The 72,089-nt window shown below is 48.8% G+C and overlaps 4 long non-coding RNA genes across 6 annotated transcripts; 2 read left to right on the plus strand and 2 right to left on the minus strand.

Annotated features, from left to right (window-relative positions):
- Positions 1-40,135: 40,135 nt before the first annotated feature.
- LOC143769254 (uncharacterized) lies at positions 40,136-41,572 on the minus strand. 2 transcript variants are annotated; one of them, XR_013214305.1, is made up of 3 exons: positions 41,409-41,572; positions 40,571-40,632; positions 40,136-40,376 (listed from the first exon to the last, which is right to left on the minus strand). It is a non-coding gene; the product is annotated as an uncharacterized LOC143769254 (long non-coding RNA). The 2 variants fall into 2 exon arrangements; XR_013214304.1 differs by lacking the exon at positions 41,409-41,572 and adding an exon at positions 40,853-41,282 and having other exon boundaries at positions 40,571-40,765.
- A 3,137-nt stretch (positions 41,573-44,709) lies between these two features.
- Positions 44,710-45,879, minus strand: LOC143769255 (uncharacterized). The gene is made up of 3 exons (XR_013214306.1): positions 45,455-45,879; positions 45,173-45,367; positions 44,710-44,978 (listed from the first exon to the last, which is right to left on the minus strand). It is a non-coding gene; the product is annotated as an uncharacterized LOC143769255 (long non-coding RNA).
- Positions 45,880-46,490: 611 nt separating this feature from the next.
- Positions 46,491-47,665, plus strand: LOC143769256 (uncharacterized). Its single transcript, XR_013214307.1, has 3 exons — positions 46,491-46,920; positions 47,008-47,202; positions 47,397-47,665. It is a non-coding gene; the product is annotated as an uncharacterized LOC143769256 (long non-coding RNA).
- Positions 47,666-50,802: 3,137 nt separating this feature from the next.
- Positions 50,803-52,239, plus strand: LOC143769257 (uncharacterized). Of its 2 annotated transcripts, none has more exons than XR_013214309.1 (3): positions 50,803-50,966; positions 51,743-51,804; positions 51,999-52,239. It is a non-coding gene; the product is annotated as an uncharacterized LOC143769257 (long non-coding RNA). The 2 variants fall into 2 exon arrangements; XR_013214308.1 differs by lacking the exon at positions 50,803-50,966 and adding an exon at positions 51,093-51,522 and having other exon boundaries at positions 51,610-51,804.
- Positions 52,240-72,089: the final 19,850 nt, after the last annotated feature.

Below are 72,089 nucleotides of genomic sequence, written 5' to 3' on the forward strand. Positions count from 1 at the left end.
GACAAATCAATGCCCATCTTAGCACAAAAAGATCGCCAGAATCTGGACACAAACTGGGATCCTCTGTCAGACACGATATTCTCAGGAATGCCATGCAAGCGAACCACATTCTGAAAGAACAAAGGAACCAGATCAGAAGAGGAAGGCAACTTAGGCAAGGGCACCAAATGGACCATCTTGGAAAAGCGATCACACACCACCCAGATGACAGACATACCTTGAGACACCGGAAGATCTGAAATGAAATCCATGGAAATGTGTGTCCAGGGCCTCTTCGGGACGGGCAAGGGCAAAAGCAACCCGCTGGCACGAGAACAGCAAGGCTTAGCCCGAGCACAAATCCCACAGGACTGCACAAAAGAACGCACATCCCGCGACAAGGAAGGCCACCAAAAGGACCTAGCCACCAAATCTCTGGTACCAAAAATCCTGAAGAATGAACCTCGGAGATAACTCTGCTGGTCCATTTATCAGGAACAAACAGTCTATCAGGTGGGCAAGGGTCAGGTCTACCAGCCTGAAATCTCTGCAACACATGACGCAAATCAGGAGAAATGGCCGACAAGATTACTCCCTCTTTAAGAATACCAGCTGGCTCTGAGACTTCCGGAGAGTCAGGCACAAAACTCCTAGAAAGAGCATCGGCCTTCACATTCTTCGAACCAGACAGGTACGAGACCACAAAGTCAAAACGGGAGAAAAACAACGACCAACGAGCCTGTCTAGGATTCAGGCGCTTAGCAGACTCGAGATAAATCAAATTTTTGTGATCCGTCAAGACCACCACACGATGCTTAGCTCCCTCGAGCCAATGACGCCACTCCTCAAATGCCCACTTCATGGCCAACAACTCCCGATTACCAACATCATAGTTCCGCTCCGCAGGCGAAAATTTCCTAGAAAAAAAAGCACAAGGTCTCATCACAGAGCAACCAGAGCCTTTCTGCGACAAAACAGCCCCTGCACCGATCTCAGAAGCGTCCACTTCAACCTGAAAGGGAAGTGAGACATCAGGCTGGCACAAAACAGGCGCCGAAGTAAACCGGCGCTTCAGCTCCCGGAAAGCCTCCACGGCTGCAGGAGCCCAATTAGCCACATCAGAACCTTTCTTGGTCATATCCGTCAAAGGTTTAACAACGCTAGAGAAATTAGCAAAACCCAAGAACTTCTGAAGACTCTTAACAGACGTGGGTTGAGTCCAATCATGAATAGCTCGGACCTTGACTGGGTCCATCTCTACTGTAGAAGGGGAGAAAATGAAACCCAGAAAGGAAACCTTCTGCACTCCAAAGAGACACTTTGAGCCCTTCACAAACAAAGCATTATCACGCAAAACCTGAAACACCATCCTGACCTGCTTTACATGAGAATCCCAATCATCAGAAAAAAACAGAATATCATCCAGATAAACAATCATAAATTTATCTAGATACTTCCGGAAGATGTCATGCATAAAAGACTGAAACACTGAAGGAGCATTAGAAAGCCCAAAAGGCATCACCAAGTACTCAAAATGACCTTCGGGCGTATTAAACGCAGTTTTCCATTCATCTCCCTGCTTAATGCGCACAAGGTTGTACGCACCACGAAGATCTATCTTGGTGAACCACTTGGCACCCTTAATCCGAGCAAACAAGTCCGACAATAGTGGCAAAGGATACTGAAATTTGACCGTGATTTTATTCAGAAGCCGATAGTCTATACAAGGTCTCAAAGACCCGTCCTTCTTGGCTACAAAAAAGAATCCCGCACCAAGAGGGGAAGAGGATGGACGAATATGTCCCTTCTCCAAAGACTCCTTTATATAAGAACGCATTGCGGCATGCTCAGGTACAGATAAATTAAATAATCGTCCCTTAGGAAATTTACTACCAGGAATCAAATCTATAGCGCAGTCACAGTCCCTATGAGGAGGAAGGGCACTGGACCTGGACTCACTGAATACATCCTGATAGTCCAACAAATACTCCGGAACTTCAGAAGGAGTAGAAGAAGCAATAAACACCGACGGGGAATCGCAATGAATTCCCTGACAACCCCAACTTGACACAGACATTGCCTTCCAATCCAAAACTGGATTATGGGTCTGTAACCATGGCAGACCTAAAACGACTAAATCATGCATTTTATGCAGAACAAGAAAACGAATCACCTCCCGATGTTCAGGAGTCATACACATGGTCACTTGTGTCCAATACTGCGGTTTATTCTCCGCCAATGGCGTAACATCAATTCCTCTAAGAGGAATAGGATTTTTCAAAGGCTCCAGGACAAAACCACAGCGCTTGGCGAACGACAAGTCCATAAGACTCAAGGCAGCACCTGAATCCACAAATGCCATTACAGGGTAGGAAGACAATGAGCAAATTAGAGTTACAGACAAAATAAACTTAGGATGCAAATTACCAATGGCGACAGGACTAACCATCTTTGTTAGGCGTTTAGAGCATGCTGAGATAACATGTGTAGAATCACCACAGTAAAAACACAACCCATTCTGACGTCTATGATTTTGTCGTTCAGTTCTAGTCTGAATTCTATCACATAGCATTGAGTCAGGTGTCCGTTCAGACAACACTGCCAGAGGATTAGCAGATTTACGCTCCCGCAAACGCCGATCTATCTGAATGGCCAGAGCCATAGAATCACTCAGATTTGTAGGAATGGGAAAACCCACCATCACATTCTTAATGGCTTCAGAAAGGCCATTTCTGAAATTTGCGGCCAGAGCACACTCATTCCATTGAGTAAGCACGGACCATTTCCGAAATTTTTGGCAATACACTTCAGCCTCATCTTGGCCCTGAGAGATAGCCAGCAACGCTTTTTCTGCCTGAATTTCAAGATTGGGCTCCTCATAAAGCAATCCGAGCGCCAGAAAAAACGCATCAATATTTGCCAATGCCGGATCTCCTGGCGCCAATGAAAAGGCCCAATCCTGAGGGTCGCCACGCAAGAAAGAGATAACAATTTTAACTTGCTGAGCTGAATCTCCAGACGAACGCGGTCTCAAAGATAGAAACAATTTACAATTATTCCTAAAATTCCCAAATTTAAATCGATCACCAGAGAAAAGCTCAGGAATAGGTATCTTAGGCTCTGACATTGGACTACTAATAACAAAATCCTGAATGCCCTGCACTCGTGCAGCAAGCTGATCCACACTAGTAATCAGAGTCTGAACATTCATGTCTGCAGCAGAGCTTCAAGCCACTCAGAGGAAAAAGGGGAAGAAGAAAAAAAAATCAAAACAAAAACTCAGAACTTCTTTTCTTTTAATCCCGCTTCTGCAATGCAATAAATATTCACTTTCGGCCTGGAATACTGTTATGATCCTAGTGGTAGAGGATCTCAGAAGTTCCAGCTAAGTCCGCAAACACAAAAACCAGCTCATAGGGAGGTGGTAACTTGGCTGACCGTATATCTAATCCTAGCACAACAACTAGAAGTAGCCGGGGAACGTACCTACGTTGATTCTAGACGTCTCGCACCAGCCGGAGAACTAACTAACCCTTTCAGAGAAAATAAGACCTCACTTGCCTCAAGAGAAAGGACCCCAAAGTTATAATACAAGCCCCCAACAAATAATAACAGTGAGGTAAGAAGAAAAGACAAACGTAAGAATGAACTAGATTTAGCAAAGAGGGAGCCAAGAAATATAGTTCACAACACATCCCACGGCTACTTCTAGTGTTGTGATAAGCTCAGGAACTGCAGTCAGTACAGGTACCACCTCCTCCAGAGCTCATCCCATGTTGCTCCTAAACCACCAGTTCATAACAGTACAACTGGCCAGAAATGAATTAAATGCTTCTCAAAAGAAGGAAAAAAAAGTTCTGAGCCATTTTTTTTTCTGCAGTCTGTTTTGTCTTTTTTTCCTCTTAATCTCTGGGTGGTTCAGGATTTTGGCGCTGGCATGGATGTTCAGGGTTTGTTTTCTCGTGTGGATCAACTTGCTGTAAGAGTACAGAGTATCTAAGATTATGTTGTTCAGACTCCGGCTTTAGAGCCTAGAATTCCTACTCCTGATTTGTTTTTTGGGGACAGATCTAAGTTTTTGAACTTTAAAAATAACTGCAAATTGTTTTTTGCTTTGAAACCCCGTTCCTCTGGTGATCCCTTTCAGCAGGTTAAAATTGTCATCTCGCTGCTGCGTGGTGACCCTCAGGACTGGGCATTCTCCCTTGAATCAGGGGATCCGGCATTGCTTAATGTAGACGCATTTTTTCAAGCGCTCGGATTATTGTATGACGAACCTAATTCTGTGGATCATGCAGAAAAAACTTTGTTGGCCCTGTGTCAGGGTCAGGAAGCGGCAGAATTATACTGCCAGAAATTTAGAAAATGGTCTGTGCTCACTAAATGGAACGAGGATGCCTTGGCTGCAATTTTTAGAAAGGGTCTTTCTGAAGCTCTTAAAGATGTTATGGTGGGGTTCCCCACGCCTGCTGGTTTGAGCGAATCTATGTCTCTAGCCATTCAGATTGATCGGCGCCTGCGTGAGCACAAAGTTGTGCACCATATGGCGGTATCCTCTGAGCAGAGTCCTGAGCCTATGCAATGTGACAGGATTCTGACTAGAGCAGAACGGCAGGGATTCAGATGTCAGAATAGGCTGTGTTTTTACTATGGTGATTCTGCTCATGTTATTACTGTTTGCCCTAAGCGTACTAAGAGGGTCGCTAGGTCTGTTACCATCAGTACTGTACAGCCTAAATTTCTCTTATCTGTGACCCTGATTTGCTCATTATCGTCCTTTTCTGTCATGGCATTTGTGGATTCAGGCGCTGCCCTGAACTTAATGGACTTGGAATTCGCCAGGCGCTGTGGTTTTTCCTTGCAGCCTTTGTAGAGCCCTATTTCTTTAAGGGGCATTGATGCTACACCGTTGGCCAAGGATAAACCTCAGTATTGGACTCAGCTGACCATGTGCATGGCTCCAGCACATCAGGAAGATTGCCGTTTTCTGGTGTTGCATAATTTGCATGATGTTGTTGTACTGGGTTTTCCATGGTTACAGGTACATAATCCGGTGCTGGATTGGAAATCTATGTATGTGACTAGTTGGGGTTGTCAAGGGGTTCATAGTGACGTTCCTTTGATGTCAATTTCCTCTTCCCCCTCTTCTGAAGTCCCTGAGTTTTTGTCGGATTTCCAGGATGTATTTGATGAGCCCAAGTCCAGTTCCCTTCCTCCACATAGGGACTGTGATTGTGCTATTAACTTGATTCCTGGCTGTAAGTTCCCTAAGGGCCGACTTTTCAATCTGTCTGTGCCAGAGCATGCCGCCATGCGGAGTTATGTTAAGGAGTCTTTGGAGAAGGGGCATATTCGGCCGTCTTGTCACCATTGGGAGCGGGATTCTTTTTTGTTGCCAAGAAGGATGGCTCCTTGAGACCCTGTATTGATTATCGCCTTCTTAATAAGATCACGGTCAAATTCCAATACCCTTTGCCTTTGCTTTCTGATTTGTTTGCTCGGATTAAGGGGGCTAGTTGGTTTACTAAGATTGACCTTCGAGGGGCGTATAATCTTGTTCGTATTAAACAGGGTGACGAATGGAAAACTGCATTTAATACGCCCGAAGGCCATTTTGAATACCTTGTGATGCCTTTCGGGCTTTCTAATGCTCCTTCTGTATTTCAGTCCTTCATGCATGATATTTTCCGCAATTACCTTGATAAATTCATGATTGTGTATTTGGATGATATTTTGATTTTTTACGATGATTGGGAGTCTCATGTGAAGCAGGTCAGGATGGTATTCCAGATCCTTCGTGATAATGCTTTATTTGTGAAGGGGTCTAAGTGCCTATTTGGAGTTCAGAAGGTCTCTTTTTTGGGTTTTATTTTTTCTCCCTCGTCTATAGAAATGGATCCTGTTAAGGTCCAAGCCATTCATGACTGGATTCAACCCACATCTGTGAAGAGCCTTCAGAAATTTTTGGGCTTTGCTAATTTTTATCGCCGTTTCATTGCCAACTTTTCCAGTGTGGTTAAGCCCCTGACCGATTTGACGAAGAAAGGCGCTGATGTGACGAATTGGTCCTCTGCGGCTGTTGAGGCCTTTCAGGAGCTTAAACGCCGATTCACTTCTGCCCCTGTGTTGCGTCAGCCGGATGTTTCTCTTCCTTTTCAGGTTGAGGTTGACGCTTCTGAGATTGGGGCAGGGGCCGTTTTGTCTCAGAGGAATTCTGATGGTTCTTTGATGAAACCGTGTGCCTTTTTTTCCAGAAAGTTTTCACCTGCGGAGCGCAATTATGACGTCGGCAATCGGGAGTTGTTGGCTATGAAGTGGGCATTTGAGGAGTGGCGACATTGGCTTGAGGGAGCCAAGCACCGCGTTGTGGTCTTCTTGACCGATCATAAGAATCTGATTTACCTCGAGTCGGCCAAGCGGCTGAACCCTAGACAGGCTCGATGGTCCCTGTTTTTCTCCCGTTTTGATTTTGTGGTCTCGTATCTTCCGGGATCTAAGAATGTTAAGGCTGATGCCCTCTCTAGGAGTTTTTTGCCTGATTCTCCTGGAGTCCTTTTTCCGGTTGGCATTCTTAAGGAAGAGGTGATTCTTTCTGCCATCTCCCCTGATTTACGGCGGGTGCTTCAGGAATTTCAGGCTGATAAACCTGACCGCTGTCCAGTGGGGAAGCTGTTTGTTCCTGATAGATGGACAAGTAAGGTAATTTCTGAGGTTCATTGTTCGGTGTTGGCTGGTCATCCTGGAATTTTTGGTACCAGAGATTTGGTTGCCAGGTCCTTTTGGTGGCCTTCCTTGTCACGGGATGTGCGTTCCTTTGTGCAGTCCTGTGGGACTTGTGCCCGGGCCAAGCCTTGCTGTTCCCGCGCTAGTGGGTTGCTTTTGCCTTTGCCGGTCCCTGAGAGGCCCTGTACGCATATTTCCATGGATTTTATTTTGGATCTTCCTGTTTCCCAGAAGATGTCTGTTATCTGGGTGGTTTGTGACCGGTTCTCTAAAATGGTCCATTTGGTACCTTTGCCTAAATTGCCTTCCTCCTCTGATTTGGTTCCATTGTTTTTTCAGCATGTGGTTCGTTTGCATGGCATTCCGGAGAATATTGTGTCTGACAGAGGTTCCCAGTTTGTTTCTAGGTTTTGGCGGGCCTTTTGTGCTAGGATGGGCATTGATTTGTCTTTTTCTTCGGCGTTTCATCCTCAGACAAATGGCCAAACTGAGCAAACTAATCAGACCTTGGAAACCTATTTGAGATGCTTTGTGTCTGCTGATCAGGATGATTGGGTGGCTTTCTTGCCGTTGGCCGAGTTTGCCCTTAATAATCGGGCTAGTTCGGCTACGTTGGTTTCGCCTTTCTTTTGTAATTTTGGTTTTCATCCTCGTTTTTCTTCGGGGCAGGTTGAGCCTTCTGATTGTCCTGGTGTGGATTCTGTGAAGGACAGGTTGCAGCAGATTTGGACTCATGTGGTAGACAATTTGACGTTGTCTCAGGAAAAGGCTCAACGTTTTGCTAACCGCCGTCGGTGTGTTGGTCCCCGGCTTCGGGTGGGGGATTTAGTCTGGTTATCTTCTCGTCATGTTCCTATGAAGGTTTCTTCCCCTAAGTTCAAGCCTCGGTTTATTGGTCCTTATAAGATTTCTGAGATTATCAATCCGGTATCTTTTCGTTTGGCCCTTCCAGCCTCTTTTGCCATCCATAATGTTTTCCATAGATCTTTGTTGCGGAGATATGTGGTGCCCGTTGTTCCTTCTATTGATCCTCCTGCCCCGGTGTTGGTTGAGGGGGAGTTGGAATATGAGGTTGAGAAAATTTTGGATTCTCGTTTTACGAGGCGGAGGCTTCAGTATCTTGTCAAGTGGAAGGGTTATGGCCAGGAGGATAATTCTTGGGTTGTTGCCTCCGATGTTCATGCCGACGATTTGGTTCGTGCTTTTCACTTGGCTCGTCCTGATCGGCCTGGGGGCTCTGGTGAGGGTTCGGTGACCCCTCCTCAAGGGGGGGTACTGTTGTGAATTCCGCTCTTGGGCTCCCTCCAGTGGTTGTAAGTGGCACTTTTGTGAGTTCTGCTCTTGGGCTCCCTCCGGTGGTTTTAAGTGGAACGGCTGCTCCTTGGATTTAGCAGTCAGCAGCTGCTTCCACTGATCGTCTATTCTGGCTCGGCTATTTAAGCCTGGCTCTATCTTCAGCCAGTGTCAGTTGTCAATGGTTCCTGGTTGGATTCACATCTCTGCTTGGATTTCCCTGATGTTCTGACCAGTTCAGCAAAGATAAGTCCTTGCTTGGTTCTTTTGCTGTCCACATTTTGTGGACTTTATCATTTTGCACTTTCTATGTTTTTCTAGTCCAGCTTGTCAGTATGGATTTATTCAGTTAAGCTGGAAGCTCTGGGAAGCAGATTTACCCTCCACACCTTTAGTCAGGTGTGGAGATTTTTGTAAACTCTGTGGTGGATTTTTCTAGTTTTTTAATACTGACTGCACAGTATTCTGTCCTATTCTATCTATGTAGCTAAAGTGGCCTCCTTTGCTTCATCCTGGTTTCATTCTGCGTATGTCATTTCCCTCTCCACTCACAGTCAATATTTGTGGGGGGCTGTCTATCCTTTGGGGATTTTCTCTGAGGCAAGATAGCTTTCCTGTTTCTATCTTTAGGGGTAGTTAGTCCTCCGGCTGTGACGAGGTGTCTAGGGAGTGACAGGAACATCCCACGGCTACTTCTAGTGTTGTGATAAGCTCAGGAACTGTGGTCAGTACAGGTACCACCTCCTCCAGAGCTCATCCCATGTTGCTCCTAAACCACCAGTTCATAACACTGTATACTATGAGGCTGTGTGCTGTATACTATGAGGCTGTGAGCTGCATATCATGAGGCAGTGCTGTATACTATGAGGCTGTGTGCTGTATACTATGAGGCTGTGTGCTGTATACTATGAAGCTGCGTTGTATACTATGAGGCTGTGTTCTGTATGCCATGAGGCTGCGCTGTATACTATGAGGCAGTGCTGTATACTATGAGGCTGTGTGCTGTATACCATGAGGCTGCACTGTATACCATGAGGCAGTGCTGTATACTATGAGGCTGTGCGCTGTATACCATGAGGCTGTGTGCTGTATACCATGAGGCTGCGCTGTATACTATGAGGCTGTGCGCTGTATACCATGAGGCTGCGCTGTATACCATGAGGCTGTGTGCTGTATACCATGAGGCTGTGTGCTGTATACTATGAGGCTGGGTACATTATACGTTATATTCTATGGGGGAAGCTGTGTTATATACTATGGGGGGGTGCATTATATTTTAAGGGGAAGGCTGTGTTATATACTATGGGGGCTGCATTATATTCTATGGGGGCTACATTATATACTATGGGGAGGTGGGCTGTATTATATTCTATGGGGGGGCTGTATTAGATTTCATGAGGGAGGGTTGCATCATACTCTTTGATGGGGCTACATTATATTCTATGGGGAGGTGGGCTGTATTATATTCTATGGGGGCTGTATTATATTTATATTCTATGAGGGGTGATTGCATCATACTCTATGAGGGGGCTGCATTATGCTCTATGGGGTGGCTGCATTATACTATATGTGGGCTGCATTTTACTATATCGAGGACTATGGGGAATGCATTATATTATATGAAGAACTATGGGGTGCATTATACTATGGGAAGTGAATTGTACTACATGGATGACTATGGCGGTGCATTATACTATATGGAGCACTATGAGTGTATTATATTATGTGGAGGACTGAGCAGTGTATTTTAATATATAGAGGACTATGAGGAGTGTATTATACTATATGGAGGACTATGGGGAGTGTATTATACTATATGGAGGGCTATAGGGCACATTATATTATATGGAGGACTATGCGGTGTGCATTTTACAATATGGAGGACTGTGGTGCACATTGTAATATATTGAGGACTATGAGGTGTATTATACTAAACAAGCAAAATGCTGCCTATTCATAGAATGATTGGATTGGTTATGCCGGAACAGAAATCATTGTTCTCAGCAGCACATCGCCGGTGTAAACTGTAGATGTGCTGCTGGTAACATGATACTGTATGGTCATGTGTTAGTGATCTATTAGTGATCATTCTTTTCCCATCATTCTTTCTCAGATGGTGGAAAGAGGCCAGGAAACAAGCGAACGATTTCAATATTGTCATTCACACTCCTTTAGTGGCCTGAACTCGGGGAATGTAAATACAACCGAAATGCTTCTGTGTGATGTGAAATATGTTAGCATTTGAGGCCTCATTTTGAACTTTGCCTAGGGCCCCACTTTGCCTAAAATCGGCCCTGCCTGCAGGGTGGCTAATAATGAGAGCAAACTGGCCAGTTTATCTGGCTCCGGGGGGCCCCTGGCCAGATTGTCATTATGGGATTGCAGCTCCGCTGCCTGCAAGAGAAAAAGGCAGCGGAGCGGAGCTGCAGGGAATGGATGCTTCCTGCCCGCGCTTCCTGTCACACAGCAGCAGCTGAATGCCATCATTATTCAACACCACGGCTGAGCGAGACAGGAAGCAGCCGGCAATGGTGCGGCTTCAGGATACCATGCGAGCAGAGGTGAGGTGTATGTGCAGAGAGGTGAATGGTGCTGTGTGTGTGCAGAGAGGTGAATGGTGCTGTGTGTGTGCAGAGAGGTGAATGGTGCTGTGTGTGTGTGTGTGTGTGTGTAGGTGGAGGAGAGGGCAATGATGGGGGTGATGGGGCCGAAGGCAATGATTGGGTTGATGGAGAGGGCAATGATAGGGGTGGTGGGGCAGGAGGAAATGATGGTGGCAGTGGAAAGGACAATGATGGGGGTGGTGGGGAGGAGGCAATGATGGAGGTGGTGGAATGGGCAATGATATGGGGTGGTGGGGGAGAAAGCAATAATGGAGGTGGTGAAGAGGGCAATCATGAGGGTGGGGGAGAGGGCAATAATGCACAAATGGTGAACACAGTGATCGCAGTCAGCCTGCACAAACGGTGAACACAGTGATCGCAGTCAGCCTGCACAAATGGTGAACACAGTGATAGCAGTCAGCCTGCACAAATGGTGAACGTAGTGATAGCAGTCAGCCTGCACAAATGGTGAATGTTGTGATCGCAGTCAGCCTGCACAAATGGTGAACACAGTGATAGCAGTCAGCCTGCACAAATGGTGAACACAGTGATAGCAGTCAGCCTGCAGAAATGGTGAACACAGTGATCACAGTCAGCCTGCACAAAGAGTGAACGTAGGGATAGCAGTCAGCCTGCACAAATGGTGAACGTATTGATCGCAGTCAGCCTGTACAAATGGTGAACACAGTGATAGCAGTCAGCCTGTACAAATGGTGAACACAGTGATCACAGTCAGCCTGCACAAAGAGTGAACGCAGTGATAGCAGTCAGCCTGCACAAATGGTGAATGTAGTGATCGCAGTCAGCCTGCACAAATGGTGAACACAGTGATCGCAGTCAGCCTGCACAAATGGTGAACACAGTGATAGCAGTCAGCCTGCACAAATGGTGAACACAGTGATTGCAGTCAGCCTGCACAAAGAGTGAACATAGTGATAGCAGTCAGCCTGCACAAATGGTGAACGTAGTGATCGCAGTCAGTCTTTACAAATGGTCAACACAGTGATCGCAGTCAGCCTGCACAAATGGTGAACACAGTGATAGCAGTCAGCCTGCACAAAGAGTGAACATAGGGATAGCAGTCAGCCTGCACAAATGGTGAACGCAGTGATCGCAGTCAGCCTGCACAAAGAGTGAACGTAGTGATCGCAGTCAGCCTGCACAAAGAGTGAACGTAGTGATAGCAGTCAGCCTGCAGAAAGAGTGAACGTAGTGATAGCAGTCAGCCTGCAGAAAGAGTGAACGTAGTGATCGCAGTCAGCCTGCACAGAGTGAACGTAGTGATCGCAGTCAGCCTGCACAAATGGTGAACACAGTGATCGCAGTCAGACTGCACAGAGTGAACGTAGTGATAGCAGTCAGCCTGCAAAAATCGTGAACACAGTGATCGCAGTCAGCCTGCACAAATGGTGAACACAGTGATTGCAGCCAGACTGCACAAAGAGTGAACGCAGTGATTGCAGTGAGCCTGCACAGAGTGAACGTAGTGATCGCAGTCAGCCTGCACAAAGATTGAACACAGTGACAGCAGTCTGCCTGCACAAACAGCAAAGCAGTGATAGCAGTCAGCCGGCACAAATGGTGAAAGTAGTGAACGCAGCAAGAATTTTTTTGTGCTTCCATCTTTGAGCAGACGCAGCCAGTACATAGCACAGGGAGCAGTCTATCTTGTACTCTAAAGTCTGAGAGCACAGCTCTCTTAGCCCTATTACCCAGGGACAGATCTCTTAGACCTACTATCTAGGGACAGATCTCTTATAGCCCTACTACCCAGGGAAAGCTGTCTTATAGCCCTACTACCCAGGACAGCTCTTTTAAAGCTCTACTACCCACTGACAGCTCTTAGCCTTATTAACCAGAAACAGCGCTCTTAGCTGTACTATCCAAGGACTGCTCTCTTAGCCCTAATACTCAGGGACGGGTTTCATAGCCCTATGACCCAGGAACAGCGCTCTTAGCCCTACTACCAGGGACAGCTCTTTTAGCTTTATTACCCAGGGACAGCTCTCGTATAGCCCTAATACCCAGGGGCAGCTCTCTTATAGCCCTACTACCCAGGGGCAGCTCTCTTAGCTCTTCTACCCAGGCACAGCTCTCTTACAGCCCTACTACCCAGAGACAGCTCTCTTATAGCCCTACTACCCAGGGACAGCTCTCTTATAGCCATACTACCCAGGGACAGCTCTCTTATAGCCCTACTACCCAGGGACAGCTCTCTTATAGCCCTACTACCCAGGGACAGCTCTTATAGCCCTACTACCCAGGCACAGCTCTCTTATAGCCATACTACCCAGGGACAGCTCTCTTATAGCCCTACTACCCAGGAACAGCTCTTATAGCCCTACTACCCAGGCACAGCTCTCTTATAGCCCTACTACCCAGGGGCAGCTCTCTTAGCTCTTCTACCCAGGCACAGCTCTCTTATAGCCCTACTACCCAGAGACAGCTCTCTTATAGCCCTACTACCCAGGGACAGCTCTCTTATAGCCCTACTACCCAGGCACAGCTCTCTTATAGCCCTACTGCCCAGGGGCAGCTCTCTTAGCTCTTCTACCCAGGCACAGCTCTCTTATAGCCCTACTACCCAGAGACAGCTCTCTTATAGCCCTACTACCCAGGGACAGCTCTCTTATAGCCCTACTACCCAGGGACAGCTCTCTTATAGCCCTACTACCCAGAGACAGCTCTCTTATAGCCCTACTACCCAGGGACAGCTCTCTTATAGCCCTACTACCCAGGGACAGCTCTCTTATAGCCCTACTACCCAGGGACAGCTCTTATAGCCCTACTACCCAGGGACAGCTCTCTTATAGCCATACTACCCAGGGACAGCTCTCTTATAGCCCTACTACCCAGGGACAGCTCTCTTATAGCCCTACTACCCAGGAACAGCTCTTATAGCCCTACTACCCAGGCACAGCTCTCTTATAGCCCTACTACCCAGGGGCAGCTCTCTTAGCTCTTCTACCCAGGCACAGCTCTCTTATAGCCCTACTACCCAGAGACAGCTCTCTTATAGCCCTACTACCCAGGGACAGCTCTCTTATAGCCCTACTACCCAGGGACAGCTCTCTTATAGCCCTACTACCCAGAGACAGCTCTCTTATAGCCCTACTACCCAGGGACAGCTCTCTTATAGCCCTACTACCCAGGGACAGCTCTCTTATAGCCCTATTACCCAGGGACAGCTCTTATAGCCCTACTACCCAGGGACAGCTCTCTTATAGCCATACTACCCAGGGACAGCTCTCTTATAGCCCTACTACCCAGGGACAGCTCTCTTATAGCCCTACTACCAAGGGACAGCTCTCTTATAGCCCTACTACCAAGGGACAGCTCTTATAGCCCTACTACCCAGGCACAGCTCTCTTATAGCCATACTACCCAGGGACAGCTTTCTTATAGCCCTACTACCCAGGAACAGCTCTTATAGCCCTACTACCCAGGCACAGCTCTCTTATAGCCCTACTACCCAGGGGCAGCTCTCTTAGCTCTTCTACCCAGGCACAGCTCTCTTATAGCCCTACTACCCATAGACAGCTCTCTTATAGCCCTACTACCCAGGGACAGCTCTCTTATAGCCCTACTACCCAGGGACAGCTCTCTTATAGCCCTACTACCCAGGGACAGCTCTTATAGCCCTACTACCCAGGCACAGCTCTCTTATAGCCATACTACCCAGGGACAGCTCTCTTATAGCCATACTACCCAGAGACAGCTCTCTTATAGCCCTACTACCCAGGGGCAGCTCTCTTAGCTCTACTACCCAGGGGCAGCTCTCTTATAGCCCTACTACCCAGGGGCAGCTCACTTAGCTCTTCTACCCAGGCACAGCTCTCTTATAGCCCTACTACCCAGAGACAGCTCTCTTATAGCCCTACTACCCAGGGACAGCTTTCTTATAGCCATACTACCCAGGGACAGCTCTCTCATAGCCCTACTACCCAGGGACAGCTCTCTTATAGCCATACTACCCAGGGACAGCTCTCTTATAGCCATATTACCCAGAGACAGCTCTCTTATAGCCCTACTACCCAGAGACAGCTCTCTTATAGCCATACTACCCAGGGACAGCTCTCTTATAGCCCTACTACCCAGGAACAGCTCTCTTATAGCCCTACTACCCAGGGACAGCTCTCTTATAGCCCTACTACCCAGGAACAGCTCTCTTATAGCCCTACTACCCAGGGACAGCTCTCTTATAGCCCTACTACCCAGGCACAGCTCTCTTATAGCCATACTACCCAGGGACAGCTCTCTTATAGCCCTACTACCCTGGGACAGCTATTTTATAGTCCCCGGCTAGTCCTTGCATTGCAATCCATCCTCATACCATGTTGCACAGACATCTGCATGAGCCCATGCAATTGCATGCAGCCCTTTGAAGGCAACATAACGTGGATGCGGCTCTCATTGAAAATGATTTCAACTCCCTTGCACTATTGCATTGTGCTATGTGACTGCACCTGATGTGTTGGTGTGATAAGCAATGTCACTTTTTCCCACTGTGTGCACCTGTCCCTGTTCCTTTCTACCTTGGATGTTGGAGTCATTAAAGCTGACTAATAGTCAAACATGACAAAACAGAATTATTTTCTATAGTAACGGGATGCTTCAACCTCATTGGCCACACACATAGGAACAAGGTTCCAAGAAAGATCTAAATGTACACGACCAAAGTACAAGTTTAACCTAGGTCACCACGTCTGCTTGGAAGACACAGATGGCAAAATAGGGAAAACATTGAATCTGTGTTTTTATAGTCAATTGCTTTGAAGGGATATTAGTAATTAGTGTGTTTTTGTGAATTTTTAGCTATTATCTCAAATGACGTAAGAAGCAAGACAAGTAAGGCATAAAGCTAGAGGGAACTTGATATTCCCCCAAGTGAATATGTAGCGCCCCCACTGCCGCAGGGCCGAGGGGTACCCGGTACCGGGCCTCTAAGTCTCTGCTCTGGGGTTACCACGGTGGCTAGACCCGGTCCGTGACCCTGCTGAGGGGCGTACAGTAATAGATGTGGATGGGGTGATGTTGCGGTGCAGTGTGGGTCGTAGTAAATAACGAGGACACCAGGTTGCAGTCTCTTTACCTCTTTACTGAAGGTTTTAGAGTCCTCAGTCAGAGCGCTGTCAACAGGGCTGTCAAAGACCGGCCGGTCCAAAGGCACATCAGGAGTTCCCTTTACAGGTGGGAATCAGTGTCTACCTTCTAGCGCTGGGTGTTGTAGTTCTTCCCTGCTGAGCTCCCGGGATAGTCCTCACAACTGTTGTGTCTGTTTCTCGTGTTCATTCTCTCCGTCCCCCAGGTGATATGGTAGGATGCACCCGTATGACGGGGTAGGCCTGGAGTTCTTCCGGGACCCTAGAGTCGCCCCTCTCCCACAGCTGCCTCCGTTGTCTGCTTAGGTGATTTGTGTGAGACAGCCAACCTATAATTGGCTGTCCGGCCGTGGTTTGCAGTAGTACTTAAAGTCTCTTACTTGCTCGGCGTTCCGGCCACCGACTGTTTGCGCCTCAGAAGGATGTTGCCTCGGTCTAACAGCACGACTCCTTCTGGTCCTAATTCCTCTTTACTGTATTCCCGTTGTTCACTGGTTAGTTCTGCTCTTAGGAGTCTGCCAGGATCCCATCCCTGACAAGTCCTCTCACTAGCTCTTCCCAGTTACTTCTCTCTCCTCTTCCTGTCCAACCCCCAGTTTTACCAGAGTGTGAGGAGTGGCCTACTAGATAGAACCACCCCCCCTGGTGGCCGGAGTGTGAAGTGTAGTGTGAGTGTTACCTGGTCAGAGAAGTTCCTTTAGTGCAATCAGACGTAACATCACTCCCCTTAGTGGCAGAGCGACATTACTGCAACGACCAGGACTCTGGGGCGCTGCACTCCCCCCCGGTTAAATCCAGTACTCCCGGACTGGGAAAACAAGAACAACATTACATGTTAACAGAAAACACACAAAATTTTGAAATATCATAAACAATTAAACATAGCAGTGCTTCCCTTTATAGGAGGTGAGAACTCTTGAACGTTGCGAAAGTTAGGTCATGCAGAGTTTATGACTCTCAGTTCAGTGGTTGAAACAGCGGGGACCCCGGGTAAACAAAGGGGTCCCCTTTTAGAAGTTTTTGGAGCAATTCACCGTCCATTACTCTATTGTCCATTTTAAAACCTGTAACAAAAGATATATACACAAACATTTTCAACTAAATAACAGCCCTTATTAGTATCTCTAAGTTTTGTAGCGGAGGGGAATTTGATTCTGAGTGCTGCGTGTGGACCTTCGCAGCACAGGGGTTGCTACTGGCCTAACAGGGCCCACTATACTTGCTACCCCTGGTGTAGTGTACTGCCTTCTAGCTACACTTTCAGTGAGTCTGGGTAGCACTGGCAGGCTGAAGCTCTCAGGGCTGCTGCTGCTGGCAACAGTAGGTACGGCAGGCTCACCGATAGCAGAGGGAGGATTTACCGGTTCAACGGTTGGCATAGCATCTTCAGGTAGGGCTTGTTGAGGTTGCGGGGCCGGATGATCTGGTACCACCATTGTTTCTGGTGGGTCCGGCTGTTGAAACGTTAGAACAGGTACCACGATGGCCTGATTTATCTGAGTCCAGGACTGGGGAAAGTCACCAAGGACGGTATGGATCATCTTCTCCTTTTCCACCGGCGGGGAGATTCCTGGGGCTGTGTCCCTCTCTCTCAACTTATCGGGGCAGACTTTAAGGTGATCCCTGGATACCACTGTCGAGGTCTCCCCTCTGTCCTTACTGATGAGACAGACCTTCGTGTTGTCGAAATCGGATGGCAGGATGGTATACGGTTCTGCTTCCCATTGGTCATCGAGCTTGTGTAGTCTCCTCTTTCGTTTAAGTACTTGCTCACCAGGTGACAGGGGAATCGCAGGAGCGTGCTGGTTGTAGTCCCTTTCCTGTTTCTGCCTAGCCTGGGCGAGACTTCTTTCCACGCACTCCTGTACTTTGCGGTACCTTCGCTGCCTTTCTGCATCCCAATCCGCATCCGGCGAGGTATCTTCGGGGACTAGGACCCCCATGTCCAGATCAACGGGTAACTGGCTAGGCCTTCCCCTCATTAGGTACGCTGGAGTACAGTTGGTGGAATTTACTGGGATGTGATTGTAGATATCCACCAAGTCAGGCAACTTTGTCGGCCACAGGTTCCGTTCCTCTACGGGCAAGGTCTTCAATAAGTCGATCACCACCTGGTTCATCTTTTCGCACATCCCATTGGTTTGAGGATGGTACGGCGTGGTTCGGATCTTCTTACACCCGTACAGTTGGCAGAACTCTTGGAACACTTCTGCTTCGAATGCTGGTCCCTGATCAGTCAGTACCTTCTCCGGGTAGCCATGGGGCCTACAAAAGTACTGCTGGAAGGCCTTGGCGGCAGTCCTGGCCGTTAGATCCTTGACAGGTACAACCACCAGAAATCTGGAGTAGTGATCTACGATGGTAAGAGCGTAGATATAGCCGGACCGGCTAGGTGTCAACTTCACATGATCCAGCGTGACCAGTTCGAGCGGCCGTTTGGTGATGATAGGCTGCAGGGGAGCCCGTTGGCTGCCACGGTCCTTCCTGCGCAGGCTACATGGACCGCACTCCCGACACCACTTCTCAATGGCTCTCTTCATGCCAATCCAATAGAACCTCCCTCGGAGTAGCCTCTCTAGCTTCCTCCATCCGAAGTGTCCGGCTCCATCGTGGTAGGCTCCCAGAACCATGGGCGCATCTCGCCTTGGCACCACTATCTGCCACACCAATTCATGAGTACGTGGGTCGATGCTCCTCCGGCACAGCTTGCCATCATGGATAAACAGTTTGCTTCTCCCCTTCCACAGCTGTTGGGTTTCCTGTGGATCATCTGGGCCGGGATGCAACCCTGCCTGCGTCAAGAGCTCTTTCACCCGACGGACCGCGGGGTCACCATCCTGAGTTTCCGCCCATCCGTGATGGGGCAGGGGATTCAGCGTGGCATCCGGTTGGTTTCTGTGCCTGTTCTTCACATGATGAGAGTTCTGAGTGGCTTTGGGGCAATGGAATGCAGGCAGCTCCACCTCTTCAAGTGCCTCCGGGTCTTCTCCCGTTTCTGGCAAGTTGGGCATTCGGGACAAGGCATCGGCATTGGCATTCTTGTGTCCTGCCCGGTACTTGATGGTGAAATCATAGTTGGACAGCCGGGCCATCCACCGCTGTTCCAAGGCCCCGAGTTTGGCAGTATCCAGATGCGTTAGCGGATTGTTATCCGTGAAGACGGTGAATTTCGCGGAGGCCAGGTAGTGTTTGAACCTCTCTGTCACTGCCCAGACGATGGCAAGGAATTCCAGCTTAAAGGAACTGTAGTTATCAGGGTTTCTTTCCGTGGGACGGAGTTTCCTGCTGGCGTAAGCAATCACCCTTTCTTTGCCTTTCTGGACCTGGGACAGCACGGCTCCTAATCCCACATTGCTGGCATCTGTGTACAGCACAAACGGTTGGTCGTATTCGGGGTAAGCCAGTACCTCTTCTCCCGTCAGTGCCGACTTCAAACAAGTGAAGGATCCCTCCAGCTCCTCGTTCCAATCAAAGGGGGTGCTCCTCCCCTTGGTCCTCTTTGGTTGGCCCACCAACAGGTTTTGCAAGGGTGCGGCCTTCTTGGTAAAGTCCTTAATGAACCTCCGGTAATAGCCTACCAGCCCGAGGAACTGCCGGACTTCGTGAAGGTCACTGGGCTTTGGCCAGTCCTTGATCACCGTGACCTTGTCGGGGTCTGGGGCTACTCCTTCAGCGCTCACCACATGGCCCAGGTACTGCACTTTAGGTTTCAGCAGATGACACCTGGATGGTTTCACCTGTAAGCCAAAGTTGGACAGGGCTTCAAACACCTCGGCCAGGTGCTTCAGATGGTCTTCGTAGGTCTTAGAGAAGACAATGACATCATCCAAATGCAGCAGCACGGTTTCGAAGTTCATGTGTCCCAGGCAGCACTCCATCATCCTCTGGAACGTTCCGGGAGCATTGCACAATCCGAAGGGCATGTAATTGAATTCGCAGAGACCCATTGGTGTCGTGAAGGCCGTCTTCTCTTTGTCCGCCTCTGCTACAGGAACCTGCCAGTACCCACTGGTGAGATCTAAGGTAGAGAAATAGTTAGCAGATTTTAAGGCAGCCAGAGACTCCTCTATCCTGGGCAGTGGGTATGCGTCCTTATGTGTAATGCGATTCAACTGCCTGTAATCAACACACATTCTCATTGTACCATCTTTCTTTTTAACAAGGACTAACGGAGCTGCCCAGGGGCTACAGCTGTCTCTCACCACCCCAGCCTCCTTCATTTCCCGCAACATGTCCTTGGCACACTGGTAATGAGCTGGGGGTACAGGGCGATATCTCTCTTTTATGGGTCGGTGATCTCCCGTGGGGATATGGTGTTGGATCCCTTTCACCTGCCCAAAATCTAAGGGGTGTTTGCTGAATACCTGCTCGTACTCGTGTACCACCCTGTAGGCCCCCTGCTTTTGATGGGATGGGGTAGAGTCAGTGCCCACATGCAATTCCCGACACCAGTCTTTCGAGTGCTCTGCAGAACCGTTGTCCTCCGCCACGTTTGACGGGACCAAGGGTTCGGGTATCTGTATCACACTATTATTAACAGTGAACAATTTGGCAAGCGTGGCATACTTGGTGAGGTGAACCTCTTCCTCCCCACAATTGAGGACACGTACGGGCACTCTCCCCTGGCGAACGTCGACCACCCCCCGGGCTGTCAGAATAGTAGGCCTATTGTCTGAATATACGGGTTCTACCAAGGCCTGGTAGTCCTTTCCCCTGAGGCCTATGGCTGCCCGACACCATATTAACATTTCACTCCTGGGGGGTATCGCGATGGGGTTTGAATCACTCACAGTGACACGACCAATCTCACCACCAGTCAGCTCTACCTGCTGTCTCTGCATCAGAGCTCTGATTTCCTTCTGCAGGGCACGTTGCTCACTGTGGCCAGCGGTTTCTGCCACCTGTTGCAATAAAACAATAACTTCTGCAAGACAATTTTCTATAACATTAGTAGCAAGAGTCATCATGGGATTACATTCTCGACGGTCAATATCAACAATCACAATCCCTTGGGCTTTCAATTCCACCCGCCCCACCTTGATGGTTACCTCCTTATACCCCACTTGTGGCAACGGCTGACCATTACTGGCTATTATGGTGAAATCATCGTCAGGGCCACGAGTAATATCGGTGTCCTCCCAATACTGTCTATAAAGCACGTAAGGTATAGTCGTCACCTGAGAACCGGTGTCCAGCAAAGCGTTCAAGGGGATTCCATCAACCACTACAGGGAGAACTGGTCGTCCTCCAATGTACTTGGTTCTCCAATGCTGCGGGCCTGACCATCCTACTCCTGGGGGTTGGCCCTTTGCCCCAGGGGTTGCTCGTTTAAAGGACAGTACCTTGCAAGGTGGCCCACCTGGTGACAGCGGCGGCAGATGGGTCAGCCGTCCTGGTGGAACCAATCGTCGTTCTGGCCTCTGGTCGGCGGAGTCCTCCTCTGTCGCATCCTGGTCTGGAGGCCAACTGGATCTTCTCCTTGGGGGCCTCCTGTGGGGACTGCACTATCCGGGCCAGGGCAGCAACGCTCTTGGTTAGCTCCTGCATCTGGAGGCGAAGTCCTGCAGGGGAGTCGTCCTCTAGGCTCTGGGCATCGGCCTCGGCGGCGACTGGGGCATCTGATGCCACCTGCTGGTGGTATGTGAGAGCGGGACGCCTGGGTGGTATTGCGCGGCTGGGTTGTCGCTCCTGCAGCGCCTGGATAGCTTTATCCTTGAATTGCGCAAAAGTGAAGTCTGGATTCTGCATGGCCAGGAAGTGTAATTGGCCCCTTTGGTGACTGCACAGGAGCCCCTCAATGAACTGCTCTTTCAGGAGTTTATCCTCATCTTGCATGCTGCCGGGGTCACTCTGCTTAATGGCCCGCATCGCCTCCTGGAGATTAAGGGCATAGTCCCGTAAGCTATCCTGCGGTCTCTGTTTGCATCCATAGAAAGTCAGTTTAATTTCTGTAGCAGTGCGAGTATCGAAGGTGGCTTTAAGCTTTGCAAAAATCTGCTGTGCAGTTCCCTTATACTCGGCGGGCCAGGACTTCAATTCTCTCAGAGCCGCCCCAAAGAGTTGGCCAGTTATCATATGAACCTTCTGAGGCTCTGTCAGGGGATAGAACTCGAGCAGGCTGCAGAGCCCTTCCTTAAAGTCAGTGAATGTATGCGACTCCCCAGAGTATCGCGGGAGCCAGGTCGCTCCGGGCAGGTACGGCATAGAGACGGGCATTATGGCTTTTGTGGTAGCGGCAGTGTCCGACTGACTGCTGGGGGCAGCGGGTTCTGTGTTGTGTATCCGCTTTTTGGGCTCCCCTGGTGGTTGCTGGTGGTACTGGTGACTTGTTTGCACTTTGCTGCTTCTGTTCACCTGCTTCCATCAGCGTTTGGGAGTTTCCTATTTAGCCTTGCTCTCCAGTCATTTCCTTGCCGGTCATCATTGTAACCAGAGCCTTCGGTTGCATGTTCCTGCTACTAGTCTGCTGATCAGCTAAGTGGACTTTGTCCTTTTGTTTTGTATCTTTAGTCCAGTTTGCAGTTTTTGTAATTCTCTGTAGCTGGAAGCTCTTGCGGGCTGAAATTGCCACTCCTGTGTCATGAGTTGACACAGGAGTCTTAAAGTAATTTCAGGATGGTTTTTTGAAAGGGTTTTCAGTTGACCGTGAAGTCCTCTTTTGTATCCTTCTGCTATCTAGTAAGTGGACCTCTCTTTGCTAAATCTACTTTCATACTGTGTATGTCTTTTCCTCTTATTTCACCGTTATTACATGTGGGGGGCTGCTATCATCTTTTGGGGTATTTCCCTAGAGGTAAGCCAGGTCTGTTTCTTCCTCTACCAGGCTTAGTTAGCCCTCCGGCTGGCGCGTGGCATTTAGGAAGCCGTAGGTATGCTCCCTGGCTACTATTAGTTGTGTGGTAGATTTAGCTCACGGTCAACTCGAGTTTCCATCACCCGAGAGCTCGTTCGTTATTTATATGTTTCTTATGTTCTCTTGCCATTGGGAACCATGACAGTTCTGCGGCAACCGGTGGTGGTATTAGGGCCGCGGCTTCGCCCGCTGCGGGGCCTCGGAGGTGCCCCTGCGTCCCCGGTTGCGGCCTCCTCCTCCCGACTCGGACATGGCTGGCCCTTCCTCCACTAACCTGCTGGAGATCGGGGTTCCTCTTCCGGGATCAGCACGTTACCGCGCTTTCTCGTTCCGCGCTTCTTTTGGCCGGTTCCGCCCACGGAGCTGTGGCTCCTCCCTCCGCACACTGCGATGGCGAATCATGGCGGGAACTCTTGGCGGCAATTGTCGACACACAGTCTTTGCAATAAGTTACAGTCCAAGCACAATAAATCACAGTTCCAAGGCACACATGACCCAATTCCTCAGGCTTAAGTAGATCCTGTTCGTGACGCCAAGTTGTAGCGCCCCCACTGCCGCAGGGCCGAGGGGTACCCGGTACCGGGCCTCTAAGTCTCTGCTCTGGGGTTATCACGGTGGCTAGACCCGGTCCGTGACCCTGCTGAGGGGCGTACAGTAATAGATGTGGATGGGGTGATGTTGCGGTGCAGTGTGGGTCGTAGTAAATAACGAGGACACCAGGTTGCAGTCTCTTTACCTCTTTACTGAAGGTTTTAGAGTCCTCAGTCCAGAGCGCTGTCAACAGGGCTGTCAAAGACCGGCCGGTCCAAAGGCACATCAGGAGTTCCCTTTACAGGTGGGAATCAGTGTCTACCTTCTAGCGCTGGGTGTTGTAGTTCTTCCCTGCTGAGCTCCCGGGATAGTCCTCACAACTGTTGTGTCTGTTTCTCATGTTCGTTCTCTCCGTCCCCCAGGTGATATGGTAGGACGCACCCGTATGACGGGGTAGGCCTGGAGTTCTTCCGGGACCCTAGAGTCGCCCCTCTCCCACAGCTGCCTCCATTGTCTGCTTAGGTGATTTGTGTGAGACAGCCAACCTATAATTGGCTGTCCGGCCGTGGTTTGCAGTAGTACTTAAAGTCTCTTACTTGCTTGGCGTTCCGGCCACCGACTGTTTGCGCCTCAGAAGGATGTTGCCTCGGTCTAACAGCACGACTCCTTCTGGTACTAATTCCTCTTTACTGTATTCCCGTTGTTCACTGGTTAGTTCTGCTCTTAGGAGTCTGCCAGGATCCCATCCCTGACAGGTCCTCTCACTAGCTCTTCCCAGTTACTTCTCTCTCCTCTTCCTGTCCAACCCCCAGTTTTACCAGAGTGTGAGGAGTGGCCTACTAGATAGAACCACCCCCCCTGGTGGCCGGAGTGTGAAGTGTAGTGTGAGTGTTACCTGGTCAGAGAAGCTCCTTTAGTGCAATCAGATGTAACATCACTCCCCTTAGTGGCAGAGCGACATTACTGCAACGACCAGGACTCTGGGGCGCTGCAAATACATGAACATGTGGGTCCTGAAAATACTAATTATTCAATACCAGTATACCCCCAATGCTGAGAAATTCTGTTCTGATAGTATATGCAAATGAGTCTGCAAGTGCATTGGGGTGTGTCAATGCAATAGTCTTTTTCACTTCTCGCAGTGCCATCCTCGTTGATTGACAGTACTGATCTCTGCTCCATTAGGTGTTTAGCTGGCAGAGGGAGAAGCTGTCAATTACGGAGAGGAATGCACAAGGTTGGGTCACCGCTTCCTTGGGGAGGTGAATAGTCACTCCTCCTCCTTCTGGCAGTTCACAATATAGTACATTCTTACTTTCCCTGCAAAAGTAGTTTTCTCAGTACAGATAGGCAGATCGATTTATTGGACTCCAGTCCATTGCCAGGTCTGTATTCTCAGGCCACTGGATGGGAAGCTCGCAAATTTTTTACCTTCCAGGATTCTCGGCATGGCTGGCTTTCAATTATCAGGGCTGGTACTTACTTTTGTAAGTAAGTAAAAAGTACTATATTGTGTGTTGCCTGAAGGTGGAGACTACTGATCTAGCTGATGAACTGGTGTCCCAGGAATTGATCTGCATCTCTACGTCTTAATCATATTGCCATGCTATTACAAAGGCTCCATTCCTTACAAGCAGGACAGAAGACTATTGCTATTGGATGCTCTGCTGGAGGCGGGCTTTTGCCAAAATCAGCCTCCTCTCCCCTCTGGCAGCTCACAATATAGTTCCAACTGAGAATTTACTATACTGTAAGCTTCCAGAAGGAGGAGATCGATTCTGTCCATATCCCAACCCTAGCACAGGATGTTTTAATGCTTGTAAAATTATTAAGTTATTACAAAAATTACTTTAAAGCAGCTGTTGAGACCCTCTGGTATTAAGTTTTTCTATGGGGTTATGCCATTAATTATTTTAATACCAAAGTTTCTAAATGGTTGTTAACAGGGGCTTTAATGTAATTTTTGTAATAGTTTAATAATGCTTCAAGCATTTAATATATATATATATATATATATATATATATATATATATATATATACAGACCAAAAGTTTGGACACACCTCATTTAAAGATTTTTCTGTATTTTTATGACTATGAAAATTGTACATTCACACTGAAGGCATCAAAACTATGAATTAACACATGTGGAATTATATACTTAACAAAAAAGTGTCAAACAACTGAAATTATGTCTTATATTCTAGGTTCTTCAAAGTAGCCACCTTTTGCTTTGATGACTGCTTTGCACACTCTTGGCATTCTCTTGATGAGCTTCAAGAGGTAGTCACTGGGAATGGTCTTCCAACAATCTTGAAGGAGTTCCCAGAGATGCTTAGCACTTGTTGGCCCTTTTGCCTTCATTCTGCGGTCCAGCTCACCCCAAGCCATCTCGATTGGGTTCAGGTCTGGTGACCGTGGAGGTCAGGTCTTCTGGCGTAGCACCCCATCACTCTCCTTTTTGATCTAATAGCCCTTAGACAGCCTGTTTAGGGTCATTGTCCTGTTGAAAAATAAATGATGGTCCAACTAAATGCAAACCGGATGGAATAGCATGCCGCTGCAAGATGCTGTGGTAGCCATGCTGGTCCAGTATGCCTTCAATTTTGAATAAATCCCCAACAATGTCACCTCACCAGCAAAGCACCCCCACATTATCACACCTCCTCCTCCATGCTTCATGGTGGGAACCAGGCATGTACTGTAGAGTCCATCCGTTCACCTTTTTTGCGTTGCACAAAGACACGGTGGTTGGAACCAAAGATCTCAAATTTGGACTCATCACACCAAAGCACAGATTTCCACTGGTCTAATATCCATTCCTTGTGTTCTTTAGCCCAAACAAGTCTCTTCTGCTTGTTGCCTGTCCTTAGCAGTGGTTTCCTAGCAGCTATTTTACCATGAAGGCCTGCTGCACAAAGTCTCCTCTTAACAGTTGTTGTAGAGATGTGTCTGCTGCTAGAACTCTGTGTGGCATTGACCTGGTCTCTAATCTGAGCTGCTGTTAACCTGCGATTTCTGAGGCTGGTGACTCGGATAAACTTATCCTCAGAAGCAGAGGTGACTCTTGGTCTTCCTTTCCTGGGGCGGTCCTCATGTGAGCCAGTTTCTTTGTAGCGCTTGATGGTTTTCGCCACTGCACTTGGGGACACTTTCAAAGTTTTCCCAAATTTTCGGACTGACTGACCTTCATTTCTTAAAGTAAAAATGGCCACTCATTTTTCTTTCCTTAGCTGCTTTTTTCTTGCCATAATACAAATTCTAACAGTCTATTCAGTAGGACTATCAGCTGTGTATCCACCAGACTTCTGCACAACACAACTGATGGTCCCAACCCCATTTATAAGGCAAGAAATCCCACTTACTAAACCTGACAGGGCACACCTGTGAAGTGAAAACCATTCCCGGTGACTACCTCTTGGAGCTCATCAAGACAATGCCAAGAGTGTGCAAAGCAGTCATCAAAGCAAAAGGTGGCTACTTTGAGGAACCTAGAATATAAGACATAATTTCAGTTGTTTGACACTTTTTTGTTAAGTATATAATTCCACATGTGTTAATTCATAGTTTTGATGCCTTCAGTGTGAATGTACAATTTTCATAATCATGAAAATACAGAAAAATCTTTAAATGAGAAGGTGTGTCCAAACTTTTGGTCTGTACTGTATATATATATATATATATATATATATATATATATATATATATCTATTTATTTATTTATTTTTATTTGCTTTGATGTGTCTATCTTCATGCTGCTAGGGTTGGGTTCTGGACAGAGTCGATCTGCTCCTCCTTCAGCCAGCTCAGTACCATGAATTATTAAACTTATCAACGTTTGGGTGTGTAATTGCAACTCACTCTTTTTTGCTTCAATGAGGCTAAACTATAATATCAGACATAACTCACAGACAGGTGTGGCAATCTTTTTGGAAGAAGCCATGTTTTTCTAATCCTGTACAACCCCCTTAATTCAGTGTGAAGAATTGGAGCTTATAAAATGCCAAAGGCGCCCTTTTCCATTTGAGGACCCCTATATTAAGTTATTGACATGCTTCAGCGATGTCAGTCTATTATGATGAACTGTAGAAGAATTAACAAAAAAAGTTGCACTGATGTAAAATGAATTCATCTGGAAGTAGAAGGGTTTATTTAGTTGTAATGTTCTCATCGCGATTGTACAGAGACATCCTTCCAAAAATAGCAGAGCAGACGAGTCTCTGCAGCTGTCTAAAGAGCTTAGTGCACCGGGAGGGAGACAGATTTGAACATTAAAATTATTAACTTGGCAATAAGTGAGGTCTCTCCATTTTCAAGGCATTATTCTACCTCGTGTCATTTGTGAGAATCTTGAAACAGTGAGACGATTTAAAAAAAATAAATCATATTTTACGCATTAGTTGCTCCATGGAACGGTAGTCAAATGTAAAACCATCGAAACATATTTGCCGATGCTACTGACAGACCATTCAACCGTAAACCAAAATTCTTGAAACCAAAATATCCACTCGATAAAAAAATGTATATATTAAAATTTACACTAAAGACCAGGTCCATTACAAATTCAGACCTCAATCCAGACCCCTAAATAAATTCAGATCCCAAACCAAACTCATAAATACATTCAGATACTTGAATAGTCCACAACATTACTACGTCCACAGATCACATACAGAAAAAAAAAAATTCCAAAGTGTGATTACCATTATTTTATAGAAAATCGTCTCGGCTATCTCATATATAAATTTGACTTATAACTAATTAGCATATAATTAGTTATGCAGATTCTTATCATATCACTGCATTGTTACTGTTTTGCTGCTGGTGGTGGAAAAATCTGTTTCTTCCTGTTGAGTACAAAATAAAACCTGTTCTCAAATTCTCAAGAGTGTTATTAGATTGATTCCAAAGTGACAGGTCATTGGTTCGAGAAGAGGAGCAACCATGAAGATGATTTCCCAAGAAAAGATAAACATTCCAGCTCATTGATAGCGATATCTCAGCCAAGAAAATTGCCAAACTGCATCACGTGAGTGCCATGACAGTGGTAAGAATACAAAAGGCTTATTAGCTTCGTAATAGTGAGATCACAGACGTCCATGCAAGCACCATGCGACTCACATTACACAAGTCTGGAATGCTGGCTCAATAAAAGATTCAGAAGCCTCAAATTCAATATTGTCATGAGAAGCATTGGCTCGAATTTGCAAAACAAGTACGAAAAGTGGACAGTAGAAGATTAGAAACCGGTTAATTGGAGTGATGAGATGAAAGTCAATAGACTGGGCTCTGATGGGTCCAAATGGGTCTGGAAGAAACACGGGAAAAAGGAGCTAAGAGATCGAGAATTTGAAGGAAATGTCAAGTTCAGTGGAGGAAGCCTGATGATATGTGGTTGTTTCACAGCTAAAGGAATTGACTACTTGATAAGGATCGATGGTGGCCTCAATGCTGAGCTATATGTGAGTATCCTGCAAGATGAGTTACTTTGTACATTTGAGTACTATAGGTATGAAAAGGATGACAGTGTTCCAGCAGGACAAAGACCCACAGAATGCATCAAGATTGGCGAAGAAATGGTTCAATGACAATGAATTAGAGGTGCTGAATTGGCCTCACAGTCCTCAGACCTCAACCCAAACGAACACTTATGGATAGAGTTGAAGAAAAAACTGTATACATATGAGTCGACCGGTATGCACCAACTTTGGGAACGTGTAGAAGATACCAGGGATCAAATTTTGGTTGAGACATGCTTGAATCTGACTGAGAGCATGCCCAGAAGGATTCAGACAGTGATAAAATCCAAAGATGGATTTACAAAACACTATCAAAATAATAAAATTAAATATTAGATTTTTAGGAGCAAAACAGTAACAATTGAGTGACATGACAATAATCGACATAACTAATCATATGCTAAATAGTTGCAAGTCAAATTTATGTATGAGATCGCCAAGAAGATAGTCTATATAATGATGGTAGTGCCACGTTCGAAGCAGTTGTGGATGGTGATATATGGAGCCTGAAAGTTAAAACTTCAAAACATTGTCACTCCTTTGCTTGTCATTGTAACTCAGGATCAGTCTAGGATAAGTAATGCAATTAAGTGCAAAGTGACTGCACGAGCAGAATAGTGAGTGCAGCTCTAGAGTATAATACAGGACTAGTGTTGAGCATTCCGATACCGCAAGTATCGGGTATCGGCCGATACTTGCGGTATCGGAATTCCGATACCGGGATTCCGATACTTGCCGCGTATCGGATACCGGAATCGGAAGTTCCCAGATTCAAAATGCACAAATTCATCCAATGAGAATGATTCCAAGTGTGGGCACATCCTGTTCAGCATGGAGGGCATGAAACTACTGGCATGGCTGTGATTGGCTGCTGAAATGATGTCATGATGCAGTTTAAAAGTCGCTGGCGCCATTTTGCGATCACTCTGCTGTGAATTCAGTTAGTGACAGGACGCTGTTTGCTGACTGAGGGCCAGTTTAGAGATAGCGATTTGCTTCTTTGTGCTTTCCAAAGGCTAATTTAGCAACCGCTGTGTTCACCTACCATTCACCTTGCTTTTGCCTTGTAGCGCTGTTTTCACAGCGATCTGCAAGGTCTGTGTGTGTGTGTGTGTGAGTGCAGCCCACTCTCTAGTCTGAGTGCAGCCACATAGGCCATCCATAGCTGGTTGTATTCAGTTCAGGGAGGGTGGTTCATTTCCTCATACTGTTCTTTTTTTTTTTTTTTTTTCCAAGTAGTGTAGTCTGCTGCTAATTTTTTCAAAAAAATTCTATTAGTGTCTTTCCACCCGTCTCCAGCTAATTTGTGGAAAAACACTACATAGGATAACGTAGAGGAGGGTTTTTGGGCCTTGCAGCGCCGTTTACGGCTGTCTGCACGGTCTCCGTGTGACTGCAGCTCGCCCTGTAGTCTGTGAGCAGCCATAGCCTGGTTGTCTCCAGCTCAGGGTTCTTCACTGCGTCATACCGTAAAATCAATTTTCATTTTGTTTTAAGTAGTGCAGGCTGCTGCACATTTTTTCAAAAAATTCCTATTAGTGTCTTTCCACCCGTCTCCAGCTAATTTGTGGAAAAACACTACATAGGATAACATAGAGGAGGGTTTTTGGGCCTTGCAGCGCCGTTTACGGCTGTCTGCACGGTCTCCGTGTGACTGCAGCTCTATCTGTTGTCAGTTCAGCCCCCAAAAAATAAATAAATAATAAAGTTCACCAAACACACCAGTGACCCCACTTTACATTTCTGTAGGCCACATTAGCTCATATTAAAGTCTAGTCCACACTTTAGAAAATTAGTGTTTCTTATACCTGTTAGGAGGAGTTGTTCAGGAATAAGCACACAAAGCCGTTAGTACTTTTCTGCTTATCTTTATCAGTCAACCAAGATGAAGAAGGCAGTGAGTAAGGCACGTGGGCGTGGGCATGGGCGCGGAGCAGGGAGGGGACGTGGGGATTCTGTGCCTGCTGCGGGCACCGGTGACTCATCAGCACCCACTTTCACAAGGGAACAGTCATTCATGCGCAGCTTTGTCGCAGAGCGCCGTACACCGCTGCTGCGTGAAGAACAAATTGAAGCCGTTGTCGGATGGATGGCAGCTAATGCATCAACTTCAATTAGTGCCACATCCTCTCAGACACAGAGCACTGGAGAGCAGCCATCTGTCTCTTCACCACCTGCCAAATTGCCCAGGCAGACAGAGAGCCCAGGACAGGAGCCATCTCTACTTCTGTTCTCTGAATCTCTTGGCTTGGAAACAGGGGGCCAGCCAAGCAGCATTGGAGAAATGGAAGAAGAGGCAGGGTGCAGTGATGCCCAACAGCTTTTTCTCTCTTCCTCTGAAGAGGCGGGTGGGCCAGTGGCTCCGTTCACCACATCGCAGGCCGCATCAGCTGATGATGACACTCAGGTGCCACTTACTGGTGCGTGCTCTGCTGCTGAGACTACCCAGGAGGAGCAGTTGGGGGCAGAGGGTAGTGTAGATGATGAGGTCCTTGACCCATCTTGGCGTGAGGGACAGGAAGGTGGTGGGAGCAGCTCTGAGGAAGAGATTCCCCGTACGGCCCAAAGAGGGAGAGGGAGGGGGAAGACTGCGGATCCTGCAGCCTCCGCTTTGGCACCCGTTAGGAGCATGTCTCTTCCAAAAGCCAAAAAGGGCGCTCCCAAGACTTGCAGTGCCTGGTCCTTTTTTGACACAGTTGCAGATGACATTTGCTATGTCAAATGCAAGGTGTGTCATCACAAAGTCAAAAGAGGGAAAAATGTCAGCAACCTCAATACCTCCAACATGTGGAAACATGTGCGCACCAGGCACCCGGCGGAGTTAGAAAAACACACTGAAGAGCTAGGCCAACCAACAGCGGCAGCTACCACCTCTTCAGCTCGTGTTGCCTCTTCCTCCAGCTCACACGCAGCTGGTTCGGCTTCCTCCCAGGATCGCCGTGGAAGAACCTCTTGCCCTGTTGTCCAGAGACCCGCTGTAATTCCACCCGCAGCACCACTTTCCAAGTCATCCACACACTCCCAGCCCAGTCTACAGCCATCGGTAGTACAGGCATGGGAGAAAAGGCGGCCTTTCTCGTCAAACCACCCACGAGCACAGGCTCTGACTGCAGGCATTGCCAAACTTCTGTCACTGGAAATGCTGTCATTCAGGCTGGTGGAGACTGACAGCTTCCGTGACTTGATGTCATTGGCAGTCCCACAGTACAATGTGCCCAGCCGCTTTTACTTCAGCAGGCAAGCCGTCCCTGCCCTGCACAAGCATGTGGAGGGACACATAAAACACGCGCTACTGAACGCCGTCAGTAGCAAGGTCCACCTCACCACCGATGCGTGGACCAGTCAACATGGACAGGGGCGATACCTTTCCCTCACTGCCCATTGGGTTAATGTCGTTGAGCCGGGTACAGACCGTGCGAGTGGCGCAGGACGTGTCCTGCCCACTCCAAGGATTGCAGGAATCCATTCTGTACGCATTGACTCCTCCTCCTACACCAGTTCCTCAGAATCATCGCTGCAGGAGCCGTCACAGTCCACCTCCACATGGACCCGTGATGAACGTGTACCTGTTACGACCGACATGAGCACAGCCGTGGCCAAACGTCAACAGGCCGTCTTGAAATTAATTTATTTGGGGAATCGAAGCCACACAGCGCAGGAGCTCTGGAATGCCATCAACCAGGAGAGCGATGTGTGGTTTGTGCCAGCGAATCTCCAGCCAGGCATGGTAGTGTGTGATAATGGCCGAAATCTGGTGGCAGCTCTGGGCCTCGGCAACCTCACTCACATCCCATGTCTGGCACATGTGCTCAATTTGGTCGTGCAGAGTTTTCTGAGGGACTATCCGGATCTTGATGCACTGCTGCACAAGGTCCGCCTAGAGTGTGCTCACTTGCGGCGTTCCAGCACGGCAAAAGCGCGCATTGCGGCTCTGCAGCGCCGACACCGTCTGCCGGAACATCGCATCATATGTGACCTACCTACCAGGTGGAATTCCACGTTACATATGTTGGAGCGGTTGTGTGAGCAGCAGCAAGCTGTAATGGAGTACCAGCTGCTTCAGGCGCAAAGAAGTCGCAGTCAGCGCCGTACAGACTTCACAACCACAGAGTGGGCCACTATGAATGACGTCTGCCAGGTTTTGCGTCCCTTTGATTATTCCACGCGGATGGCGAGTGCAGATGATGCACTAGTCAGCATGACTGTCCCCCTTATCTGCCTGCTTGAAAAATCACTGCAAGTGCTAAGGGATGATGTTGTGGAAGAGGTGGAGGATGAGGATTCAGCATTTCCATCATCTTCTGGACAGTCAGCGCCACGTGGTTCCTCACAAACGCGTAGGCAGGGGACAGTTTGTGAGGAGGATGAGGAGGAGTCAATGGAGGAGGAAGACATCCGTCCAGAGGAGGGAGTTACACAATTGTCCAGTACTCAGTGTGTACAGCGAGGGTGGGGTGATGACGAGCGGGCAGAGATCACGCCTCCAGCAGGGGACAGCGTTTCTTGGGCAGTTGGCAGTCTGCAGCACATGGTGGATTACATGCTGCAGTGCCTGAGAAACGACCGCCGCATCGCCCACATTCTCAACATGTCTGATTATTGGGTGTTCACCCTCCTCGATCCTCGCTACCGGGACAACGTAGAAAGCCTCATCACACCGTTGAACCGGGAGCGAAAAATGCGGGAGTACCAAGACACACTGGTGAATTCCATCATCTTCTCCATTCCAACTGAGAGAAGTGCTGCTAGTGCATTCCAAAGCAGCTCAGTGCGTCCAGGCAGTGGTGGAGGCTCTGCACAAAGAGGGAGCAGAAGCAGCGCCTCTGCCCAAGGCAAGACCAGTATGGCCCAACTCTGGCACAGTTTTCTGTGCCCGCCACAAAAGTCTACACCATCACAGACGGCTCCAGTCAGCAGGAGGCAACGGTTCCGTCAGATGGTGACAGACTACATGTCTTGCCCTCTTGCTGTACTCCCAGACGGCTCTTCCCCTTTCAAGTTTTGGGTCTCAAAGCTGGATACATGGCCAGAGCTAAGCCAGTATGCATTGGAGGTGCTGTCTTGCCCTGCGGCCAGTGTATTATCGGAACGTGTCTTTAGTGCTGCAGGTGGTGTACTAACTGACCGTCGCATGCGACTATCCTCCGATAACGTTGACCGGCTTACTTTCCTGAAAATGAACAAGGCCTGGATCTCGCAGGAATTTGCCACTCCTCTTCCTGATTAAATAATTAGGTGACTGTCTACAGTATCCAGGTCTCCTGTTGTGTTCATCTTTCTACCACCTGAACTTTAATTCCTGGGCTCCAACACCGCCAGTTGAGGCTCAGAAGTGCCGTCTGCACAGTCAAAACATACGACCCAGTGTTATTGGGTTTCAGTAACGTCAGCTGATCCCCAGCTGTGTAGCCGGCAATGTGTCCTGCGACCGCCACGCTGACACAACAACTGAAATGTAAGGGAACCTGTCCCCCCCCCCCCAAGGCGTTTGTTACTGAAAGAGCCACCTTGCACAGCAGTAATGCTGCACAACGAAAAGGTAGCTATTTTTGTTTAGCTCCTTGCACACGCAGAACTTAACACTTATAAAATGTGTCCACTGATACCGTAAAACCGTCCCGGAGGTGGGACTTTCCTTCGTAATATGACGCAGCACAGCCGTCATTCCTACCCCCTTGGCGCCGTGCCCCGGCTCCTCAGCGTTGTTTGATTCCGTCCCGGAGCCTGCGCTGTTATGTTATCCCTTGGCCAGGCACACTTAGCGCTGCCCGTCTTCTGACATCATTTGGTGTCAGGATGGCTGCGCCTGTGTGGCCGCGCTGGCCGAGAGCCCGCCTCGCAGTGTCTTCTGATTTAATCCCACTGGGGGCCTGAGATCCATGGACATGCGCAGTGCATATCTGAACCTCCACCTCTCACTCATCTCCCTACGGCTTCTTCAGACTGTGCGGTGTCAGCTGGTCCCTAATAGCATGCCACGGCCGTGACACCGCACAGTCTGAAGAAGCCGTAGGGAGGGGAGTGAGAGGCGAGGATATGCACTGCGCATGGCCACGGATCCCTGGCCCGCGGTGGGATTACATTAGACGACACTGCGAGGCGGGCTCTCGGCCAGCGCGGCCGCACAGGCGCAGCCAGCCTGACACCAAATGATGTCAGAAGATGGGCAGCGCTAAGTGTGCCTGGCCAAGGGATAACATAACAGCGCAGGCTCCGGGACAGAATCAAACAACGCTGAGGAGCCGGGGAACGTGTCATGATTCCCAATGGCAGGGAAACATCAAAACACAAAGATAACGGACGAGCTCTGGGTGATGGAATCTCGAGCTGACCGTGAGCTAAATCTACCACACAACTAATAGTAGCCAGGGAGCATACCTGATTAACCCTAGATGCCACGCGCCAGCCGGAGGACTAACTACCCCTGGTAGAGGAAGGAACAGACCTGGCTTACCTCTAGGGAAATACCCCAAAAGATGAAAGCAGCCCCCCACATGTAATGACGGTGAGTTTAGAGGAAAAGACATACACAGTATGAAGGTAGATTTAGCAAAGAGAGGTCCACTTACTAGATAGCAGAAGGATACAAAAGAGGACTTCACGGTCAACTGAAAACCCTATCAAAAAACCATCCTGAAATTACTTTAAGACTCCTGTGTCAACTCATGACACAGGAGTGGCAATTTCAGCCCACAAGAGCTTCCAGCTACAGAGAATAACAAAACTGCAAACTGGACAAAAGATACAAAACAAAAGGACAAAGTCCACTTAGCTGATCAGCAGACTAGTAGCAGGAACATGCAACCGAAGGCTCTGGTTACAATGATGACCGGCAAGGAAATGACTGGAGAGCAAGGCTAAATAGGAAACTCCCAAACACTGATGGGAGCAGGTGAACTAAGACAGCAAAGACACACAAGTCACCAGTACCACCAGCAACCACCAGGGGAGCCCAAAAGCGGATTCACAACAGTACCCCCCCCCTTAAGGAGGGGGCACCGAACCCTCACGAGAACCACCAGGACGATCTGGATGAGCCCTATGAAAGGCACGAACCAAATCCGAGGCATGAACATCAGAGGCAGTTACCCAAGAATTATCTTCTTGACCATAGCCCTTCCATTTAACCAGATACTGAAGTCTCCGTCTGGAAATACGGGAGTCCAGGATCTTCTCCACAACGTACTCCAATTCACCCCCTACCAGCACAGGAGCAGGAGGTTCAGTAGAAGGAACCACCGGTACCTCATACCTCCGCAACAACGACCGATGGAATACATTATGGATAGCGAAAGATGCCGGGAGGTCCAAACGAAAGGACACAGGGTTAAGAATCTCCAAAATCCTATAAGGACCGATGAACCGGGACTTAAACTTAGGAGAAGAAACCCTCATAGGGACAAAATGGGAAGACAACCACACCAAGTCCCCAACACGAAGGCGAGGACCAACACGACGCCGGCGGTTAGCAAACTGCTGAGTCCTCTCCTGGGACAACTTCAAATTGTCCACCACTTGTCCCCAAATCCGATGCAACCGATCCACCACAGCATCAACTCCCGGACAATCCGAAGATTCCACCTGACCAGATGAAAAACGAGGGTGAAACCCTGAATTGCAAAAGAAAGGGGAAACTAAAGTGGCAGAACTAGCCCGATTATTAAGAGCAAACTCTGCCAACGGCAAAAAGGCAACCCAGTCATCCTGATCCGCAGACACAAAACACCTCAAATAAGTCTCCAAAGTTTGATTAGCTCGCTCCGTCTGGCCATTAGTCTGAGGATGGAATGCAGACGAAAAAGACAAATCAATTCCCAACCTGGAACAGAATGTCCGCCAAAATCTAGACACGAACTGGGTTCCCCTGTCAGAAACGATGTTTTCCGGAATCCCATGCAGGCGAACCACATTTTGAAAAAACAGAGGGACCAATTCAGATGAGGAAAGCAACTTAGGCAATGGCACCAAATGGACCATTTTAGAAAAACGGTCACACACCACCCAGATGACAGACATCTTCTGAGAAACAGGGAGATCAGAAATAAAGTCCATAGAGATGTGCGTCCAAGGCCTCTTCGGAATAGGCAAGGGCAACAATAACCCACTAGCCCTAGAACAACAAGGCTTGGCCCGAGCACAAACATCACAAGACTGCACAAAAACACGCACATCTCGAGACAGGGAAGGCCACCAGAAGGACCTAGCCACCAAATCTCTAGTACCAAAAATTCCAGGATGACCTGCCAGAGTGGAAGAATGAACTTCCGAGATGACTCTACTGGTCCAATCATCAGGAACAAACAGTCTACCAGGTGGACAACGATCAGGTCTATCTGCCTGAAATTCTTGCAAAGCACGTCGCAAGTCTGGGGAGACAGCAGACAAAACCACCCCATCCTTAAGGATACCAGCAGGTTCAGAATCCCCAGGAGAGTCAGGCTCAAAACTCCTAGAAAGAGCATCTGCCTTCACATTTTTAGAACCCGGTAAGTATGAGACCACAAAATTAAACCGAGAAAAAAACAACGACCAGCGTGCCTGTCTAGGATTCAGGCGCCTGGCAGACTCCAGATAAATCAGATTCTTGTGATCAGTCAAAACCACCACCTGATGTCTGGAACCCTCAAGCCAATGACGCCACTCCTCAAATGCCCACTTCATGGCCAAAAGCTCCCGATTACCAACATCATAATTTCGCTCGGCGGCCGAAAATTTACGAGAAAAGAACGCACAAGGTCTCATCACTGAGCAATCAGAACTTTTCTGCGACAAAACCGCCCCTGCTCCGATCTCGGAAGCATCGACCTCAACCTGAAAGGGAAGATAAACATCAGGCTGACGCAACACAGGAGCAGACGAAAAGCGGCGCTTAAGCTCCCGAAAGGCCTCCACAGCAGCAGGGGACCAATCGGCAACATCAGCACCCTTTCACAAATAGCCCGAACCTTAACAGGGTCCATCTCAACAGAAGAAGGGGAAAAAAGTACCCCAAAAAAGAAATCTTTTGAACCCCAAAAACACACTTTGAACCCTTTACACACAAAGAACTAGTCCGCAAAACCTGAAAAACCCTCCTGACCTGTTGAACATGAGACTCCCAGTCATCAGAAAAAATCAAAATATCGTCCAAATACACAATCATAAATTTATCCAAATATTCACGGAAAATATCATGCATAAAGGACTGAAAGACCGAAGGTGCATTTGAAAGGCCGAAAGGAATTACTAAATACTCAAATTGGCCCTCAGGCGTATTAAATGCGGTTTTCCACTCATCCCCCTGCTTAATTCGCACCAAATTATACGCCCCACGAAGATCAATCTTAGAGAACCACTTAGCCCCTCTTATGCGAGCAAACAAATCAGTCAACAAAGGCAACGGATACTGATATTTGACTGTAATTTTATTCAGGAGTCGATAATCAATACAAGGCCTCAGAGAGCCATCCTTCTTAGACACAAAGAAAAAAACAGCTCCTAAAGGAGATGAAGAAGGACGAATATGTCCCTTTTCCAGGGACTCCTTAATATACTCTCGCATAGCAGCATGTTCAGGCACAGATAAATTAAACAAACGACCCTTTGGAAATTTACTGCCAGGAATCAGATCTATGGCGCAATCACAATCTCTGTGGGGAGGGAGTGAACCAATCTTAGGCTCTTCAAAAACATCACGATAATCAGACAAAAATGCTGGAATCTCAGAGGGAGTAGATGACGAAATGGAAACCAAAGGTACATCCCCATGAGCCCCCCGACATCCCCAGCTTATCACAGACATTGTTTTCCAGTCAAGGACTGGGTTATGAGATTGTAACCATGGTAATCCAAGCACTAAAATATCATGTAAATTGTACAACACAAGGAAGCGAATCACCTCCTGATGGTCTGGAGTCATACGCATAGTCACTTGCGTCCAGAATTGTGGTTTACTACTAGCCAAAGGGGTAGAATCAATACCCTTCAGAGGTATAGGGACTTCCAGTGGCTCTAAATCAAACCCACAGCGCCTGGCAAAGGACCAATCCATAAGACTCAGGGCGGCGCCAGAGTCCACATAGGCATCCACAGTAATAACTGATAATGAACAAATCAAGGTTACAGACAGAATAAATTTAGACTGTAAAGTGCAAATAGACTTGTCAGCCTTCTTTGTGCGTTTAGAGCATGCTGATATAACATGAGCAGAATCACCACAATAGAAACATAACCCATTTTTACGCCTGTAATTCTGCCGCTCACTTCTGGACAGAGTTCTGTCACATTGCATATTCTCTGGCGACTTTTCAGAAGATACCGCCAAATGGTGCACAGGCTTGCGCTCCCGCAAACGCCGATCAATCTGAATAGCCATTGTCATGGACTCATTCAGACCTGTAGGCGCAGGGAACCCGACCATAACATCCTTAACGGCATCAGAGAGACCCTCTCTGAAATTTGCCGCTAGGGCGCACTCATTCCACTGAGTAAGCACAGACCATTTACGAAATTTTTGGCAGTATATCTCAGCTTCATCTTGCCCTTGAGATAGGGCTATCAAAGCTTTTTCAGCTTGAATCTCCAAATTAGGTTCCTCATAAAGCAAGCCTAAAGCCAGAAAAAAGGCATCCACATTGAGCAACGCATTGGTGTCAATGAAAATGCCCAGTTTTGAGGGTCACCTCGCAGCAAAGAAATCACAATCTTAACCTGCTGGACAGGATCTCCAGAGGAGTGAGGTCTGAGAGAAAGGAATAATTTACAATTATATTTGAAATTCAGAAACCGAGATCTATCTCCGGAAAACACCTCTGGTGTAGGAATCTTAGGTTCAGACATCGGAGTATGTATAACAAATTCTTGTAAATTTTGAACCTTAGTAGCAAGATTATTTAAACCTGCAGCCAAGCTCTGAGGATCCATCTTTAAACAGGTGAGATCAGAGCCATTCAAGGATTAGAAGGAGAGAAAGGCAAAGGCTGTAATTAGAGCTGAAATACAACTGATCCAACTATGGAGCAAACATAGGAAAAAAAAAAAAAAAACTCTACAGACTTCTTTTTCTCTCCTTTCTTCTGCCAGTAACTTTAACACGGGCCGGTCATACTGTCATGATTCCCAATGGCAGGGAAACATCAAAACACAAAGATAACGGATGAGCTCTGGGTGATGGAATCTCGAGCTGACCGTGAGCTAAATCTACCACACAACTAATAGTAGCCAGGGAGCATACCTGATTAACCCTAGATGCCACGCGCCAGCCGGAGGACTAACTACCCCTGGTAGAGGAAGGAACAGACCTGGCTTACCTCTAGGGAAATACCCCAAAAGATGATAGCAGCCCCCCACATGTAATGACGGTGAGTTTAGAGGAAAAGAAGGGTTGATTTGGTGTGCACTCAGCCTGAATACAGGTGAGGTGCTGGTGCAATGGACCAGTGGTCCCAATAGCAAAAAATGTTGAAATTCACCGCACACTCATATGGATTTAGTTAATGTAAGAATTCTATAAGTTTATTGGGAGCGTAACAGAATATTACAGTATATGCGATAAACAACAACGTTTCGGCTCAACCAGAGCCTTTTTCACGTGTTCGCTGTAGAAAACAAGAAAATACGCAAAACACAAATAAATTAAATAACATGAAATAATACAACCAAAATAATCATGCGTCGTCCTAGAGGTAAAGGGAAGAAGCGAAAATACGTGTCCACTAACAGACATACGAAGACGTCTGTGGAAGTGACGACCAGGGGCCGAGTGTAGGTGAAGGTGCAAAATAGTCCTGTGCATCCTGTGGATAGGAATAACAATGAGTGCCAATAGAGTATCTACAATGCAGAGGAAAAGAAATACTCCTAATAGTACTTTATTACTACATATATAATGTAATCCAAGAACCTGATTTCACATGACTGCAAATGACAACAAAGCATGTCTCAGAATAAATGCCTCAGAATATAGGTAGTGAGTTGCACAGGTGATTACCTTATACGATAATAGATTGGTGCATAAGCAGGAAATAGTCCCAGCGGTGCAATATAGGCGTTCTGTGGAGATAGTGAGCAGAGGTTAGCTGCAGTAGTATATTTGGAAAAGGTGCCCATAGAATATGTTAGGTTACCTTGAATACTGTTTTAGGTATACATATACCAATAGAAGTTCCCTTCTAATAGTGTAGACCTGTTTTAGGGCAAGAAATGTGCATATGATACTCCCATAATATATCAGCCTGAATGTAGAGACCAAGGTGAAGCTAGTGGCTATTACCTGAGTAGTTCCTGTATGTGAGCGGCGCTCCCGCGCTGTGCTCAGTTGTAGCGTGTGCCTGGTCTAAGGTGGAGACGGCGTGCGTGTCTTTAATGTCCGCCGCACCGGAAGTGGTTGGTGCGGACCGGAAGTGACACGCCGCTGTACTGTGGGGCCTGATTGCGCAAGCGCTGGTGCTGGTAATGGTGTCCTAGCAACCAAGCGCCGCCTGCAGCTGGGAGTAACGCTGAATAGAGAAATTGTGCAGTACGCTGATGTGATATAAGGGCTGCGCACCGGTCTGGGAATGGCATAGCAGTGCTGTAATAGTGCACTACCTGTAGTGTGAATGAGGTCCTAGGGCTATATGATGGCAATAGTGCCAGAGTGCATGGTGTCTGGCTAGGGATATAGGAGTAATAAAATCTACCACAGGGCAAAAAGAGCTACAACCAAACAAGATTATATAAAATAAAATTAAAAATAAAAAATAAAACTAAAAAAGTCAAAATAAAAGCTGCACAACCTAGATAGGTAAGATACAGTTATGGAGGCTATAGGGCTCAGGGCAACTCACCCAATTTAGTGGAATGCGAGTGGTAAGATATTAACGAGTCTGAAAGAGAAATGTGGTTATGGATTAGATACAATAATTCAAATTATGCTTATACCTGCCAATCAATCTCTCTGTTGAGTCCCTTTGGAGTTAAGGTATCCAATTTATAAATCCAGTGTGTCTCGCGTGCCTTGAGGAGTTTAATATGATCTCCACCTCTCCTGGGGCGAGGTACGTGTTCAATGACTTGAAATTTGAGCTGGGCCACAGTATGTCTACATTTGGTAAAATGGTCAGGTAGAGGTAACCAATTTTTTCCGCATCTAATCGTGGACTTGTGGCTAGCAATTCTGTCCTTAATGTGCTGCGTGGTTTCCCCTACGTACAGGAGACCGCATGGGCATTTTATTAAATAGACCACAAAGTTTGAGTCGCACGTATGGAATCCGCGTACTGGATATGACTTCCCAGATCTTGGGTGGGTTATGGTGTCTGATTTAATTACATTTGAACAGGCTGCACAATTTAGGCAGGGGAACGTGCCGTTTCGCCGAGTGCTCAATACCTTCTGCATGGTGGTAGGACGCTTGCTACCTATATCCGCCCTCACGAGCTTGTCCCTAATGTTGGGGGGTCTTTTATTGCACATCAAGGCTGGTTCACTAAAAGGAGGAATAGTGGGATAAGCTTTCGCTAGGAGTGGCCAATGCCGCCTTATGATGGAATGTACTTTGGGTACCAGCGGATGAAATACATGTACGAAAGGTATCCTTTCTCGTGTATTTCTCGGGGGCTGAGGTGATGGAGGTGAAAGGATGCGTGTTTTCTCTACAGCGAGCAATTTAGGAGGATAGCAACGTGTTTGGAATTTGGAGGTCATTGTGTCCAATCTGTCAGATAATGTCACTGGGTCAGAGACGATACGTGCTACCCTTTGTAGCTGGGAACGCGGTAAACTATTTTTTAGTGAACGTGGATGGCAGCTGGTGTAGTGCAAGAGACTATTACAGTCAGTGGGTTTGCAATACATATCAGTGGAGAGACTACCATTGGTGTCCTTGAGGACCTTGGTATCAAGGAAGGGTACTGAGATGCTGTCGAAATGAATAGTGAATTGAAGCTCCGGGAGAACAGAGTTTAGGTGGGAGTGAAAGGATGTCAATGCGTCAGAAGTACCAGTCCAAATGAGGAAAATGTCATCAATATAGCGGTGATAACATAGAACGTGCTGCAAAAAAAGGTTATTGGTGAACACATGGGTTGTTTCAAAGTGGTTCATAAACGCGTTGGCATACGCTGGCGCAACGTTCGAACCCATCGCGGTGCCGCACTTTTGTACGTAAAAGGTGTCCTCAAACAAAAAATAATTCTCATGGAGCACCAGGGTAAGTAGGTCCATGCAGAGTTGTTTGGCGTCTTCTGATATTGAAGACAGACTTAGTAAATGTTTAGTGGCCTCGATACCTTTAGTGTGTTGGATTGACGTGTAGAGGCTATTTACGTCAAGTGTAACTAAGGTACTGTCGGGTGGTACTCTGTCAAGCCGTTTAATGATATCCAGAAAGTGTCCCGTGTCCAAGAGAAAGGATCGGGTGGTTCTGACTAGTGGTGTAAGTATTCTTTCCAAAAAGACAGATAGAGGAGACAGGACAGAATCTGTAGAGGCTACTATAGGTCGGCCCGGGGGATTTAGTAGCGATTTATGGATTTTGGGTAATATGTAAAAAACCGGTGTCACAGGATGGGGATTTATAAGGAAAGTGGCTGTTTTTTGATCGATGGTATGTTGAGTCAAGTAGGTGTCGATCATGGTTTTGATTTTGTGACTGATGGTTGCCACTGGATCTCTTGGTATGATACCATAGGTATTAGTATCAGCTAGTTGTCGGTTAATCTCCCCTATGTACTGTGTACGGTTCATAACGACGATCGCTCCCCCTTTGTCAGCTGGCTTCACTATAATAGATGTATTAGCGTGAAGAGAAGACAGAGCTTGTTTCTCAGTGGAGGAGAGATTGGAGTGAGGAGGAAATAGACCAAGACGCTGTTGGTGTATAAGTGAGTCGACCTCATGGTCCACCAAAGAAATAAAAGTTTCCGCCGCATGATAGGTTTTAGGAGGATAGAAATTGCTCTGATTACGGAGCCCAAGGGTGGTGATAGACAAGGCTGGTGACATATCAACTTCAGTTAGAAGTTCTGGAGCCCGAGTATGATCAGTATTCAAACCAAAATGCGTCTTAAGTCTAATTGTCCGATAAAAATTTTCCAAGTCCTTTTTGAGTTGCAAAGCGTTCCAATTAGGTGTCGGACAGAAGGACAAACCCTTCTGCAGTACTGAAAGTTCAGCTGGGGATAAAAGATAGTCTGATATATTAACCACTAGGTTCGTCGTCTCACCTGCGATCTTGTGGTCATTCTTTCGCTTTGCTCTCCTTGTGGGTCTCCTTCGCGATGTCCCCCTCTGCGTCCCTTGGATAAAAAATGGCGACGGTTGGAATGGGTCGAGGAGTCGCTTTCGGAGCTGTAGGAACCTTCTCTGCGTTGATATCTTGGTCTGCGCCAGGTGGAGGTAGAGGATTCGGTCCATTTGTAGACTTTATTGGTGGCGTAGTCCTCAGAGTCTCGTTGGAATTTGAGTCGTTTGCGCTCCTGTAGGACCTTCTGATGATCTGATAAAGCCTTTTCAGTCTTGGTCTTGAGGGAAGACCACTCCGTAGAAGAAAGGGTAGTAGAAAGCTGTGTCTCTATATTCTGAATATTCTGTTTAGTCTCCGCTATTGCCCTCTGGAGGAATTCTATTGTTAATATGATAATATCAAGAGAACACTTATTAAGGATCCTCTTGTATTTCTCACAATATTCGGGGTTCTCTGCAAAGAGGGTGGGATGTAAATTGCACCTGAGTCCCCTAGGTATCTTATTTTGCCTGTGGTACTCTGCTAGGGTTGTGCAGTGAAGGTCGTAGGAGAGAAGCCTACGTTTTTCTTTTTCAAAATCCCTGGTCCTCAGTTCGTTCACTGGGGTCCTTAGGAATTCACTTGAACCTGTCACATGGGACAGTATGTCAGAACTTGTGGCCACATCATAAGCAAATGTGTCAGTAGACATGGGAATATTGCAAAGACGTTATAAGGACTGGCCGGTGCAACTACCAATAATAGTAGTAGTAAGAAGGGTTGATTTGGTGTGCACTCAGCCTGAATACAGGTGAGGTGCTGGTGCAATGGACCAGTGGTCCCAATAGCAAAAAATGTTGAAATTCACCGCACACTCATATGGATTTAGTTAATGTAAGAATTCTATAAGTTTATTGGGAGCGTAACAGAATATTACAGTATATGCGATAAACAACAACGTTTCGGCTCAACCAGAGCCTTTTTCACGTGTTCGCTGTAGAAAACAAGAAAATACGCAAAACACAAATAAATTAAATAACATGAAATAATACAACCAAAATAATCATGCGTCGTCCTAGAGGTAAAGGGAAGAAGCGAAAATACGTGTCCACTAACAGACATACGAAGACGTCTGTGGAAGTGACGACCAGGGGCCGAGTGTAGGTGAAGGTGCAAAATAGTCCTGTGCATCCTGTGGATAGGAATAACAATGAGTGCCAATAGAGTATCTACAATGCAGAGGAAAAGAAATACTCCTAATAGTACTTTATTACTACATATATAATGTAATCCAAGAACCTGATTTCACATGACTGCAAATGACAACAAAGCATGTCTCAGAATAAATGCCTCAGAATATAGGTAGTGAGTTGCACAGGTGATTACCTTATACGATAATAGATTGGTGCATAAGCAGGAAATAGTCCCAGCGGTGCAATATAGGCGTTCTGTGGAGATAGTGAGCAGAGGTTAGCTGCAGTAGTATATTTGGAAAAGGTGCCCATAGAATATGTTAGGTTACCTTGAATACTGTTTTAGGTATACATATACCAATAGAAGTTCCCTTCTAATAGTGTAGACCTGTTTTAGGGCAAGAAATGTGCATATGATACTCCCATAATATATCAGCCTGAATGTAGAGACCAAGGTGAAGCTAGTGGCTATTACCTGAGTAGTTCCTGTATGTGAGCGGCGCTCCCGCGCTGTGCTCAGTTGTAGCGTGTGCCTGGTCTAAGGTGGAGACGGCGTGCGTGTCTTTAATGTCCGCCGCACCGGAAGTGGTTGGTGCGGACCGGAAGTGACACGCCGCTGTACTGTGGGGCCTGATTGCGCAAGCGCTGGTGCTGGTAATGGTGTCCTAGCAACCAAGCGCCGCCTGCAGCTGGGAGTAACGCTGAATAGAGAAATTGTGCAGTACGCTGATGTGATATAAGGGCTGCGCACCGGTCTGGGAATGGCATAGCAGTGCTGTAATAGTGCACTACCTGTAGTGTGAATGAGGTCCTAGGGCTATATGATGGCAATAGTGCCAGAGTGCATGGTGTCTGGCTAGGGATATAGGAGTAATAAAATCTACCACAGGGCAAAAAGAGCTACAACCAAACAAGATTATATAAAATAAAATTAAAAATAAAAAATAAAAAATAAAAAATAAAAAATACGCGGATTCCATACGTGCGACTCAAACTTTGTGGTCTATTTAATAAAATGCCCATGCGGTCTCCTGTACGTAGGGGAAACCACGCAGCACATTAAGGACAGAATTGCTAGCCACAAGTCCACGATTAGATGCGGAAAAAATTGGTTACCTCTACCTGACCATTTTACCAAATGTAGACATACTGTGGCCCAGCTCAAATTTCAAGTCATTGAACACGTACCTCGCCCCAGGAGAGGTGGAGATCATATTAAACTCCTCAAGGCACGCGAGACACACTGGATTTATAAATTGGATACCTTAACTCCAAAGGGACTCAACAGAGAGATTGATTGGCAGGTATAAGCATAATTTGAATTATTGTATCTAATCCATAACCACATTTCTCTTTCAGACTCGTTAATATCTTACCACTCGCATTCCACTAAATTGGGTGAGTTGCCCTGAGCCCTATAGCCTCCATAACTGTATCTTACCTATCTAGGTTGTGCAGCTTTTATTTTTTATTTTTTATTTTTAATTTTATTTTATATAATCTTGTTTGGTTGTAGCTCTTTTTGCCCTGTGGTAGATTTTATTACTCCTATATCCCTAGCCAGACACCATGCACTCTGGCACTATTGCCATCATATAGCCCTAGGACCTCATTCACACTACAGGTAGTGCACTATTACAGCACTGCTATGCCATTCCCAGACCGGTGCGCAGCCCTTATATCACATCAGCGTACTGCACAATTTCTCTATTCAGCGTTACTCCCAGCTGCAGGCGGCGCTTGGTTGCTAGGACACCATTACCAGCACCAGCGCTTGCGCAATCAGGCCCCACAGTACAGCGGCGTGTCACTTCCGGTCCGCACCAACCACTTCCGGTGCGGCGGACATTAAAGACACGCACGCCGTCTCCACCTTAGACCAGGCACACGCTACAACTGAGCACAGCGCGGGAGCGCCGCTCACATACAGGAACTACTCAGGTAATAGCCACTAGCTTCACCTTGGTCTCTACATTCAGGCTGATATATTATGGGAGTATCATATGCACATTTCTTGCCCTAAAACAGGTCTACACTATTAGAAGGGAACTTCTATTGGTATATGTATACCTAAAACAGTATTCAAGGTAACCTAACATATTCTATGGGCACCTTTTCCAAATATACTACTGCAGCTAACCTCTGCTCACTATCTCCACAGAACGCCTATATTGCACCGCTGGGACTATTTCCTGCTTATGCACCAATCTATTATCGTATAAGGTAATCACCTGTGCAACTCACTACCTATATTCTGAGGCATTTATTCTGAGACATGCTTTGTTGTCATTTGCAGTCATGTGAAATCAGGTTCTTGGATTACATTATATATGTAGTAATAAAGTACTATTAGGAGTATTTCTTTTCCTCTGCATTGTAGATACTCTATTGGCACTCATTGTTATTCCTATCCACAGGATGCACAGGACTATTTTGCACCTTCACCTACACTCGGCCCCTGGTCGTCACTTCCACAGACGTCTTCGTATGTCTGTTAGTGGACACGTATTTTCGCTTCTTCCCTTTACCTCTAGGACGACGCATGATTATTTTGGTTGTATTATTTCATGTTATTTAATTTATTTGTGTTTTGCGTATTTTCTTGTTTTCTACAGCGAACACGTGAAAAAGGCTCTGGTTGAGCCGAAACGTTGTTGTTTATCGCATATACTGTAATATTCTGTTACGCTCCCAATAAACTTATAGAATTCTTACATTAACTAAATCCATATGAGTGTGCGGTGAATTTCAACATTTTTTGCTATTGGGACCACTGGTCCATTGCACCAGCACCTCACCTGTATTCAGGCTGAGTGCACACCAAATCAACCCTTCTTACTACTACTATTATTGGTAGTTGCACCGGCCAGTCCTTATAACGTCTTTGCAATATTCCCATGTCTACTGACACATTTGCTTATGATGTGGCCACAAGTTCTGACATACTGTCCCATGTGACAGGTTCAAGTGAATTCCTAAGGACCCCAGTGAACGAACTGAGGACCAGGGATTTTGAAAAAGAAAAACGTAGGCTTCTCTCCTACGACCTTCACTGCACAACCCTAGCAGAGTACCACAGGCAAAATAAGATACCTAGGGGACTCAGGTGCAATTTACATCCCACCCTCTTTGCAGAGAACCCCGAATATTGTGAGAAATACAAGAGGATCCTTAATAAGTGTTCTCTTGATATTATCATATTAACAATAGAATTCCTCCAGAGGGCAATAGCGGAGACTAAACAGAATATTCAGAATATAGAGACACAGCTTTCTACTACCCTTTCTTCTACGGAGTGGTCTTCCCTCAAGACCAAGACTGAAAAGGCTTTATCAGATCATCAGAAGGTCCTACAGGAGCGCAAACGACTCAAATTCCAACGAGACTCTGAGGACTACGCCACCAATAAAGTCTACAAATGGACCGAATCCTCTACCTCCACCTGGCGCAGACCAAGATATCAACGCAGAGAAGGTTCCTACAGCTCCGAAAGCGACTCCTCGACCCATTCCAACCGTCGCCATTTTTTATCCAAGGGACGCAGAGGGGGACATCGCGAAGGAGACCCACAAGGAGAGCAAAGCGAAAGAATGACCACAAGATCGCAGGTGAGACGACGAACCTAGTGGTTAATATATCAGACTATCTTTTATCCCCAGCTGAACTTTCAGTACTGCAGAAGGGTTTGTCCTTCTGTCCGACACCTAATTGGAACGCTTTGCAACTCAAAAAGGACTTGGAAAATTTTTATCGGACAATTAGACTTAAGACGCATTTTGGTTTGAATACTGATCATACTCGGGCTCCAGAACTTCTAACTGAAGTTGATATGTCACCAGCCTTGTCTATCACCACCCTTGGGCTCCGTAATCAGAGCAATTTCTATCCTCCTAAAACCTATCATGCGGCGGAAACTTTTATTTCTTTGGTGGACCATGAGGTCGACTCACTTATACACCAACAGCGTCTTGGTCTATTTCCTCCTCACTCCAATCTCTCCTCCACTGAGAAACAAGCTCTGTCTTCTCTTCACGCTAATACATCTATTATAGTGAAGCCAGCTGACAAAGGGGGAGCGATCGTCGTTATGAACCGTACACAGTACATAGGGGAGATTAACCGACAACTAGCTGATACTAATACCTATGGTATCATACCAAGAGATCCAGTGGCAACCATCAGTCACAAAATCAAAACCATGATCGACACCTACTTGACTCAACATACCATCGATCAAAAAACAGCCACTTTCCTTATAAATCCCCATCCTGTGACACCGGTTTTTTACATATTACCCAAAATCCATAAATCGCTACTAAATCCCCCGGGCCGACCTATAGTAGCCTCTACAGATTCTGTCCTGTCTCCTCTATCTGTCTTTTTGGAAAGAATACTTACACCACTAGTCAGAACCACCCGATCCTTTCTCTTGGACACGGGACACTTTCTGGATATCATTAAACGGCTTGACAGAGTACCACCCGACAGTACCTTAGTTACACTTGACGTAAATAGCCTCTACACGTCAATCCAACACACTAAAGGTATCGAGGCCACTAAACATTTACTAAGTCTGTCTTCAATATCAGAAGACGCCAAACAACTCTGCATGGACCTACTTACCCTGGTGCTCCATGAGAATTATTTTTTGTTTGAGGACACCTTTTACGTACAAAAGTGCGGCACCGCGATGGGTTCGAACGTTGCGCCAGCGTATGCCAACGCGTTTATGAACCACTTTGAAACAACCCATGTGTTCACCAATAACCTTTTTTTGCAGCACGTTCTATGTTATCACCGCTATATTGATGACATTTTCCTCATTTGGACTGGTACTTCTGACGCATTGACATCCTTTCACTCCCACCTAAACTCTGTTCTCCCGGAGCTTCAATTCACTATTCATTTCGACAGCATCTCAGTACCCTTCCTTGATACCAAGGTCCTCAAGGACACCAATGGTAGTCTCTCCACTGATATGTATTGCAAACCCACTGACTGTAATAGTCTCTTGCACTACACCAGCTGCCATCCACGTTCACTAAAAAATAGTTTACCGCGTTCCCAGCTACAAAGGGTAGCACGTATCGTCTCTGACCCAGTGACATTATCTGACAGATTGGACACAATGACCTCCAAATTCCAAACACGTTGCTATCCTCCTAAATTGCTCGCTGTAGAGAAAACACGCATCCTTTCACCTCCATCACCTCAGCCCCCGAGAAATACACGAGAAAGGATACCTTTCGTACATGTATTTCATCCGCTGGTACCCAAAGTACATTCCATCATAAGGCGGCATTGGCCACTCCTAGCGAAAGCTTATCCCACTATTCCTCCTTTTAGTGAACCAGCCTTGATGTGCAATAAAAGACCCCCCAACATTAGGGACAAGCTCGTGAGGGCGGATATAGGTAGCAAGCGTCCTACCACCATGCAGAAGGTATTGAGCACTCGGCGAAACGGCACGTTCCCCTGCCTAAATTGTGCAGCCTGTTCAAATGTAATTAAATCAGACACCATAACCCACCCAAGATCTGGGAAGTCATATCCAGTACGCGGATTCCATACGTGCGACTCAAACTTTGTGGTCTATTTAATAAAATGCCCATGCGGTCTCCTGTACGTAGGGGAAACCACGCAGCACATTAAGGACAGAATTGCTAGCCACAAGTCCACGATTAGATGCGGAAAAAATTGGTTACCTCTACCTGACCATTTTACCAAATGTAGACATACTGTGGCCCAGCTCAAATTTCAAGTCATTGAACACGTACCTCGCCCCAGGAGAGGTGGAGATCATATTAAACTCCTCAAGGCACGCGAGACACACTGGATTTATAAATTGGATACCTTAACTCCAAAGGGACTCAACAGAGAGATTGATTGGCAGGTATAAGCATAATTTGAATTATTGTATCTAATCCATAACCACATTTCTCTTTCAGACTCGTTAATATCTTACCACTCGCATTCCACTAAATTGGGTGAGTTGCCCTGAGCCCTATAGCCTCCATAACTGTATCTTACCTATCTAGGTTGTGCAGCTTTTATTTTGACTTTTTTAGTTTTATTTTTTATTTTTAATTTTATTTTATATAATCTTGTTTGGTTGTAGCTCTTTTTGCCCTGTGGTAGATTTTATTACTCCTATATCCCTAGCCAGACACCATGCACTCTGGCACTATTGCCATCATATAGCCCTAGGACCTCATTCACACTACAGGTAGTGCACTATTACAGCACTGCTATGCCATTCCCAGACCGGTGCGCAGCCCTTATATCACATCAGCGTACTGCACAATTTCTCTATTCAGCGTTACTCCCAGCTGCAGGCGGCGCTTGGTTGCTAGGACACCATTACCAGCACCAGCGCTTGCGCAATCAGGCCCCACAGTACAGCGGCGTGTCACTTCCGGTCCGCACCAACCACTTCCGGTGCGGCGGACATTAAAGACACGCACGCCGTCTCCACCTTAGACCAGGCACACGCTACAACTGAGCACAGCGCGGGAGCGCCGCTCACATACAGGAACTACTCAGGTAATAGCCACTAGCTTCACCTTGGTCTCTACATTCAGGCTGATATATTATGGGAGTATCATATGCACATTTCTTGCCCTAAAACAGGTCTACACTATTAGAAGGGAACTTCTATTGGTATATGTATACCTAAAACAGTATTCAAGGTAACCTAACATATTCTATGGGCACCTTTTCCAAATATACTACTGCAGCTAACCTCTGCTCACTATCTCCACAGAACGCCTATATTGCACCGCTGGGACTATTTCCTGCTTATGCACCAATCTATTATCGTATAAGGTAATCACCTGTGCAACTCACTACCTATATTCTGAGGCATTTATTCTGAGACATGCTTTGTTGTCATTTGCAGTCATGTGAAATCAGGTTCTTGGATTACATTATATATGTAGTAATAAAGTACTATTAGGAGTATTTCTTTTCCTCTGCATTGTAGATACTCTATTGGCACTCATTGTTATTCCTATCCACAGGATGCACAGGACTATTTTGCACCTTCACCTACACTCGGCCCCTGGTCGTCACTTCCACAGACGTCTTCGTATGTCTGTTAGTGGACACGTATTTTCGCTTCTTCCCTTTACCTCTAGGACGACGCATGATTATTTTGGTTGTATTATTTCATGTTATTTAATTTATTTGTGTTTTGCGTATTTTCTTGTTTTCTACAGCGAACACGTGAAAAAGGCTCTGGTTGAGCCGAAACGTTGTTGTTTATCGCATATACTGTAATATTCTGTTACGCTCCCAATAAACTTATAGAATTCTTACATTAACTAAATCCATATGAGTGTGCGGTGAATTTCAACATTTTTTAGTTTAGAGGAAAAGACATACACAGTATGAAGGTAGATTTAGCAAAGAGAGGTCCACTTACTAGATAGCAGAAGGATACAAAAGAGGACTTCACGGTCAACTGAAAACCCTATCAAAAAACCATCCTGGGTGATGGAATCTCGAGCTGACCGTGAGCTAAATCTACCACACAACTAATAGTAGCCAGGGAGCATACCTGATTAAGCCTAGATGCCACGCGCCAGCCGGAGGACTAACTACCCCTGGTAGAGGAAGGAACAGACCTGGCTTACCTCTAGGGAAATACCCCAAAAGAGAGGTCCACTTACTAGATAGCAGAAGGATACAAAAGAGGACTTCACGGTCAACTGAAAACCCTATCAAAAAACCATCCTGAAATTACTTTAAGACTCCTGTGTCAACTCATGACACAGGAGTGGCAATTTCAGCCCACAAGAGCTTCCAGCTACAGAGAATAACAAAACTGCAAACTGGACAAAAGATACAAAACAAAAGGACAAAGTCCACTTAGCTGATCAGCAGACTAGTAGCAGGAACATGCAACCGAAGGCTCTGGTTACAATGATGACCGGCAAGGAAATGACTGGAGAGCAAGGCTAAATAGGAAACTCCCAAACACTGATGGGAGCAGGTGAACTGAGACAGCAAAGACACACAAGTCACCAGTACCACCAGCAACCACCAGGGGAGCCCAAAAGCGGATTCACAACAGGAACGGCGCCAAGGAGGTAGGAATGACGGCTGTGCTGCGTCATATTACGAAGGAAAGTCCCACCTCCGGGACGGTCTCACGGTATCAGGGGACACATTTTATAAGTGTTTAGTTCTGTGTTTGCAAGGAGCATCATGAAAAGAGCCACCTTTTCCTTTTGCATCTTTTTTGCTGCACAAGCTGGCTCTTTCAGCTACAAACGCCTTGGGGGGGGGTTAAAGGTTCCCTTTCGACTTTCTCCAATCAGGCTTCGGCCTACATTGTGTTCCTCTGCTTCTCCTCCAGTCCCTGGGCTCCAACACCGCTAGTTGTTGCCTGGTAGTGCTGTACGCACAGTCAACAGTCCCTCCTCTGTTATTGGGGTTCAGTAACGTCAGCTGTTCCCCTGCTGTGTGTGTGGCAATCCCTCCTATCTCCTCCACCTCCCCCTCCTGTCCCTGGGCTCCAACACCGCTAGTTGCCGTCCAGTAGTGCTGTACGCACAGTCAACAGTCCCTCCTCTGTTATTGGGGTTCAGTAACATCAGCTGTTCCCCTGCTGTGTGTGTGCAATCCCTCCTACCTCCTCCACCTCCACCTCCCCCTCCTGTCCCTGGGCTCCAACACCGCTAGTTGCCGTCCAGTAGTGCTGTACGCAGAGTCAACAGTCCCTCCTCTGTTATTGGGGTTCAGTAACGTCAGCTGTTCCCCTGCTGTGTGTGTGGCAATCCCTCCTACCTCCTCCACCTCCTCCTCCTCCACCTGTCCCTGGGCTCCAACACCGCTAGTTGCCGTCCAGAAGTGCTGTCCGCACAGTCCCAACAGTCCCTCCTCTGTTATTGGGGTTCAGTAACGTCAGCTGTTCCCCTGCTGTGTGTGTGGCAATCCCTCCTACCTGATCCACCTCCACCTCCCCCTCCTGTCCCTGGGCTCCAACACCGCTAGTTGCCGTCCAGTAGTGCTGTACGCACAGTCAACAGTCCCTCCTCTGTTATTGGGGTTCAGTAACGTCTGCTGTTCCCCAGCTGTGTGTGTGGCAATCCCTCCTACCTCCTCCACCTCCTCCTCCTCCACCTGTCCCTGGGCTCCAACACCGCTAGTTGCCGTCCAGAAGTGCTGTCCGCACAGTCCCAACAGTCCTTCCTCTGTTATTGGGGTTCAGTAACGTCAGCTGTTCCCCTGCTGTGTGTGTGGCAATCCCTCCTACCTCCTCCACCTCCTCCTCCTCCACCTGTCCCTGGGCTCCAACACCGCTAGTTGCCTTCCAGTAGTGCTGTACACACAGTCAACAGTCCCTCCTCTGTTATTGGGGTTCAGTAACGTCAGCTGTTCCCCTGCTGTGTGTGTGGCAATCCCTCCTACCTCCTCCACCTCCACCTCCCCCTCCTGTCCCTGGGCTCCAACACCGCTAGTTGCCATCCAGAAGTGCTGTCCGCACAGTCCCAACAGTCCCTCCTCTGTTATTGGGGTTCAGTAACGGCAGCTGTTCCCCTGCTGTGTGTGTGGCAATCCCTCCTACCTCCTCCACCTCCTCCTCCTCCACCTGTCCCTGGGCTCCAACACCGCTAGTTGCCGTCCAGTAGTGCTGTACGCACAGTCAACAGTCCCTCCTCTGTTATTGGGGTTCAGTAACGTCAGCTGTTCCCCTGCTGTGTGTGTTGCAATCCCTCCTACCTCCTCCACCTCCTCCTCCTCCACCTGTCCCTGGGCTCCAACACCGCTAGTTGCCGTCCAGTAGTGCTGTGCGCACAGTCAACAGTCCCTCCTCTGTTATTGGGGTTCAGTAACGTCAGCTGTTCCCCTGCTGTGTGTGTGGCAATCCCTCCTACCTCCTCCACCTCCACCTCCCCCTCCTGTCCCTGGGCTCCAACACCGCTAGTTGCCGTCCAGTAGTGCTGTACGCACAGTCAACAGTCCCTCCTCTGTTATTGGGGTTCAGTAACGTCAGCTGTTCCCCTGCTGTGTGTGTTGCAATCCCTCCTACCTCCTCCACCTCCTCCTCCTCCACCTGTCCCTGGGCTCCAACACCGCTAGTTGCCGTCCAGTAGTGCTGTACGCACAGTCAACAGTCCCTCCTCTGTTATTGGGGTTCAGTAACGTCAGCTGTTCCCCTGCTGTGTGTGTGGCAATCCCTCCTACCTCCTCCACCTCCTCCTCCTCCACCTGTCCCTGGGCTCCAACACCGCTAGTTGCCGTCCAGTAGTGCTGTACGCACAGTCAACAGTCCCTCCTCTGTTATTGGGGTTCAGTAACGTCAGCTGTTCCCCTGCTGTGTGTGTGGCAATCCCTCCTACCTCCTCCACCTCCTCCTCCTCCACCTGTCCCTGGGCTCCAACACCGCTAGTTGCTGTCCAGAAGTGCTGTCCGCACAGAGCCAAACACCTCGCCAATGTGTTAGTGGGGTTCAGCACCGCCAGCTGTTCCCCTGCTGTGTATACGGCAATGTGTACTGCGACCGCCACGCAGGCACAAGTTAAATTTAAGGGAACCTGTCCCCCCCCCCCAGGCGTTTGTTACTGAAGGAGCCACCTTGTGCAGCAGTAATGATGCAAAGGGAAAAAGTGCCTCTTTTCGTGGTGCTCCTTGCACATGCTGAACCTAACACTTATGAAAAGTGTCCCCTCCTACCGTGATACCGTCCGGTAGGTGGAACTTTCCTTTGTGATGTGACGCAGCACAGCCGTCATTCTTACCCCCTTGGCGCTGTGCGCCGCCTCCTCAGCGTTGTTTGAATCAGTCCCGGAGCCTGCGCTGTTAGGTTAGCCCTTGGCCATGCACACATTTTGCGCTGCCCGTCTTCTGACATAATTTGGTGTCAGGCTGGCTGCGCCTGTGCGGCCGCGCTGGCCGAGAGCCCGCCTCGTACTGTCTTCTGATTTAATCCCACTGGGGGCCTGAGATCCATGGAAATGCGCAGTGCATATCTGAACCTCCACCTCCCACTCATCTCCCTACGGCTTCTTCAAACTGTGCGGTGTCAGCTGGTCCCTAATAGCATGCCACGGCCGTGACACCGCACAGTCTGAAAAAGCCGTAGGGAGGGGAGTGAGAGGCGAGGATATGCACTGCGCATGGCCACGGATCTCAGGCCCCCAGTGGGATTAAATCAGAAGACAGTACGAGGCGGGATCTCGGCCAGCGCGGCCGCACCGGCGCAGCCAGCCTGACACCAAATGATGTCAGAAGACGGGCAGCGCAAAATGTGTGCATGGCCAAGGGCTAACCTAACAGCGCAGGCTCCGGGACTGATTCAAACAACGCTGAGGAGGCGGCGCACGGCGCCAAGGGGGTAAGAATGACGGCTGTGCTGCGTCACATCACAAAGGAAAGTTCCACCTACCGGACGGTATCACGGTAGGAGGGGACACTTTTCATAAGTGTTAGGTTCAGCATGTGCAAGGACCATAATTAAAAGAGCTAAGTTTACCTTTTCCAGCATTAGTGCTGTACACGATGGCTCTTTCAGCTACAAACGCCTGGGGGGGGGGTTAAAGTTTCCCTTTCAACTTGCTCCAGTGCAGGCTTCGGCCTACACTCTGCTCCCTCTCCTCCTCCTGCTGACCCTGGGCTCTAACACCACCAGTTGGGGCCCAGATGTGCTAGCTGCACAGAGCCAAACACCAGCCAATGTGTCAGTGGGGTTCAGCACCGCCAGCTGTTCCCCTGCTGTGTAGCCGGCAACGTGTCCTGCAACAGCCACGCAGACACAAGAACTGAAATTGAAGGAAACCTGTCCCCCCTCCCCCAGGCGTTTTTACGTTTTACAGCCACCTTGTACGACAGTAATGCTGCATGTGTGCAAGGTGGCTCAGAAACTTATTCTCCTTGCCCATGTTGAAGTGAACACGTCTGAAAATGAGTCCTCTGCGACCATTAAAACGTCCCTCAGGTGTGATTTTCCTTTGTATTGACACGCAACAAGCTCCTTGGGAGCGCTGCCCGTCTTCTGGCATCATTGTTTGGCTGCCTGCGCCTCTGCGGCCGCCTTGCCCCACACAACGCCCCTCGGTGTCTTATTTATTGGGACTGCGAGGGTGTGATTGATGGGCATGAACGGTGCATTTCTTCGCCTGTCCCTCATCTCCTTCCGCCTTCTTCGGACTGTGCGTCTTCATGGCCGTGGCATGCGATAAGGGATCAGCTGACGCCGCATAGTCTGAAGCGGGTGTAAGAACCCAAGCGAGAGGCGAACATATGTACTGCGCCAGGCCATGAATCCCAGCCCCGCAGTGTTTTAACAATGTTAAGACACTGGGGGGCTGGGATTCATGGTCATCGAAAACCGCAACGGTCGACATAACATGATGTCAGAGGATGGGCAGCGCTAACAGCGCAAGGCCAAGGGATAACACAAAAGCGCAGACTCCTGTGCAACAAATAACGATGCTCAGGAGGCCGCGCAAAGCACCAAGGTGGCATTTTTGCCAGCTGTACTGCGTCTCTTTACGAAGGGAACTCACGCCTCAAAATCAGTTTGACTGTGTAAGGGCCTAAATGTTATACGTGTTCCTTTCAGCGTGTGCAAGGAGCAAAATTAAAAGAGCAACCTTTGACTTGTGCAGCACTACTGCTGCATAAGCTGTGGCTCTTCTACTTTGTAACCCCTGAGGGGGGGTTAAAGGTTACCTTTGAAACTGGTTCAATTAGGCTTCGGCCTACACTCTGCTCCCCCTGCAGAGCCCGGGCTCCAACACCGCCAGTTGGGGCCCGGTACTGCTAGCTGCACAGAGCCAAACACCAGCCAATGTGTCAGTGGGGTTCAGCACCGCCAGCTGTTCCCCTGCTGTGCAGCCGGCAACGTGTCCTTCAACAGCCACGCAGGCACAACAGACCCAAAGCTGCCGCCAGTGCAGGCTTCGGCCTACACTCTGCTCCCTCTCCTCCTCCTGCTGACCCCCGGGCTCCAACACCGCCAGTTGGGGCCCGGTACTGCTAGCTGCACAGAGAAAAACACCAGCCAATGTGTCAGTGGGGTTCAGCACCGCCAGCTGTTCCCCTGCTGTGTAGCCGGCATCGTGTCCTGCAAAAGCCACGCAGACACAAGAACTGAAATTGAAGGGAACCTGTCCCCCCTCCCCCAGGCGTTTGTACGTTTTACAGCCACCTTGTACAGCGGTAATGCTGCATGTGTGCTAGGTGGCTCATAAACGTATTCTCCTCGCACATGTGGAACTGAAAACACGTCTAAAATGTGTCCTCTGTGTGACCATTTAACCGTCCCGGAGGTGTGACTTTCCTTTGTAATGACACGCTGCAACCCCCTTGGTAGCGCTGCCCGTCTTCTGGCATCATTGCTTGGCTGCCTGCGCCTCTGCGGCCGCCCTGACCCACACAACGCCCCTCGGTGTCTTATTTATTGGGACTGCGAGGGTGTGATTGATGGGCATGAGCAGTTCATCAGTTCGCCTGTCCCTCATCTCCATCCGCCTTCTTCAGACTGTGCGGCTTCATGGCCGTGGCATGCGATAAGGGATCAGCTGACGCCGCACAGTCTGAAGCGGGTGTAAGGACCCGAGTGTGAGAGGCGAACATATGTGCTGCGCCAGGCCATGAATCCCAGCCCCGCAGTGTTTTAACAATGTTAAGACACTGCGGGGCTGGGATTCATGGTCATCGCGAACCGCATCGGCCGACATTAAATGATGTCAGAAGATGGGCAGCGCTAACAGCGCTAGGCCAGGGGATAACACGACAGCGCAGACTCCTGTACAGCAAATAACAACGCTCAGGAGGCTGCACCCAGCACCAAGGTGGGATTCTTGACATCTGTGCTGCGTCTCATTACAAAGGGAACTCGCGCCTCCAACACAGTTTGACTGTATAAAGGGCTAAATGTTATACGTGTTTCATTCAGCGTGTGCAAGGAGAAAAATTAAAAGAGCAACCTTTGACTTGTGCAGCACTACTGCTGCATAAGCTGTGGCTCTTCTACTTTGTAACCCCTGAGGGGGGGTTAAAGGTTACCTTTGAAATTGGTTCAATTAGGCTTCGGCCTACACTCTGCTCCCCCTGCAGAGCCCGGGCTCCAACACCGCCAGTTGGGGCCCGGTACTGCTAGCTGCACAGAGCCAAACACCAGCCAATGTGTCAGTGGGGTTCAGCACCGCCAGCTGTTCCCCTGCTGTGCAGCCGGCAACGTGTCCTGCAACAGCCACGCAGGCACAACAGACCCAAAGCTTCCGCCAGTGCAGGCTTCGGCCTACACTCTGCTCCCTCTCCTCCTCCTGCTGACCCCCGGGCTCCAACACCACCAGTTGGGGCCCGGTACTGCTAGCTGCACAGAGAAAAACACCAGCCAATGTGTCAGTGGGGTTCAGCACCGCCAGCTGTTCCCCTGCTGTGTAGCCGGCATCGTGTCCTGCAAAAGCCACGCAGACACAAGAACTGAAATTGAAGGGAACCTGTCCCCCCTCCCCCAGGCGTTTGTACGTTTTACAGCCACCTTGTACAGCGGTAATGCTGCATGTGTGCAAGGTGGCTCATAAACGTATTCTCCTCGCACATGTGGAACTGAAAACACGTCTAAAATGTGTCCTCTGTGTGACCATTTAACCGTCCCGGAGGTGTGACTTTCCTTTGTAATGACACGCTGCAACCCCCTTGGTAGCGCTGCCCGTCTTCTGGCATCATTGCTTGGCTGCCTGCGCCTCTGCGGCCGCCCTGACCCACACAACGCCCCTCGGTGTCTTATTTATTGGGACTGCGAGGGTGTGATTGATGGGCATGAGCAGTGCATCAGTTCGCCTGTCCCTCATCTCCTTCCGCCTTCTTCAGACTGTGCGGCTTCATGGCCGTGGCATGCGATAAGGGATCAGCTGACGCCGCACAGTCTGAAGCGGGTGTAAGGACCCGAGTGTGAGAGGCGAACATATGTGCTGCGCCAGGCCATGAATCCCAGCCCCGCAGTGTTTTAACAATGTTAAGACACTGCGGGGCTGGGATTCATGGTCATCGCGAACCGCACCGGCTGACATTAAATGATGTTAGAAGATGGGCAGCGCTAACAGCGCTAGGCCAGGGGATAACACGACAGCGCAGACTCCTGTACAGCAAATAACAACGCTCAGGAGGCTGCACCCAGCACCAAGGTGGGATTCTTGACATCTGTGCTGCATCTCATTACAAAGGGAACTCGCGCCTCCAACACAGTTTGACTGTATAAAGGGCTAAATGTTATACGTGTTTCATTCAGCGTGTGCAAGGAGAAAAATTAAAAGAGCAACCTTTGACTTGTGCAGCACTACTGCTGCATAAGCTGTGGCTCTTCTACTTTGTAACCCCTGAGGGGGGGTTAAAGGTTACCTTTGAAACTGGTTCAATTAGGCTTCGTCCTACACTCTGCTCCCCCTGCAGAGCCCGGGCTCCAACACCGCCAGTTGGGGCCCGGTACTGCTAGCTGCACAGAGCCAAACACCAGCCAATGTGTCAGTGGGGTTCAGCACCGCCAGCTGTTCCCCTGCTGTGCAGCCGGCAACGTGTCCTGCAACAGCCACGCAGGCACAACAGACCCAAAGCTGCCGCCAGTGCAGGCTTCGGCCTACACTCTGCTCCCTCTCCTCCTCCTGCTGACCCCCGGGCTCCAACACCGCCAGTTGGGGCCCGGTACTGCTAGCTGCACAGAGAAAAACACCAGCCAATGTGTCAGTGGGGTTCAGCACCGCCAGCTGTTCCCCTGCTGTGTAGCCGGCATCGTGTCCTGCAAAAGCCACGCAGACACAAGAACTGAAATTGAAGGGAACCTGTCCCCCCTCCCCCAGGCGTTTGTACGTTTTACAGCCACCTTGTACAGCGGTAATGCTGCATGTGTGCTAGGTGGCTCATAAACGTATTCTCCTCGCACATGTGGAACTGAAAACACGTCTAAAATGTGTCCTCTGTGTGACCATTTAACCGTCCCGGAGGTGTGACTTTCCTTTGTAATGACACGCTGCAACCCCCTTGGTAGCGCTGCCCGTCTTCTGGCATCATTGCTTGGCTGCCTGCGCCTCTGCGGCCGCCCTGACCCACACAACGCCCCTCGGTGTCTTATTTATTGGGACTGCGAGGGTGTGATTGATGGGCATGAGCAGTTCATCAGTTCGCCTGTCCCTCATCTCCTTCCGCCTTCTTCAGACTGTGCGGCTTCATGGCCGTGGCATGCGATAAGGGATCAGCTGACGCCGCACAGTCTGAAGCGGGTGTAAGGACCCGAGTGTGAGAGGCGAACATATGTGCTGCGCCAGGCCATGAATCCCAGCCCCGCAGTGTTTTAACAATGTTAAGACACTGCGGGGCTGGGATTCATGGTCATCTCGAACCGCACCGGCCGACATTAAATGATGTCAGAAGATGGGCAGCGCTAACAGCGCTAGGCCAGGGGATAACACGACAGCGCAGACTCCTGTACAGCAAATAACAACGCTCGGGAGGCTGCACCCAGCACCAAGGTGGGGTTCTTGACATCTGTGCTGCGTCTCATTACAAAGGGAACTCGCGCCTCCAACACAGTTTGACTGTATAAAGGGCTAAATGTTATACGTATTTCATTCAGCGTGTGCAAGGAGAAAAATTAAAAGAGCAACCTTTGACTTGTGCAGCACTACTGCTGCATAAGCTGTGGCTCTTCTACTTTGTAACCCCTGAGGGGGGGTTAAAGGTTACCTTTGAAATTGGTTCAATTAGGCTTCGGCCTACACTCTGCTCCCCCTGCAGAGCCCGGGCTCCAACACCGCCAGTTGGGGCCCGGTACTGCTAGCTGCACAGAGCCAAACACCAGCCAATGTGTCAGTGGGGTTCAGCACCGCCAGCTGTTCCCCTGCTGTGCAGCCGGCAACGTGTCCTGCAACAGCCACGCAGGCACAACAGACCCAAAGCTTCCGCCAGTGCAGGCTTCGGCCTACACTCTGCTCCCTCTCCTCCTCCTGCTGACCCCCGGGCTCCAACACCGCCAGTTGGGGCCCGGTACTGCTAGCTGCACAGATAAAAACACCAGCCAATGTGTCAGTGGGGTTCAGCACCGCCAGCTGTTCCCCTGCTGTGTAGCCGGCATCGTGTCCTGCAAAAGCCACGCAGACACAAGAACTGAAATTGAAGGGAACCTGTCCCCCCTCCCCCAGGCGTTTGTACGTTTTACAGCCACCTTGTACAGCGGTAATGCTGCATGTGTGCAAGGTGGCTCATAAACGTATTCTCCTCGCACATGTGGAACTGAAAACACGTCTAAAATGTGTCCTCTGTGTGACCATTTAACCGTCCCGGAGGTGTGACTTTCCTTTGTAATGACACGCTGCAACCCCCTTGGTAGCGCTGCCCGTCTTCTGGCATCATTGCTTGGCTGCCTGCGCCTCTGCGGCCGCCCTGACCCACACAACGCCCCTCGGTGTCTTATTTATTGGGACTGCGAGGGTGTGATTGATGGGCATGAGCAGTGCATCAGTTCGCCTGTCCCTCATCTCCTTCCGCCTTCTTCAGACTGTGCGGCTTCATGGCCGTGGCATGCGATAAGGGATCAGCTGACGCCGCACAGTCTGAAGCGGGTGTAAGGACCCGAGTGTGAGAGGCGAACATATGTGCTGCGCCAGGCCATGAATCCCAGCCCCGCAGTGTTTTAACAATGTTAAGACACTGCGGGGCTGGGATTCATGGTCATCGCGAACCGCACCGGCTGACATTAAATGATGTTAGAAGATGGGCAGCGCTAACAGCGCTAGGCCAGGGGATAACACGACAGCGCAGACTCCTGTACAGCAAATAACAACGCTCAGGAGGCTGCACCCAGCACCAAGGTGAGATTCTTGACATCTGTGCTACGTCTCATTACAAAGGGAACTCGCGCCTCCAACACAGTTTGACTGTATAAAGGGCTAAATGTTATACGTGTTTCATTCAGCGTGTGCAAGGAGAAAAATTAAAAGAGCAACTTTTGACTTGTGCAGCACTACTGCTGCATAAGCTGTGGCTCTTCTACTTCGTAACCCCTGAGGGGGGGGTTAAAGGTTACCTTTGAAATTGGTTCAATTAGGCTTCGGCCTACACTCTGCTCCCCCTGCAGAGCCCGGGCTCCAACACCGCCAGTTGGGGCCCGGTACTGCTAGCTGCACAGAGCCAAACACCAGCCAATGTGTCAGTGGGGTTCAGCACCGCCAGCTGTTCCCCTGCTGTGCAGCCGGCAACGTGTCCTGCAACAGCCACGCAGGCACAACAGACCCAAAGCTGCCACCAGTGCAGGCTTCGGCCTACACTCTGCTCCCTCTCCTCCTCCTGCTGACCCCCGGGCTCCAACACCGCCAGTAGGGGCCCGGTACTGCTAGCTGCACAAAGAAAAACACCAGCCAATGTGTCAGTGGGGTTCAGCACCGCCAGCTGTTCCCCTGCTGTGTAGCCGGCATCGTGTCCTGCAAAAGCCACGCAGACACAAGAACTGAAATTGAAGGGAACCTGTCCCCCCTCCCCCAGGCGTTTGTACGTTTTACAGCCACCTTGTACAGCGGTAATGCTGCATGTGTGCAAGGTGGCTCATAAACGTATTCTCCTCGCACATGTGGAACTGAAAACACGTCTAAAATGTGTCCTCTGTGTGACCATTTAACCGTCCCGGAGGTGTGACTTTCCTTTGTAATGACACGCTGCAACCCCCTTGGTAGCGCTGCCCGTCTTCTGGCATCATTGCTTGGCTGCCTGCGCCTCTGCGGCCGCCCTGACCCACACAACGCCCCTCGGTGTCTTATTTATTGGGACTGCGAGGGTGTGATTGATGGGCATGAGCAGTGCGTCAGTTCGCCTGTCCCTCATCTCCTTCCGCCTTCTTCAGACTGTGCGGCTTCATGGCCGTGGCATGCGATAAGGGATCAGCTGACGCCGCACAGTCTGAAGCGGGTGTAAGGACCCGAGTGTGAGAGGCGAACATATGTGCTGCGCCAGGCCATGAATCCCAGACCCGCAGTGTTTTAACAATGTTAAGACACTGCGGGGCTGGGATTCATGGTCATCGCGAACCTCACCGGCCGACATTAAATGATGTCAGAAGATGGGCAGCGCTAACAGCGCTAGGCCAGGGGATAACACGACAGTGCAGACTCCTGTACAGCAAATAACAACGCTCAGGAGGCTGCACCCAGCACCAAGGTGGGATTCTTGACATCTGTGCTGCGTCTCATTACAAAGGGAACTCGCGCCTCCAACACAGTTTGACTGTATAAAGGGCTAAATGTTATACGTATTTCATTCAGCGTGTGCAAGGAGAAAAATTAAAAGAGCAACCTTTGACTTGTGCAGCACTACTGCTGCATAAGCTGTGGCTCTTCTACTTTGTAACCCCTGAGGGGGGGTTAAAGGTTACCTTTGAAATTGGTTCAATTAGGCTTCGGCCTACACTCTGCTCCCCCTGCAGAGCCCGGGCTCCAACACCGCCAGTTGGGGCCCGGTACTGCTAGCTGCACAGAGCCAAACACCAGCCAATGTGTCAGTGGGGTTCAGCACCGCCAGCTGTTCCCCTGCTGTGCAGCCGGCAACGTGTCCTGCAACAGCCACGCAGGCACAACAGACCCAAAGCTTCCGCCAGTGAAGGCTTCGGCCTACACTCTGCTCCCTCTCCTCCTCCTGCTGACCCCCGGGCTCCAACACCGCCAGTTGGGGCCCGGTACTGCTAGCTGCACAGAGAAAAACACCAGCCAATGTGTCAGTGGGGTTCAGCACCGCCAGCTGTTCCCCTGCTGTGTAGCCGGCATCGTGTCCTGCAAAAGCCACGCAGACACAAGAACTGAAATTGAAGGGAACCTGTCCCCCCTCCCCCAGGCGTTTGTACGTTTTACAGCCACCTTGTACAGCGGTAATGCTGCATGTGTGCAAGGTGGCTCATAAACGTATTCTCCTCGCACATGTGGAACTGAAAACACGTCTAAAATGTGTCCTCTGTGTGACCATTTAACCGTCCCGGAGGTGTGACTTTCCTTTGTAATGACACGCTGCAACCCCCTTGGTAGCGCTGCCCGTCTTCTGGCATCATTGCTTGGCTGCCTGCGCCTCTGCGGCCGCCCTGACCCACACAACGCCCCTCGGTGTCTTATTTATTGGGACTGCGAGGGTGTGATTGATGGGCATGAGCAGTGCATCAGTTCGCCTGTCCCTCATCTCCTTCCGCCTTCTTCAGACTGTGCGGCTTCATGGCCGTGGCATGCGATAAGGGATCAGCTGACGCCGCACAGTCTGAAGCGGGTGTAAGGACCCGAGTGTGAGAGGCGAACATATGTGCTGCGCCAGGCCATGAATCCCAGCCCCGCAGTGTTTTAACAATGTTAAGACACTGCGGGGCTGGGATTCATGGTCATCGCGAACCGCACCGGCCGACATTAAATGATGTTAGAAGATGGGCAGCGCTAACAGCGCTAGGCCAGGGGATAACACGACAGCGCAGACTCCTGTACAGCAAATAACAACGCTCAGGAGGCTGCACCCAGCACCAAGGTGAGATTCTTGACATCTGTGCTACGTCTCATTACAAAGGGAACTCGCGCCTCCAACACAGTTTGACTGTATAAAGGGCTAAATGTTATACGTGTTTCATTCAGCGTGTGCAAGGAGAAAAATTAAAAGAGCAACTTTTGACTTGTGCAGCACTACTGCTGCATAAGCTGTGGCTCTTCTACTTTGTAACCCCTGAGGGGGGGGTTAAAGGTTACCTTTGAAATTGGTTCAATTAGGCTTCGGCCTACACTCTGCTCCCCCTGCAGAGCCCGGGCTCCAACACCGCCAGTTGGGGCCCGGTACTGCTAGCTGCACAGAGCCAAACACCAGCCAATGTGTCAGTGGGGTTCAGCACCGCCAGCTGTTCCCCTGCTGTGCAGCCGGCAACGTGTCCTGCAACAGCCACGCAGGCACAACAGACCCAAAGCTGCCACCAGTGCAGGCTTCGGCCTACACTCTGCTCCCTCTCCTCCTCCTGCTGACCCCCGGGCTCCAACACCGCCAGTAGGGGCCCGGTACTGCTAGCTGCACAAAGAAAAACACCAGCCAATGTGTCAGTGGGGTTCAGCACCGCCAGCTGTTCCCCTGCTGTGTAGCCGGCATCGTGTCCTGCAAAAGCCACGCAGACACAAGAACTGAAATTGAAGGGAACCTGTCCCCCCTCCCCCAGGCGTTTGTACGTTTTACAGCCACCTTGAACAGCGATAATGCTGCATGTGTGCTAGGTGGCTCATAAACGTATTCTCCTCACACATGTGGAACTGAAAACACGTCTAAAATGTGTCCTCTGTGTGACCATTTAACCGTCCCGGAGGTGTGACTTTCCTTTGTAATGACACGCTGCAACCCCCTTGGTAGCGCTGCCCGTCTTCTGGCATCATTGCTTGGCTGCCTGCGCCTCTGCGGCCGCCCTGACCCACACAACGCCCCTCGGTGTCTTATTTATTGGGACTGCGAGGGTGTGATTGATGGGCATGAGCAGTTCATCAGTTCGCCTGTCCCTCATCTCCTTCCGCCTTCTTCAGACTGTGCGGCTTCATGGCCGTGGCATGCGATAAGGGATCAGCTGACGCCGCACAGTCTGAAGTGGGTGTAAGGACCCGAGTGTGAGAGGCGAACATATGTGCTGCGCCAGGCCATGAATCCCAGCCCCGCAGTGTTTTAACAATGTTAAGACACTGCGGGGCTGGGATTCATGGTCATCGCGAACCGCACCGGCCGACATTAAATGATGTCAGAAGATGGGCAGCGCTAACAGCGCTAGGCCAGGGGATAACACGACAGCGCAGAATCCTGTACAGCAAATAACAACGCTCAGGAGGCTGCACCCAGCACCAAGGTGGGATTCTTGACATCTGTGCTGCGTCTCATTACAAAGGGAACTCGCGCCTCCAACACAGTTTGACTGTATAAAGGGCTAAATGTTATACGTGTTTCATTCAGCGTGTGCAAGGAGAAAAATTAAAAGAGCAACCTTTGACTTGTGCAGCACTACTGCTGCATAAGCTGTGGCTCTTCTACTTTGTAACCCCTGAGGGGGGGTTAAAGGTTACCTTTGAAATTGGTTCAATTAGGCTTCGGCCTACACTCTGCTCCCCCTGCAGAGCCCGGGCTCCAACACCGCCAGTTGGGGCCCGGTACTGCTAGCTGCACAGAGCCAAACACCAGCCAATGTGTCAGTGGGGTTCAGCACCGCCAGCTGTTCCCCTGCTGTGCAGCCGGCAACGTGTCCTGCAACAGCCACGCAGGCACAACAGACCCAAAGCTTCCGCCAGTGCAGGCTTCGGCCCACACTCTGCTCCCTCTCCTCCTCCTGCTGACCCCCGGGCTCCAACACCGCCAGTTGGGGCCCGGTACTGCTAGCTGCACAGAGAAAAACACCAGCCAATGTGTCAGTGGGGTTCAGCACCGCCAGCTGTTCCCCTGCTGTGTAGCCGGCATCGTGTCCTGCAAAAGCCACGCAGACACAAGAACTGAAATTGAAGGGAACCTGTCCCCCCTCCCCCAGGCGTTTGTACGTTTTACAGCCACCTTGTACAGCGGTAATGCTGCATGTGTGCAAGGTGGCTCATAAACGTATTCTCCTCGCACATGTGGAACTTAAAACACGTCTAAAATGTGTCCTCTGTGTGACCATTTAACCGTCCCGGAGGTGTGACTTTCCTTTGTAATGACATGCTGCAACCCCCTTGGTAGCGCTGCCCGTCTTCTGGCATCATTGCTTGGCTGCCTGCGCCTCTGCGGCCGCCCTGACCCACACAACGCCCCTCGGTGTCTTATTTATTGGGACTGCGAGGGTGTGATTGATGGGCATGAGCAGTGCATCAGTTCGCCTGTCCCTCATCTCCTTCCGCCTTCTTCAGACTGTGCGGCTTCATGGCCGTGGCATGCGATAAGGGATCAGCTGACGCCGCACAGTCTGAAGCGGGTGTAAGGACCCGAGTGTGAGAGGCGAACATATGTGCTGCGCCAGGCCATGAGTCCCAGACCCGCAGTGTTTTAACAATGTTAAGACACTGCGGGGCTGGGATTCATGGTCATCGCGAACCGCACCGGCCGACATTAAATGATGTCAGAAGATGGGCAGCGCTAACAGCGCTAGGCCAGGGGATAACACGACAGCGCAGAATCCTGTACAGCAAATAACAACGCTCAGGAGGCTGCACCCAGCACCAAGGTGGGATTCTTGACATCTGTGCTGCGTCTCATTACAAAGGGAACTCGCGCCTCCAACACAGTTTGACTGTATAAAGGGCTAAATGTTATACGTGTTTCATTCAGCGTGTGCAAGGAGAAAAATTAAAAGAGCAACCTTTGACTTGTGCAGCACTACTGCTGCATAAGCTGTGGCTCTTCTACTTTGTAACCCCTGAGGGGGGGGTTAAAGGTTACCTTTGAAATTGGTTCAATTAGGCTTCGGCCTACACTCTGCTCCCCCTGCAGAGCCCGGGCTCCAACACCGCCAGTTGGGGCCCGGTACTGCTAGCTGCACAGAGCCAAACACCAGCCAATGTGTCAGTGGGGTTCAGCACCGCCAGCTGTTCCCCTGCTGTGCAGCCGGCAACGTGTCCTGCAACAGCCACGCAGGCACAACAGACCCAAAGCTGCCGCCAGTGCAGGCTTCGGCCTACACTCTGCTCCCTCTCCTCCTCCTGCTGACCCCGGGCTCCAACACTGCTAGTTGGGGCTCTAGGAAGACAAGCTTGAATAGGTCCCCATCCTGGTTCCAGCACCGTCAGCTGGTTCCGGGCAGAGCCTTTGGCTTAGGTGCCTCCCTCTGGGTATCCGAGTTCCACCAACGTCAGGTGGTCCTTGGTAGTGCTTTCAGGCACGGGTACCTCCTGCTTAGTAACCGGGTTCCAGTAACGTCAGCTGGTCCTCGGTCGTTCCATTGGCTCTTGGACCTTCGGCTACCCATCCGGGTTCCAGCACCGTCAGCTGGTTCTCGGCAGTGTCTTTTGCTCTTGTACCTTCTGCTCCCCATCCTGGTTCCAGTACCGTCAGCTGGTTCCGGGCAGAGCCTTTGGCTTAGGTGCCTCCCTCTGGGTATCCGAGTTCCACCAACGTCAGGTGGTCCTTGGTAGTGCTTTCAGGCACGGGTACCTCCTGCTTAGTAACCGGGTTCCAGTAACGTCAGCTGGTCCTCGGTCGTTCCATTGGCTCTTGGACCTTCGGCTACCCATCCGGGTTCCAGCACCGTCAGCTGGTTCTCGGCAGTGTCTTTTGCTCTTGTACCTTCTGCTCCCCATCCTGGTTCCAGTACCGTCAGCTGGTTCCGGGCAGAGCCTTTGGCTTAGGTGCCTCCCTCTGGGTATCCGAGTTCCACCAACGTCAGGTGGTCCTTGGTAGTGCTTTCAGGCACGGGTACCTCCTGCTTAGTAACCGGGTTCCAGTAACGTCAGCTGGTCCTCGGTAGTTCCATTGGCTCTTGGACCTTCGGGTAGCCATCTGAGTTCCAGTTCCATCAGCTGTTTCTCGGCATTTTCTCAGCCTTCTTGTACCTTCTGCTACATTTCCAAGTTCAAGAGACTAAACACGATGACCCGGAAGACCACCCCTAAGATGACGATGACACCAGAGACGACAACCACCGTGATGACGACGACCCTGGAGACGATGACCCTGAAGACCACCCCGATGACGACGACCCCGGAGACGACAACCACCGTGATGACGACGACCCTGGAGACGATGACCCTGAAGACCACCCCGATGACGACGACCCCGGAGACGACGACCCTGGAGACGACGACGACCTGGAAGACCGAGAAGCAGAAGAACAAGAGGCTGCAGAACAAAGAGCAGAAGAACATTAAGCATAAGACTAAATATCAGAGCAAAAGATATTATCTAAATTATAAGCAGAAGAAGACTAAGCAGTGTATGGGGGTGAGTCCGTTCCTCCTCGTGGTGCCCCTGGATAAAGCCTGATGCTGCAGGCCAAACTGAACGCGGACAAATGTAACTGTTTTGTGACAGGCAGAACGGAAGGTGTAATCTTCAAACTTTTATAGATAACAACTACGGGAATGCCTGTCACAAATAAGAATATGATGAAGAAGTAGAATATGAATAAGATAATAGTAAAATAAAAAGAATATGAACAATGTAACAAAAAAAATAATAGGTAGAAGATGAAGAAGAAGATGAATAAGGTGAAGAAGTTGATGTCAAAGAAGCTGATGATGAGGATAATGAAGAAGAAAGTGTGGGAGAAGTAAAAAAGAAGGTGAAGGGCGTGGAAGTAGTGAAACATCAATATCTGACAAAATAAAATAAAAAAAAATAACAGTCAAAATCTTTCTAACACCGAACGTCATAAAAAAAAATAAAAATCCTGCTATTCTATTTGATTGGGCTAAACAAACCTCTGTGCCTTTAATGTCTCCGCCACCTCCCCCAATACATCCTACATTATTCTTAGTTGTTTTCCTTCATGTAGAATTAACCTACAAGGAAAGAAAGGGTTTATTTTAATTCCGATATTTTCGTCCCATTGACTTGCATTGGGTTCGGGTATCGGTATCGGATTAGATCCGATACTTTGACGGTATCGGCCGATACTTCCCGATACCGATACTTTCCGATATCGGAAGGTATCGCTCAACACTATACAGGACATAACTCAAGATTAGAGATGAGTGAACCAAAACTGTAAAGTTCGTGGTTCGCACAGGACACGTACGGTACTAAAAGCCGAACACAGACTTTTTACCAGAAGACCGGTGTACTTTTCGGGTTCTGATGCCGAATAAAGTTTGTTGAAAGGATGCAATGCAGCCAGTCAGCAAGATTTTAGGCTGTGGGTAATTCCAGAGCCATCACGGCCATGCCAATTATTGGCATGGCTGTGATTGGCCAGCACACCAGGTGACTCGGCCTGTATAAATACTGGATCACGGGTGTCGCCACCATTATATTCTGATGCAGCCTGGTGCAGGGTGCCATAACAGAGCCTGGGCCACAGTACTGTAATACAGCCTGGTGCAGAGAGTCCTAATACAGGCTGATGCAAAGTACCTGCAACAGGCGAGCTCAGGCCACTCTTTCATTTTTGAAGACCAAAATGCAAAAGGGTCCAAACCCTCCCTGATGGCATTGATATTGAGCTCCAAATACTCCTGCACCATCCTCTCCAGTCATTCACAATGTATCAGACTTGTACTCTGTTCTGCTGGTTCACGGGATGGTCTAAAAATTGTGAAACGACTCATAAAAATTGGTTATGCCACTTACACTGCTGCTGCTGCTAATGCTTTTGTGATGACACCTTGACATCCCCAGAGTTGGATGTTTAGAACTGCAATGCACACTGTGTGCCTCACTGCTGTCTTAGGGGAAACCACTCTTAAGATTGTCTACAAGCTTGTTTTGATACTCCAGCATACGCGTGTCCCTTTCCATTAGAGAAGCATATGGCTAAATTTACTGTTGTACCATGAATCTACCAGAGTTGCAACCCAGTAGTCAGCACTATTTCTAACCCTAAGAATACGGGCATTATGTTGAAGATAGAGGAGCAATAAGGCGCTCATGTGTTGGGCACTTCCATGAGGTCCAAGTCCATGGTGTGTTGGTGGCAGAGTAACACTCAGGATGCTTCCTCAGCTCCCTCCAGCCAACCAAGGACAACAGAGTGGGGATCATTATCCTCTTCATCTCCTGCTGTTGCGTGTCCATCACCTTGCGCTCCTCGTCCTCCTCCATATGTTCTTTGGCTACTGCACCATCACTAACAGTTTGGTACCATGAGCCTCCTCTATCGCGGTAAGCCACCCTCCCTTGCAGGGTTATCTCGAGGATTATGTGGGCCCCCAGACTCAATGGACCCCTTTAACACATACCATGATTCATGATGCACAGTTACGGCAGACAAATATAGGTATAGTACATTGCCAAAGATTTCACTTACTTCTTACAATACATAAGTGATATCTATTGTATATTCTACAAAAGCTCAGAAACCAGACAGTATTGTCATCCATACAGCATTATGGGCACCACATAGAGCTTCATACAGAATAATTAGCCCATTTATTGCTTCATACAGGGCAGCACAGTGGCCCAGTGGATAGCACTGCATCCTTGCAGCGCTTGAGTCCTGGGTTCAAACCCCA

This window comes from Ranitomeya variabilis, chromosome 4 (assembly GCF_051348905.1).
Source record: "Ranitomeya variabilis isolate aRanVar5 chromosome 4, aRanVar5.hap1, whole genome shotgun sequence".
In the NCBI taxonomy this organism is placed as follows: domain Eukaryota; kingdom Metazoa; phylum Chordata; class Amphibia; order Anura; family Dendrobatidae; genus Ranitomeya; species Ranitomeya variabilis.